The sequence below is a fragment of the Fundulus heteroclitus genome, chromosome 24 (genome assembly GCF_011125445.2).
Source record: "Fundulus heteroclitus isolate FHET01 chromosome 24, MU-UCD_Fhet_4.1, whole genome shotgun sequence".
In the NCBI taxonomy this organism is placed as follows: domain Eukaryota; kingdom Metazoa; phylum Chordata; class Actinopteri; order Cyprinodontiformes; family Fundulidae; genus Fundulus; species Fundulus heteroclitus.
In genome coordinates, this window is record NC_046384.1 from 27,711,745 (window position 1) to 27,774,978 (window position 63,234).

General features: G+C 42.1%; 1 protein-coding gene and 1 long non-coding RNA gene across 2 annotated transcripts; both read right to left on the minus strand.

Moving 5' to 3' along the window:
- Positions 1-20,126: 20,126 nt before the first annotated feature.
- Positions 20,127-20,575, minus strand: LOC118557815. Its single transcript, XR_004928031.1, has 2 exons — positions 20,292-20,575; positions 20,127-20,222 (listed from the first exon to the last, which is right to left on the minus strand). It is a non-coding gene; the product is annotated as an uncharacterized LOC118557815 (long non-coding RNA).
- A 5,137-nt stretch (positions 20,576-25,712) lies between these two features.
- On the minus strand, positions 25,713-59,828 carry LOC110366377 (sodium/potassium-transporting ATPase subunit alpha-1). The gene is made up of 22 exons (XM_012858989.3): positions 59,595-59,828; positions 44,405-44,518; positions 43,869-43,928; positions 40,365-40,466; positions 40,179-40,280; positions 39,990-40,103; positions 39,767-39,901; positions 38,821-38,938; positions 38,274-38,542; positions 37,889-38,197; positions 36,757-36,891; positions 36,160-36,531; positions 35,930-36,066; positions 35,585-35,735; positions 33,243-33,411; positions 32,868-33,022; positions 32,645-32,768; positions 28,403-28,548; positions 28,192-28,322; positions 27,985-28,086; positions 26,281-26,372; positions 25,713-26,079 (listed from the first exon to the last, which is right to left on the minus strand). Exons 1-22 carry the CDS (start codon positions 59,604-59,606, stop codon positions 26,051-26,053), a joined length of 3,078 nt encoding a protein of 1,025 aa, XP_012714443.2. The 5' UTR covers positions 59,607-59,828; the 3' UTR covers positions 25,713-26,050.
- Positions 59,829-63,234: the final 3,406 nt, after the last annotated feature.

The window sequence follows — 63,234 nt, forward strand, 5'->3', positions numbered from 1 at the left end:
CTCACATTTAATGTTTATTGATGCCCTTTTAAACCCTGTTTTTCTCTTAATGCCAACTCTCGCTCTTGCATACTCAGCTCTCTCAGTCTCGCCTCCATAGTAGGATCTGAAGAAACAGGAACAGGTGAAGCTGCTGACGAAAATGCAGGTTCTGGGATAGTCACAGTCACACTGGGAGAAGCAGGAGAGGCCAAATAATCAGAAAAAAAGTTTAAGCTGGCCACTCTCAACTAAAACAGTTTTAAGACTATCTTTAATATGCTCTTTTAGTCATTTATTCCAACCTGAAGTATCTGCATTATAATGTGCAGCTAAACTCAGTAACTGTTCTCTAGTGAACCTGTCTAGCAACTCCTCTGAAGGTGACTGAATGAAATCGGAGATAGAAGCCATAGTAAATGCTCTAGACTACTGTTGGCAACTAAGTAAAAAACTTAAAGTAAAAAAACACACAAATGCACTATTTCATGCACACTAAGTGTCCCCACAAACAAAGCAGTTATCAAAATGCTCTCTCAAACAATTAGGCCCAAACTTACAAACTAGCCACAAAAGTAGCAACAAACTAGTCTACACAGCAATTAGCTGCTAAACTACAAACAGTTTGACCTACACACAATGTCAAGCTACTTACAAACCTCGACAACACACTAAACTAAGTTAGGCTCAAGGACACAAACAAAGCTCACTATTACTCACCTAACTTACACAAAAGCTCCCACCTACACCTGTACTGTAACTACAGTTCTATAAATTCCGGATGACCGCCAGAGGGCGGTGCTGAAAGCACTGAATGTTCCCTTTGGGCATGCGCAGTTCGAGTAATTATACCAACAGAGTCACACCTGTGACCACTCAGGAGCTATATAGCCTGGTGTCATTATTGGCTCTGTTCCTACAGAATCTTCTCGCAGAAGCAAGGATTCTGAGTGACAGAGAAACTCTGGGATTATAGAACTGTAGTTACATATGTAACTTTCGTTCTGTTTCATCCCTCCTGACCGCCAGAGGGCGATGCTGAAAGCACTGAATGACTAATGCCAACTATGTCACAAGGAATCCTGAGCACATACCTCACTGAGAGGGCCCAGCAGAACCTTGTAAAAGGACCTGACCCAGTGAATGAGGGGCAGCCACATTGACATTGTAGAACCTCGTGAAGGTGGTCGAGGAAGCCCATGATGCAGCAGCACATATTGCTTCCAGCGGGACTCCTCTCAAAGCCACCCAGGAAGCAGAGACGCTCCTGGTGGAATGTGCCCTCACACTGACTGGCAGTGAGCAGCGACGTGCAGCATAGGCGTGGCAGATGACACTCACAATCAAATGTGACAGACGCTGCTTGGAAAGAGGTCAGCCTAACCTCGGACCCCCATAACATAGGAAAAGCTAGTCCGAGCGTCTTAGATTTACGGTGGCCACAATGTATGCCTCCAACGCCTTTGCACCTGACTGAGGCTCAAACTGAGCCAACCGCAATGGCTGGTTACGGTGAAAAGGAGACAACACCTTAGAATCAAATGCAGTATTAGGCCAAAGGGTAACACCGGAGCCATCTGGAGCCCACCTGATACAGGTAGGGCTGACAGAGAAAGCATGTAGCTCGCCTACCCTTTTAGCTGAGACGATAGCCAACAGAAAAGCAGTCTTGCAGGAAAGCCACTTGAGATCCGCTAGTGCCAAAGGCTCAAATGGAGGGTGGCACAGAGCCGCGAGAACCAATGGTAGGTCCCAATCGGGCACTCGAGGAGACGGCAGCGGGCGCAACCTACGAGCACCGCCCAGAAAAAGAGACACCAGATCATGGTGCCCCACTGTACGGTCGTCAACAGATAGGTGACGACACGAGATTGCTGCCACATACAACTTAAGGGTCGAAGGAGAGCGGCCATTATCAAGAAGAGACTGGAGGAACAGGAGCAAGAAACCGGATTCTCATCGCGGGCAGCGCACCACTGAGAAAAGAGACGCCATCTGTTCTCATACTGCAGCCGAGTGGAAGGTGCCCTAGCACTCAATATGGTGTCTGACAGGGTCTGAACACCCAGTCAGCCTCCCAGGGGCCATGCCCACAGCTGGAGACGTTGAGAGTTGGGGTGCCATATCTGTCCCCCCAACTGAGACAGAAGATCAGAATCAGAATCAAGTTTATTGCCAAGTAGGTTTGCACTTACAAGGAATTTCACTTGGTGTTGATGGTGCAGACAAAAAATAAAATAAAAAATAAAATAAAACGGATATATATATATACAGAAGCTATATACACTCAGTAAACTGTCCGTTAATGTAATGCAGAAGCTTGTAAGTCCTGAACGGGGGAGAGAGACAGTGACAGCCTTGTTGATAAGGCCGGTAGCAGATGGGAAAAAACTGTTCTTGTGGCGTGAGGTTTTGGTCCTGATGTACCACAGCATCCTGCCAGAGGGAAGTGACTGAAATAGTCTGTGACTGGGGTGCGAGGGATCAGCCACAATCTTCCCCTGCACGCCTAAGCAAACTAAGCGGCCACTTGGGGCCTCCTGGTGGCCGGGGCCTCCTGGTGCCCCCGCCCCTCCCCCATTTAATAATTTTTTTGAAATTTTTTTCTTACTTACAATTAACAATTCAATAACTTAAACAAGTGATATAAATTAATGAATGAATTATGATGAAATAATTTATTTAATATGTTTTGTGGCAGTTTGTATTCCGAAGTTTAAAAAAAAGATTGAGTATTTTTTTGTATCGTTTATTAATTTATTTTATATTAATACATAACCTCATGTAGCCGGGGCATTCTGTCCCAGAAGCATAGTGCTGCACACTCTCCCTCCTGCCATATATGGAGGACGCACGGATCGTGCGCAGCTGGGGTTTAATGAGAGGCAATCAGCCTTTCCAGTTAAAAGGGGGCAAAAGGGGTAAGGAAAGCACATTCGAGGCAGAGGATTCCTGTAAGGTATGGCTATCATTGAGCATGAGATTGCTGCAGAATGATTTGGTTAATCCTTCCTTTTGATTATTTTAGGCAACTCTTTTTGTAGGCAAACCCGAACCGTGGACTGGTTTTTCCAGACTAGAGGTAAATTGACAGTTGCAGGCTATCTGGATGTTTAAAGTGCTGTTTTTAACATGACTTCTTTTGTGTGCAGGCTGACCTGTTACTGTTTCAGTTGGAATTTTAGTTCTGTTTTGCTGTTTCTTTGGTTGTTGTCCGGGTTCGACCCACCGGGGGCCCTATGCTGTCCCTGGATCCTGCGCTGGTTTTATTCAGATTGAGTTAAGGGGATTAGTGGGAGGAGAATTTGTTTTCTTTTTGTATTATATGCACTAAGGGTTTTGGGAGTGAGTGTGTTTTTGTTGGGGAACACTAAGGTGTATTCAGTTTGTGTTTTGTAGTCGTTCTCCCCCCCTCCCAAGGGATCTACTTAATTCAACTGGGTTTTTAACTTTTCTTTACAGTTAGCAGGATTCCAGACCAGCATAGGCGCTCACTTTTAAACTAGTTAGTTTTTTGTGTACCATAAAATACATTGATTTCTGTTTCTTGGTACCTGTATATTTAATAAATTATATATTTAATGGGAAACCGTGCCTCTGTTATTCCTTGCAACCTCCTTGACCTGGTACAAAGAGGGTCTAACGCATAGAAACGGTACCTGAGGTCACACTCACTGTATTTATTTATAATATTTGCTACAGTCACAGGCTATGATTTCGGCGACCCTTAAGAAAAATAAAGATCCACTTAAATGTGAATCATTTCGTCCAGTGAGTCTATTCGGATGTCATTATAGGATATTGACCAAAGTACTAGCAGCAAGGATTGAGCCTGTTATAAGTAATATAATACATCCTGACCAGACAGGATTACAACTTCTCAGTAATCTCCGTCGCCTATTTAATTTGATATACACTACTGATGATAACATTGATCAAGAGATTGTAATATCCCTAGATGCCCACAAAGCCTTTGATAGAATACAGTATTTTAATTTGTTTAACATCCTTGAGAGATTGGGATTTGGTCCTAAATTTTGTTCGTGGATTGAGTTAATATATGCGAATCCCCAAGATATGGTAAGAACAAATAACATAAGATTTTACCCATTCCCTCTGTTTTGGGGGAACAAGACAGGGGTGTCCTCTGTCAACCCTGCTCTTTGATGTGGCAATCCAGCCCCTTCCAATAATGTTGAGGAATGCTGCTGAACTGGGGTGAATACACAGGGGGATGCAAAATCATAGACTTTCGTCATAGGCTGACGACCTTCTCCTTTTCCTGTCACATCCTGCCACAAGCATTTCGGTGGCTCTCATTATTGAAAACTTCGGGAGGGTTTCGGGTTATAAAATTAATCTAGAAAAAAGTGTTTTTCCCAATTAATGAACAGTCGAGGAGACTATCATTCCAGGCCTATAACTTTTACAACCACGAAAGACAAATTCACATATTTAGGTGTTACGGTAACAAGCAAATATAAAGATTTATTTCGGCAAAATTTTAAAGTAACAGCGGATAAGGCGAAATCAGATATGGAAAGGTGGTCATCTCTCCCAATATCATTGGCAGGTAAGAAACTCTTAAAATTATCGTAATGCCAAAGTTCCTGTTCTTATTTCAGACAATACCAATTTTTATTCCTACATGTTATTTTTAATTAAATAAATGTACATCTACCATTATATGAAAAAAAACAGTCCCCCGGATAAGAAGAGAGTTTCTAGAGAGACAGAGAGAGGAGGGGGGGCCTAGCCCTACCAAATTATATGCATTATTACTGGGCAGCTAATCTACATAAATTGCTATTTTGGGTCTCGCAGTTAGATGATGAGGAAACCCCAGTATGGGTACATATGGAAATACATGCATCTAGCCCAATATCCCTGCGTTCCCTGATTTATACCCCTCTGCCCTATGCAAGCACCTATACACAAATAACTCTGTTTTATAAAACTATATCAAAATCTGGGTCCAATTCGGAACTCATTTTAAAAACAGAAATGCCTCCTGTCTGCTCCCATTTATGGCAATCACCTGTTCTCTCCAGCTCTGGCGGGGGGGGGGGGGGGGGGGGGCATTTAAGGAATGGTATGGAGCTGGGGTGGAATCTGTTAAAAATCTGGTTAAAGATGGTGTACTGGTGTACTTATGTCTGCTGCTCAGCTGGAAAAGGAATATGGAATCCCCTTAAAAATTAATTACTTCAGATACTTTCAGATTTGAGATTTTGTGAAAAGACATTCTCATCTCTTGAATCACCACAGAGTGGGTAGATAGATTGGCTATTGGATATGAATCTGACTGCTAAGGGGTCTGTTTCTATGCTCTATGTAAATATCCAGAGAGTGGCTTCCCCATCCCTTGCCTACATAAAAAGGAAATGGGAGGAAGAATTAGAGCTGGACATATCAAATAATGAATGGAGGTGGGCAGTAGAACACAATCATTCTTTGTCTGTATGTGTTAGACATGGACTAACACAGTTTAAAGTGGTACATAGACTTCATTTCATGAGGGACAAATAGAATTTACCAGGGAGCTGATCCGACTTGCCCTAAACATGTTCCAGCCAACACATCTCAAATGTTCTGGTCTCTCCCTTGGCTCAAAGAATTCTGGATCAAAATATTCAAAATCTTTTCATCCAATTACAAGAAAAATATTGAACCCTTTCCTTTGGTAGCCATTTTTGGTGTGGCACCGGGGAAAATAGAATTAACGACTGTCAAAGGAAAGCAATGGCATTTTCGTCATTGTTGGCCAGGAGATTGATTTTATTTAATTGGATAAAGGCAGCACCGCCCACTCACAAAAGATGGGTAGAGGAGGTGATGGCACACCTAAAGTTGGAGCATCTTAGAATTACTTTATAGGGCAACACTAAGAGATATTTCAAGGTCTGGCAACCTTTTATTTCCTATGTTGAATCTGAATTTTCATCTGCTTCAGCATAACTAGCAGCCTCGCCACCCCCTTTTTTCCCTCAGGTTTGAATGGCAATAACAACCACAATGATAATAATGTATGTAATTTAATCACATTTCCACATGCTTCTGTCCACCATGGTACAATTTTCTTTTTATATTTCCCTCCTTTCTTATTAATTGACTGTTTAGCAGTTTCTAAGACGGCCTCACATATGGAATGATTCAGCCCCTCTATATCTTGACAAATATTGTCTTTAAATGTCTTTCAGTAATCATTTAAAATTTTTCCCAATCAGCAGTACTAAAGTTCCATCCATCTACCCTCATGCTTTCACTCTCTTCCATATTTAATCCTACTTCTATCATTATAACATAATGATCACTTCCTATTGTTTAATTTTCAACTTTCCATTTACATATAAATTCCACAAAATGCAGTTCAAAGCCTTCAGCTGATCCAAAATGCTGCAGCAAGAGTTCTGATGAAAATCAACAAGAGGGATCATATTTCTCCAATTTTAGCTTCCCTTCATTGGCTTCCTGTTAAATCAAGAATAGAATTTAAAATTCTTCTTCTAACGTATAAAGCCCTTCATAATCAAACTCCATCATATATCAGAGCTCTGATTACCCCGTATGTTCCTAACAGAGCACTTCGCTCTCAGACCGCAGGTCTGCTGGTGGTTCCTAGAGTCTCTAAAAGTAGAATGGGAGGCAGATCCTTTAGCTATCAGGCTCCTCTCCTGTGGAACCAACTCCCAGTTTTGGTCCGTGAGGCAGACACCCTGTCTACTTTTAAGACTAGGCTTAAAACTTTTCTTTTTGACAAAAATTATAACTAGTGACTCATGTTACTCTCAGCTACCTTTATAGTTTTACTGCTATAGGCTTAGGTTACTGGAGTATATCAGGATCTAATTTTCTCACTATATTGAGTTCTACTGTTCTTCAATTATGCATTATGTGTTTCTGCTTTAACTTTCTGTTGTCTCTCTTTTCTCTTCATAGTAGGTACACCTGGTCTGGCGTTCTGTTAACTGTGACATCATCCAGAGAAGACGGCTCACCCGCTACTACCATCTAATGTAGAACAGATTACTAGATCAATGTGTGCTTCTGTGCTTTTTTGTTTCTCTTGTTGTGTCTCTGTTCTGTCTTCTGTAACCCCAGTCGGTCGAGGCAGATGACCGTTCATACTGAGCCCGGTTCTGCCGGAGGTTTTTTTTCCCGTTAATGGGTGGTTTTTCTTCCCACTGTCGCTTCATGCTTGCTCAGTATGAGGGATTGCAGCAAAGCCATGTACAATGCAGATGACTCTTCCTGTGGCTCTACGGTTCCCCAGGAGTGAATGCTGCTTGTCGGGACTTTGATGCAATCAACTGGTTTCCTTATATAGGACATTTTTGACCAATCTGTATAACCTGACCCAATCTGTATAATATGATTGAACTTGACTTTGTAAAGTGCCTTGAGATGACATGTTTCATGATTTGGCGCTATATAAATAAAATTGAATTGAATATACCAGCTATTGTTTCTGATACTAAAGTTAGATCAATAGCTGACTCCCTTCCATTCCTAATATTTATTTGTGTACCATTTCCATCATTTAAACATATTAGATTTATATCAATAATTTATTCAATTACTTCTCCATTATTATCATTATGACTTCCCCATAAAGTGCTATGTGCAATAAAATCTCCACAACATATGATCTTCCCCTTTAAATTGTCTGTTAACTCCCTTAATAACTCTAAAGATAACCTTTTACATGGATTATAAAAATGAATTATCGTCACAGCCCCAATTTCACTCCAAACTTCAATTATTATCATTTCCCAAAGTTCTCCTATTTTCAATACTCTGTATGACATTTCTTGTTTGATAAATATAAAACATCCACCTCCTAAACCATCCTCTCTATCCCTGCTTACACTCTTATATCCACTAATAACAAAAACTAACGTCGATTTCAGCCAAGTTTCTTGAACACATCATTTCTGGTTTATTTTTTAGATTGTTAATATAGCCTTTAAACCCCTGCCCATTCTGTATTAAACTTCTAGCATTCCATTGCAGAATAATCATACAGCTCTTCCTTCACCACTTCCTGGCTTCCCATCTGTCTCTAATTGTTTTTTCACCTGTTCCCATGATAGTTCCCTCATATCCAAGAATTTTTCAGCTCCTTTTATTTTTATTTTTTCCTTTTTATGTTTGACTTGATCTGTACAGTTAATCACATAGGCTATAAACAGAATAAGTTTTTCAGTTGTTATACTTGTTTAATCTGAAAAACTCACAGAGAAATAAATGGCAATTAGAAGGATTTTATTGACACAATATTTTAAGTCTTTGGCGCTCAGACCTCGGCAAGAACATTAATGCTGAATTATACTTTAATATGCATAAGTAGATGTATGAGAACAGGGATGTTCCCCCAGGTCTGAAACTGGTGGTGGAGTGGAGATAGAAGTTTGTTCAGTCCATATGGTGATCTGTTTAAGATAGATGTCCAACTTGATAAACACAGGTTTGCATGAACTGTCCATGATGAGCAAGCTTGAAGCGACTGTGGAGAGGAAAAACTCCCCTTTGGGAAAAAACCTCTGGCAGAACCAGGCCCAACATGGTGGTCTTCTGCCGGACCAGTAACGAGGTGATAGGGAGTGCTGAAGACTGAAGGGAGAAAACACTCTGATGGGTTGAGGATGGAGGAACGACTTGGAAGCTAGATGAACTCAGCTACGATGGTGGAGAAGGGGTTGGGGTGGGTTGAATCGGACATCTGATTCGAAATCTGACATGCAATCCATTTGCGCTTGCTGGTTAGCAGGCTGAGACGTGGATTTGAAGTTGCTTTTAAGATGAGCGCGGGATGCTGATTGGCTTCATGGAGGTGCGGTTCGTAGCTGATTGGCTCACATCAGAGGCGGATCGGACTCTGATTGAATGGAGGCAGGCGATGAGTTTCTTCAATTGAACTTGCGCTTCAGCTTCATTTCAATCTGAAAAACTCACAGAGAAAGAAATGGCAATTAGAAGGATTTTATTGACACAATATTTTAAGTCTTTGGCGCTCAGACCTCGGCAGGAACATTAATGCTGAATTATACTTTAATATGCATAAGTAGATGTATGAGAACAGGGATGTTCCCCCCAAAAATGCCGAGTTCAGAGCGTCTGTATGCTCATAAGGCAGTGTGACGGGATAGTGATTTGAATGGGAGATGATTAGGTGAATGAAAGAAATGAACAAGGAGAAGTGAGTAGAGATGCTTTCTTGCGGAAGATGTCTTGTGTATGCTTTCTTGCGGAAGATGTCTTGCTTATGCTTTCTTGCGGAAGATGTCTTGCTTATGCTTTCTTGCGGAAGATGTCTTGCTTATGCTTTCTTGCGGAAGATGTCTTGCAGATGATGCACATACAAGTAGTATGAGAGAGTGCAACAGGATACATAACGAATGCATGACAGATGCATGAAAGGATACATGACAGATGCATGAAAGTATACATGACAGATGCATGAAAGGATACATAACAGAATGAGTGACAGGATAAACTGATAATATGAGTTGCGATATGAATGAAAGTATACATGTGATGAATGATGATATGAAAGAAGCATGAAAGATCAACTATATGATAGGAGAGTTACGGACTGTGATGATTATGAATGATAAACTCAATTTGAAAGAGTGAAACATGAAGGGTCTGGCGAGACATGTGAAAAGTTTCAATCCACCACCAGTATTTGCAGTTAGATTACCTTAAAGCTGAGAGGGCATTGAGCAGCTAAAATGAATGGATGCTCAGAACGATGTGTGAGGCATGATGATGATGACCATGGCCCATTGTTTGAGTGATCAGGAATCTGTGAAACAATTATAAAGAACCCCCCCCCCCCCAAAACCTATGGATGGCAGTATCCGTAAATTTTTAAACACATCCACGACAGAAAGGCATTATAGAAATATATTTCGATTCAGGCAAGAAGCAGACCAGACGGTCAGAACGGCAGCTCTCAACCAGAGTATCCTGTTCAAGAAGGAAAGAACAAATTTAGTGAAGTCGAGCTGCCTGGAAATAAAGCGTGACTCTGGCAATGATGCATTTGTGAGATTGAGGTGACCGAGCAAGGAGGGCAGCTGACGGTTGGAAATAACTGATGTGGAATGAGACTGATATCTTGTGAATTAGAAAGCTGAACTGCAGGCAGGAAGCCATGCTGGAACCAAGTTGATATCAATACCTAGAACTCAATTTGCAGGCCGACAGGTTTAATTTGAGAAAGGACAACCTGAGAATAGTGAAAGGAAGATCTATGAGAGGAAGTGACCACAAGATGAATGAATGAAGAGGATGAAGATGGGTAACATGTCTTAAGACATAATTTATCAAATAATGTTTGCTTAACTCATGAATGCATAAAAACTGCCGAACGCATACTAAATGCTGTCATGAACAGATTAAGCTATTTAGCTCATTCCATGATGTTTGAAATGAAAAATATTTTAGATTCTTCACTACATTCTGATAAAACTGATGATCTTCATTACTTATTAGCTTAATTAGCCTCACCAGTCTGCAGACAGGAGACATTGTCTCAATCCGTAATTGAAAACTAATGTTATGCAGTAACGCCATGATAAATAATTGATGTTGATGAACCCTCCTTACAAATAAAAACCTTCCTCCAACAGACAAAGAGCTCTCTTTTCTTCAGCTCACTCCTGCAGACTTCTTTAGCAGCTCTCTCAGAACAGACAAAGAAGGCCAAACCATGAGGCCTGGTCGGCCCTGACCAACACACAAGCCAGCAGCTGAGGGAAGGAGCCTGGCCAGCCACGCTTGATCCAGGGTCTGCTAGACTCGACTGCCTGCTTCAGCATCTGGAGAGGCTCTCATCGCCTGGAGAACATGTCCAGGCAAATGCAGAGCCAGTTGCTGTCCTAACCTCACAACCAGTAGCAGGAGCAAAGATCCTGCATGCGAAACAGCTCTATGTATTTCTTCTCAGCCTGTACCAAGGAGTGAACCCAGATGGAGCAGAAAGCTGTGGAATTCTGAGGAAAAAATCCTGCTCAAATTGGACCGCAACCGGTTCAGAGAACGTGCTCACACCAGGCCTCCGACCCAACCACATGGCAGCAGAGCCATTATTTCAACAAATAATGTTCTGTTTAACTTGGGCCCCGCATTGTGTATAGATTGAAATACATGGCAAATGTCTGAACTCCATTCCATGTTCTTGGAATCAGACCCTCAGTGAACAAGGATTCACAGAGTTATCCTGATCATGATCAACCATCCTTGTTTGTCCTTTCTTTGTTTTGTTTGCAAATAGTTCCTTAGCTTAGCCTCTTTCTATCTTCATTTTGCCCAGTAGCCCAGTCAAGTCTCACCAGCCTAGCAGAGAGGATTCACCAATCGAACATTGTGCTAATTCAGGCAAACAGCATCACATAGTGATGCTCTCCGGATGTTCATTTTTACCTGTTACTAAATTCTTGAACTCGAAAAGAAGCTGTTACTCCTTTACCCTGTGTGTGCAGCAGTGTTGTAGTACTCGAGTCCGAGACTCGAACTCAAGTCCGAGTCATTAGCTAAATTTAGAGACTCGTGACTTGACTTGGACTTGAGCACTGATGACTCGAACTTGGACTCGGACTCCTACATTCAGATCATTCTGACTCGGAAATTGAGAAAAAGACTCGACTTTTTTTTATATCATTAGGCTATAATTTTAATATGTCATTAGAATATTATTTGGTGTATAATTTTAATATCTAAATGTCGTACCGCGCACGTGACGTCACCATCTCATGAGCAACGCCCCTTGCCGCTAAGGTTGGGCAAACAGTGTGAGAGCGCACGTTGCAACCAGCCATTACACATGCAACAGATACAACGATATGACCGACTTTACAGCTGTTAAACTTTCACAAGAGGATGTCCAGGCGCCCATTTTACTGGTAGAACTGTGGAACAACATACCAACGTTCAGCTCAAACGATGGATTGAGTGTCGAGGGCTCGGAAAGACTGGAAAACTGGCCGAGTTGATAGAAAGGTAAGTCGTTGTTTTTCTCCTGCTCGGCGTTCATGGCGTCATTTGCAGTTTTTTTCTGTTTGTAGTCACCGTCCAGGAATCGGTATAAATTTTCCGGCCCGCCGAACAATTTAGTCCGGTCCGGTGGCGAAATGCATTATCATTATCCAACGGCTGTATCTCCTCGCATCGACCGATCCACACCAGATTTGTTGTGAGTCATGGGGGAACGCTGCCGAACACGTTTGAGGGAATCGCCCGGTGGACGGGCGAGGAAAATGCGTAACAGCATCTGCGGTGGCGGGCGGCCGGCGGTGCGCGAACCCCGCCCGCCGGCCGGCACCGCAGCGGTGTGCGAACCCCGCCCGCCGGCCGGCACCGCGGCGTTGCGCGAACCCCGTCGGCCGGCCGGAGCCGCGGCGGTGGCCAATAGGCCGGAGTGCGCTTGGCTGCGAGGGCCGATCGACGCCGCTTGCGGCTTTAACATCCTTCATATGCGGCCTATCAGCGTACCTCGAGTCGCTGTTGCGCGTTCCATAACAACAATGTTTAAAAACCATGGTTAGGAGACAGACAGACAGACTGGCGACCTGTCCAGGGTGTACCCCGCCTCTCGCCCGGTGAACGCTGGAGATAGGCACCAGCAACCCCGCGACCCCATGAGGGATAAAGCGGTTTGGAAAATGGATGGATGGGATGGATGGGTTAGGAGACGTCTTAGACTTGGAAAAAGCGGTAGTTTTACCGAGTAAAACCAAGGGTAACTACAGCGAAAGAGTTATTAGTGCAATGGAATGTTACTGCTTCATGTCATACATCACACGTCAATAGTGACTTGACTCGGACTCGACTCGGATGAGTAGTGGACTCGACTCGGACTCGACTCGGATTTTTTTTTTAATGACTTGGACTTGACTCGGACTTGAACACTGGTGACTCGAACCTGGACTCGGACTCGAGGCATAGTGACTTGACTACAACACTGGTGTGCAGGTTCTACTGTCAAAAGACAACCAGTGCTCGAACTCATCCCCCTCAACCATTGTCTGAAGATCTGCAATAAGATCAGAGCTGTTTTTGGAGCAAACAGAACAGAAACAGGCTGGCTCAGATCCGTGAGACAAACAGGTCAGGATTAACAGGCAAACTGAAAGTGCTGGATGCAACTCACCGACTGGCACACGAGAAGATCTGGCACTGATGTCTGACTTGAACGCTGGTTAAATACTGGCATGTGCATGTGGAAGATAATGAGCAACTGGGCGGAGCTAAGCAGGTGTGTGCAATAGGAAATCAAACCAGACATCAGTGAGAGATCCTGACAGAACTCAAAAACTGAAAAAGAACATAAACAAGGAGAAACCAAACAAGAACAAACCCAAAACAGAAAACTAAAGCAGGAGAGAGGACAATTGATCAAATAATAAACATAAAACCAAGACAGAACCCAATATATTACAATAGCGTGACATTTGTATCAATCATCTTCTAGCATAGGTGATTTTGCATGGTGGGAGGGGGGCCCCCAAATCAAATTATGCTTAGGGCCCCCAAGAGGCTCAGGCCAGCACTGACTGGAGGTGCAAGGAGATCCCTCCTTGTTGGAGGACGCCTTGAGTACTGTGACGCAGACTCCAAAGCAGCGGGAACCACGGCTGCGCGGGCCAGAACGGAGCTACCAGCAACACCCTATGACCTTCCTCGAGAACCCTCCGTAGAGTAGGCCAAATCAGCGAGAGGGGTGGAAAGGCATACAGGAGAACCTGTGGCCATGGATGGGCCAGCGCATGCTGGCGCGTGCTGGCCCATCTGCAACCTGGTTCTGCCCTCCTGGCAGATACGCTGCGCGCAGGGTGGACAGACGGGGAAACGCCCATTCCAGGAGATTCCTGGACACCTTCAGGAGGCGTGCCGACCTGGTGCCTCCCTGGCGGTTTATATGGTAAACAACAGGTGCCTCTAGGTTGGGTAGAAGGCACCTGAGGGCCATGTGCACAGCCCGTAGCTCCAGCAGGTTTATGTGTTTGGTGCGCTCCCTTGGATCCCAGAGAACCCGAACCACTCTGTGTTGCCACACAGCGCCCCAGCCCATGGGGCTGGCATCTGTGGTGACCACTTCCCTTCGACACCACTATCCCCATTGGAAAGCCACTGGACAAAAGGGTCCTGTCTCGCCAAGGAGCTAGGGCACGAAGGCAGTCATCCAGGTATGACAGGATCCTGACTCCAGAGGCCTGCAGAAGAGAGAGGGCCGCTTTGACTCATTGAGTAAAGACCCTTGGGGAAAGGGAGAGCCCGAATGGGAGCACCCAGAATTGCCAATGGCAACCCCGATAGGCAAACCTGAGAAAGCGGCGATGTTAAGCTGCAATAGGCACATGAAAGTAGGCGTCTGTCAGATCTATTGACGTAAACCAATCCCCTGCCACAACGGTCTGAAGGACCTCTGCTGTGGTGAGCATGTGGAAGGGAAGGACCTTTAGGCACTGATTAAGTCCCCTTAGGTCTAAAATGGGGCGAAAACCGCCCGTCTTTTTTGCCACAAGGAAGTATGTCGAGTAGTAGCCTCTGGGTTGGCGCAGAGGATCCAAGGCCTCAATTGCCCCCTTGGCCAGGAGGGCGGAAAGCTCCTGGTCTAGTGCTCTGGATTTCACCGGGTCGGTGATAATGGTTATTTTCACCCGGCATGAGAGGGGGGGCCGCCGTCAGAACTGGAACCTGTAGCCATGGGTTAAGGTGGCAACCACCCATTGAGCTACAGTGTGAGCAGCCCAGAAATTCAGCTGCTGATGGGAAAAAGGTCTGACGGCTGGCCCGGTGGCATCATCTTCTATTCCCCTGGCATCTGGGAGCCCTGGGGGAGGGCGTCCAGGATCTGAGGCCCCAGTCTGTCTAACTGGGCGGCAGACTGGCTCATGAAAGGCCCCCTGGGTCTCTGTTGCGCATCACAGGGATATGAACCACCCGGTCTATCACCAGTCCTAGGCCATGGCCAAGCACTGGGGGTAGCAGCAGGGTGCCCTGAACACTGAGGAAAGGGGCTACGCTTCTGCCAAGGCCAGAAAGCTGCTAGCTAGTCTGATGTGCCTGAACAGTCCGCTCCAGCTGATCCAAAGAACTCCCCTGGCACTACCGGGACACCCCTGAGGGTCCTACGGCATGCTTCGGTCAGAGGGGACTGTGCAAGCCAGACCTGTCTACGAGCTTGGACAAGGAGAGACATGACACGGCCAAGCTTTCTGGTCATCAGTGCAAAGGCATGCAATGCTGCGTCGCTAAAACCAACTGCTGCAGCTGCACCACCAGCATCTTGAACAGATGCAGAGGGCGAACATGAGGTGCGCCAGGGAGTTGCCAAGGCAGCCAGCACGCGATCCTCCATTTTATGCATCACACAGGAGGTGTAACCCGACATTTAGTCTGCGGGGATCGGACATCAGGACACAATCATCTGGTGACACAATCAGTGAAGTAACAGCAGGTTCAACTGCTGGCATACGGTCCAGGCCGGCCTTCACCGACTCGTGCATGGCAGCTAACACCAAACCATCTGAGGAGAGACGTGACAACGCTCTCGGATCCCGCCAACAGGCATGCAACTCCTTAAGGTACTCCTCTGATGGAGGTACAGAAAAGGGAGTAGGAGCCCGTCCACACCTGAAAAAAGCACTCCCGGTGTCAGATACCTCTCCTTGTGGGAATTCCAGCTGCAGCTGCTTCAGGGCCATAGACATGTCATCCTGCATGGAACTGTCACCGGCCTCTCCGACTCCACTCTGGCATGAAAATGAACCAGTCTCAGAGGCTTGAGAGGACCCTTCCTCCTCCTCATCTCTAAAATGAGAAGCAGAGGCAGCCAGAGATATGACGTCCTCCTCCACGACCAGTTCAGGCATGGGTGGGGAAGAGAGCCCAGCCACTGGAAGTGAGGCATCAGACTGACGTGTCTGCAACAAAGACTTCATCTCTTTCAACTCTGCCGACAACTGCTCCACCCTTGTGGCCAGGCCATGGTTAAGTTTTGCCCGTTTCCTCCGAGAGGGGGGCGCTGAGACCATGGGCGGGCAGAAGATCAGAGTCCTCCTGGGGGCACAACTGGGCCAACCAAGCTATCCTCACTGCATGGGGCATAAAACTACAGTTCATGCAAGGGTTGTCAGACAGCACCTCCACAAGGTGCTTACGTCCAAGGCAGATAGGGCAGAGGTCGTGGCCATCCTCTGCCTGGAGGGCAGCCTCACAATGTCGAAGGTCGACAAGGCTCAGCCCAATTAAGAAAATGAAAATGAGCTAAAATCGGGAGAGGGGGCGCGAACGCAGCCGTCACCAATTCTAGCAGGACAATGAAAAAGGCTGCGAACACAAGGAAGCTGATATTGGGAGAAGGGGCGAACACGCTGCCGTCACCAGGTATAAAATGAATAAACCAAAGGAGCTAACAACGTTAGCCCATGAGTTAAAGCAAAGTTACCCCATATATTCCCGGGACCGTGGAAATAATGGCACATTAGTTACCTCACTTGTGCAACGTCAACTTTAACCAAATCTGGTAGTTTTACAAAATGCAATGACCATTCCTGTCTCTGTCCCACGTTTCAGCTTCAGAGCCTTGGTGTCATCCTGGGCAGCCTCACCATCCTCTCCTTCACTTTCCACATCCAGAACATCACCTGGTTGACTTTCATATTTGCAGCATCAAGTTCTTCCTTCACACTTTTGCCAAACTGGTCCACAGTCCACTTTACAGTTTCAGCTCCCTTCCCTCCAGAAAACCTTCACAAACTACAACTAGTACAAAAGACAGCAGTTTGCATCATTACATCATCTACTTCACACCTGAACATTAACTCCACTGGCTCCCTGTCACATTTAGTTTAAATTAATTCTATGGATATACAAGGCCAACCACAACCTGGACAATGCAGGACACATAACACTATGATGTCATACATTTTAGTTTAACACAGATCGAACATTACAATAATCAGTCTCTGCTTTGCCCGTTATTGCACAGCAATTAATTATCACAACTCATGAGTTTATAAATCGGCATTATTTAACTTTTTTGAAGTTTAATAAAACTGTTAAATCTTAGCCCAGTAACTGGAGACCAGTCCAGGATGGACGAGCCCCCACCCCCCACGACCCTGTGTGACGTCGAGCTGCGTTTCCCCATCAGATACGGCTTGACGTCACACCTGTAAGGAAAAGCCAGTATAGAAAATCGGATGGGATGTTAAATAAATAATAAAATTGCTCAAACTTTATCAGAAAAAACATAACTTGCTTTTAAATATGAACATTTTTAATTAGCAAAATGTTATTAATGTATTTCATAAACTTAAATATTGTTGAAGGTAATCTTGGCTGCAGTACTGTCTGTCTGGCAGGTGTTTTTGGGTTGGAGTAAAATGAGTCCATTGATCCACAGACAGGAGGCTTTTTCAGCGGTTTCAAGTAGGACTTGCTTCTTCGGTGTAGCTTCGCATCGTGCTTCACTCTGTGTAAAAATAACAAAAATAACTTCATAAAAGCTCTGTGAGAATCTGAGAATCACCACTGGCCCCACCCACTTAGAACCCGCTCTCCAGTCCATGTTAAGATCCAGATTATTTTTTGATGTAGTTTTCTTAATAATCTGTACACATCAAAATCCTTGTCATTTTATAAAGAGTGTCCTGGTGCGGAGCGACTCATCAGGTGGAGCTGCTGCATAATGATGGATAGCCGCTCTGACTGCAGCTCTGCCTTCTTTGGTTCAGAGAAGCGCAGGTGAAATTAATTTATTTTTTTTACTTTTTCCCAAATCAGACCCAGTCAAATGCGGGACATTGTTTTACATTCCGACCCTTCTTCAAAAAAGGCGTGTCATGCTAAATTAGCCTGAGATAGTGCTCTACTCTTCGAGTTTTAAATAAAACGTAACAGCGAATAATGAGGAGGTCCCTGGTTGGTCGCCGCGTTTATCAGCTAAGTTGCTGGAAGCCAGTGAATAAACGCTGAAACGTAACATGGCCACAGGTGGAAATAATTCATTAATTAACTCAGGGGAGCAGCGACAGACACTTACCGAGGGAAGTTGTTGTCAGATGGTCAATCCGCTGAACTTTATGACTGCTGGTTTGCATAAACCCAAAGAAAACCTTTGACCACCACTACTTTCATTCATGCATCTGTGGCCAGTTTGAGATGCTCTTCCAAAAGTTATGATGATCGAACACCGACAAATCTCAGATTGGCTAATGTCCTGCCTCTGCCAGGATTCAATGGTTGAGAGCAGCTTCAGTTTAAAACCTTGAATAAAAAGTGTTGACGGAAAAATTTGCGCTCATTTTCCAAATAACAGAAATCTGTTGCAGCGACGGAGAACTTTAACCCCTGTGTTAGCTGTATTTAACTTCGGTAAACGAAATCGGTCACACTGGGAGAGGGGGTGGAAACGCTGCAGTCACCAGGTATAAAACGAATAAACTAAAGGAGCTAACAACGTTAGCCGTACTCAAACTTTGGCAAATGAAGTTGGTCATACCGGGAGTAGGCGAAACGCAGCAGTCACCAGTTCGCAACCAAAACAGCACCAAGCTGTAGGTAACACGGTAACAAGAAGCCGTGAGCTGGGAGAGGGGGCACTGATGCTGCAGTCACCAGCAAACAGCGAACTTACCATCCAAATCTTCTAACAGATCAATCCGTTGCAGCCCTGGGAGGGCGAAGAAAAAACACAACTCTAACAAGAAATAGGGGCGTCAAACAACGGGGAAGATAGCGAACCGCTTGCGAGAAGAAAAAAGGAAAAGAGCCAAGGATGACACCAGGCTATAGGGTAGTTCACACGTGACGTCAGCGCTACATCCGGGCACGGTGGTTGGCAAAAAACAGAGCTGCTCTCGTCTACTACATGACAAAACGGGTGATTTAGAGCGTACTTTTAGTTCGTTTATTTTTGGAATCCAAGCAATGCCTACGACTTGTTGTGCTCCCGGTTGCACAGAGAGGCATTCCAAATCGTTGGATGTACGTTTCTGTCGTGTACCGAAGGAGGAAGGACGAAGAAAGAAATGGATATTTTCAATGAAAAGAGCGCAGGCAGACACTCCCAATGGACTGGGGGGGGCCATCATACTATGACAGAATTTGCAGTCTACACTTCATCTCCGGTAAATACAACTTAATTCTGCTCTAGTCATTGTTCTACTTAAATAGCGGCGGAAGGGAGGTGGCGATCACTACACGGGCCGGAGAAGCGGCCTGTGTAGTGATCGCTACAGCAGCCGCCGCTGTCTGAAGCAGCAGACAGCGGCGGCGGCGGCTGCATTACGCCCCCGTTCACGGGCGCTAGTACTTCTGTGTTTACGCTGCAATGTCGCCAACACCCCCACTCATTTATTATATGTATGTAACAAGACAAAAACACCAAAATAATCCGTAGTAAACAATGTTTTTTTTTATCCTACCGGGCGGGTCTTCCTCTGCTGAGATGCGGCCTGTGTCCGACGCCGCTTTGTCCTGTAGCACAAACGTGTGAACAACATCCATCCATCCATCCATTTTCTGACTGCTTAATCCCTCATGGCATTGCGGGCGTTGCTGGAGCCTTTTTCCCGATATACAATAATTGTAGCCGTCCAGTGGTTTCAGGGGCTTTCGTGCTCTCTCGTGTGTACTGGCCTGCCGTGTTTATAAGGCAGCTGTATGTCGCAGTACGGAACCCTTGGCCAGCATTTCACAGACTCGCTCCGTCCCTTCAGGCTTTTGCTGTGTGGATCTGGCAATCTGATACCGTCAACTATCAACTTATTATTAAAACGATCTTGTGATACGTTATCTAAAGAAGGAAAATACGTGGAGAACTCGTCAGTTTCGCTGTTTGCGTCCGCCATTGTGTTCGTCTTTTGCCAACCAGTCCGGCGCGCATGCGCGAAAAACCCAGATCAAAACAATAACAATGAACTGGTCTATATAGCTCCTGAGTGGTCACAGGTGTGACTCTGTTGGTATAATTACTCAAACTGTGCATGCCCGAAGGGAACTTTCAGTGCTTTCAGCACCGCCCTTTGCCGGTCAGGAGGGATGCAATAGAACTCTTGTTGAGATGACGTTTGTTATTGTCATGTTTTTCAAGTGTTTTGCCCACATGCAGAAACATACGGGAGACCTGCACACAAGTTTAAGATGTTTATTTAAAGGAAAACAATGCAGAACAGAGGTTAGAGCTACTAGAAGCCTGGAACGAGGCCTGAACGTCGAAGCGGGATTGACTGTAAGGGAAAAGGGATAATGAGTCAACAGGTCAAAACCAGGAAGGTGCCTGATCGTGCGCAGCTTACCCTTAGTCGGAGAAACCAAGCCGGGGAGAGTAAGCACAGAGGGAACTAGTGTCCGTTTTAATAAGTGGGTGGTGACTGGAGGGCGGCTGATGGAGCTGACGAGAGATCCGAGGCAACCTCCACAGGCAGGAGTGACAGATGGATTGACCAGAGTGTAGGAAGCAGAAGATGCCAGTGGAATCCAGGAGGGGGAACCTCAACCCGACTTGGTACATCCAAGGAAGTTTGAGGGGGAATGCCAGAGCAACATAGCCTCGTGAGACCATCCTGATCTCGCGAGCTTTCAAGGTTTCACTCGCAGATCAGTCTGGCTACCCTCCGTTAAAGAAAATTTGGAGCCGTTCACCAAACGAACGTCCAATCAGCGTTGGCTTTGAGGCGGGTTGAGGTGTGACGCAACGAGAAGCGACAGTTCAGTCTAAAGACATGGCGGCTTCAGCCGATGAAACTAGCGTTAGCGTGGCTATCGAGCAAGTTTTATCGGAATTACAGAACATTTCTTTGCTGAGCTAACGAGCCTTTACCTGCAGCAGCAAGAGTAGCTTGGCTTGTGGTTGTGTTTTCGTCGTTGCTCTGTTATGAGCGACGACAAATCTGATTGGTTTATTTGGCCCGTCTATCACCAACATAGGCCAATCAGCTAACCAGTATTTTCGCCCCTTCCCAAAATTACTTCAACGGAAGGTTTCCAGATGGATATGCGGAGCAAATCCATCTGGCGGAGTCAGGTAAAGAGCAACATCTGAGCTTGGAAATTCCACTGGAACCAATCCTCTTCAGAACTCCAGGACAGGTGAGTGCATCCATGCACACAAAACTGTGACAAGAACAGATTATCAAAATTAGTCCAGAGTCAGGGAGAACAAAACTCACGGCAAGCAAAAATCCAAGGCTGGTCAGAGGCCACATCGTACCACGACTGGTTTAAGGCTCTGGCATCTTCCATCTGTCTCTGCACTGCTTAAGAAGCCAGCGGAATTTGCTTCTGATGAGCCGCAGGTGTGAGGCACGCCCCCACAGACACCAACACCACCTGTGGGAAAAAACCCAGAGCCAGAGCAAACAGATAGCACCCTGACAGTTATAACAAAAAAAACCCACACTGGAATCACATCGGCAATGCAATGGTATCAAAATGCTGGCGGGAGTTATGTCGGTTACCTCCTTGTGTAAAAAAACAACAAAAAAACACAATGTAACCGCATCACACAAACCTTCCAAATAACCATTTAACTTTCCCTGTTTGTTGCTCTGACGAACCTATCGGTGCCTCGTGTGAGTTCGGTTCAATTTGGCCATCCAGAGGGGGAGCAGTCTCTGATTCGCAGTGGGCAATTTCAGCTCAGCTCTTGTCTCAGCTTGGCCGTCTCACACCAGCTGTCCTGCAACAGCTGATAAAAACAAAGCTGTTTCGACATTCTTTACTTCAGCGGCTGGTTGCACAGAAGTGAGACTGCAAACTTAGCTTTGATCTAGTCCTTCGCGGAGGACGAGAATTTCCCCCTTTGTCGCTCCACTGAAGCGAGGGGAGATGAGTTTCACAGAAGGCTCATTCTGTGCAGCTGGTGGGCCTTGTGCCCCATGTGGCTTGCAAGGGTGGCTGGCCACAGCCCTTTCTCCTTGAGAGCCCCAGGAAGCAGTGGGTAATGAAGAGAACTGAGGGGGTTGTCCTTGGTTGCTGTTTTATAGCACCGATCGCACTCTGCTGAAGGGGCAAATCCTTGGTGCCTGTGAAAGTCCCATGCTTCCAATCCAATCTAATTTTATTTTTCTCATCATGGCTTTAATGGCACAACAAAAGATGCATAAAAAGTTTGTTCTAAAAAAAGCATTTGCCAAATTGTTGGGAGAGACTTGGTGTGACTGAACAGAGGTTCTTTCTTTAAAGTCTATCTCTTGGACTGAAAAAAATCCTGAAAACTGTTCAATAACTTCCAGAACAAGGTAAACTTTGAATATTCATGTATCAAAAGTGTTCAAATTAAGTTTAAATATGAAATATTGCACATTTTTTACACCGATTTTAGCAGTTCCTGCCTCCTCCTTCCCAGCGCAGCCTGATCAGGATCACCTGTCAGGCTGTAATCACCTGTGACTGGCTCCACCTGCTCACCCCTCTTTAAATAGTCACCTCAGTCTGTTCCTGGTTGCCGGGTCGTCTGCAGTCTTTACCTGCAACCTCCACTCACTCCACGCCTGTCTACTGCCTTGCTGTTGGAACTTCTGTTACCTAAGTGCCTCAGTTCTCTGGTTTCCTTCCAGGCAGCCTGCTCCTGCTATTCATCAACTCCAGCCCGGTAACTGACTCTGGTTTTTACCTTCCACTACTCCTTCTTTGCAATAAACTCTCAAGATCAGCTCAGTGTTTGTGTGCTCTGTCCGGGTTCATGAATACAAATCATGACAATTCTGCGTTTGAGTGCTGCTTTCCTTTACGATCAGCCATTTCCGACGTGTGACGTCAGTTCAAGAACACCGAGAATGCGCGAAGCGAACTTGCATAGAAACACACAGGCGTTTACGTTGTACAACCGGTACGGCGAACAAGGATATATGGATGTTTTCCAGTATCTTCTTTCACACACCAAATCTGCTGATCCACGTCTACTTTGAGCAAGCGCTTTAAAAAAAAAATAAAAAATCGCTGAACTAAGTCCACAATAAAATGCCTTCTAGGTGCGTAGTTGGTGGCTGTAGTGTCGCTTATAGACCAGTTCACTGCTATTGTTTTCCTCCGGGTTTTTCGCGCATGCCCGCCGGACTGGAAGGAGAACAAATAGCGGGCACAAACAGAGGAAACGACGAGTTCTCGACGTATTTTTATTCTTTAGATAACGTATCACAAGATCGTTATAAGAGTAAGTTGATGGTTGATGGTATCAGATTGCCAGATCCACACAGCAAAAGCCTGAAGGGACGGAGCGAGTCTGTGAAATGCTGGCCAAGGGTTCCGTACGTCAACATATACAGCTGCTTTATAAACACGCAGGCCAGTACACACGAGAGAGCACAAAAGCATGAAACCACTGGACGGCTACAATTATTTTATATCGGGACATAGACACCAGCAACCCCCGCGACCCCATGAGGGATTAAGCGGGTCAGAAAATGGATGGATGGACGTTCAGACATGTTTGTGTAACATTAGAAAGTTGGAGTCGGACACACAGCGCTTCAGCAGAGAGGACGACCCACCCGGTAGGTTAAAACAAGCATTGTTCACTAAGGATTATTTCGGCGTTTTTGTCCTATTAATCCTTTTCACAGACTCATGCCAGAGGGTTTGCATACACTGTACATGTACGTATATTAAAAAAAAAAATAAATAAATAAATAAAAAATCGCCAAACTAAGTCCACAATAAAATGCCTTCTAGGTGCGTAGTTGGTGGCTGTAATGCAGACCGCTGTGAAGTTGGTTTGACATTGGACATTCAAGCTCCGCGGAGTCAGTGGGATCTAGCTCACGGTTGATCCAGTTGAAGGACTCCGATTTCGGCCAGCGTCTCTCAGCTGCTCCCAAAATTACTTCCAAATGGCGCATATAATTCACATATAATATACATTTCTTTACTCTGGTGACTATTTGAATGCATCTGCGTAAAAATACATTCAGTCCAAGAGTTAGACTTCAAGCTTAGGGGCCTTTTATGTGAAAATGATTCATAGGTTTAGTCAACATTTTTACCTTAGTAATTCCCCATCTGCAGTGATGCAGTAACCAATCATTCTGGCATCTATCTTTGTTGCTTCGAGTCACTGTTGACGGCCCAGATATTTGCATATCTGGCTCGTCTACCCGTGGGTCATTCATGACCTTTAGTGTTACTCCCAGCTCCTAACTAGGCTATCTTGTCTTTTTGCTACCATTATGCCTTACAGGAGCTTCCATGCAGTGCTAAGGTATATAGTTGCATGGGATAGCCCCACTCTAGGTGTCCTTCATGGTCAGGGATGTTAGGATCTTGGGTCATCCGTTCTGGGTAGGTCCACTCAATTAGCAGGGTATTCATATGTGCCAACAGGCATTCAGAGAGTGGTCAGGCTACTCTGTAAGCAGGTGGGAAAAGTACTTGCAAAAAAATCTGAGTACCATTTATCCACCCCTAATAACTGAATAGGAGATTCTTGTTCAGAGTTAATTTAAAACAAAGGCATTCATTCAGCTTTTCTGAAATCCCAGAAAAAAGTCTCATCTCTTTCTTGTGAACCCAATACTTTGTATTGTACATGGAGAAAAAAGGAGGTGCTTGGACAGGATGGTATTTATTGCTAGAACAGCCACTGCCACTCCTACAATGGTGGTAATGTTGCCATATCATTCAGAAGTATCTAGGATCAGGTAGAAAGCACCTCGACATTTGAGTCTATAAATTTGCAATTTGGTCAGGTAGTTTATGTTTAGAAGTCTTATATTTAAATATAACCCGATTTAGGTTCTTGCTGCTTTAAAACTTGACAGAGCCTTTATTATTTGAGCTTTGAAAACCTAAACCTTGGACCATCAAAATGACCATCCCCTTTATTCACTAGAGGGTCAAACAATTACATTTTTATTGCCGTTTCTTACTTAAAGTTTTTAAACTGTTCCTTAATTTCCCGAGTCAATTTAGTGCTTTTTCTCCTTTAAATATTTAAACAAATCCAGACATATTGCAAAGCCCTTTCTGCAGCTTTTGACAATATCTGAGAAACAGAACAAGCCTGGTTACATCTCACTTTAGTTTGCAGCTTCTGTCAGCAATATCTTTAGTAAACGGTGACCTAGTTTCCACTGGCATAAACAGGCTATAAACACTTTAACAGTGAGGGAGACGCTTCCATCTCTTTGCTGTTCACAGTTCGGTTTGAAATGTGTTCTATTTTAATCAGATTCTGAAAGCAGTTCCTAATTTGTACATACAAAGAACTGAAATACAAAGTTCCTTTGTAATACACTGTACTTGCTTAGATCATATAAAAACACTTCATCTTTAAAGAAGTAATTAAATGATTGAGGTCTCTCCTTTTTTGTGTCCTGTCTGGCAATCTATCATTAAGAATTGTTGTCTTGATGCCAAAGAGAGCCCAACAGATTTTACCTTCACAAGTGGAGCCTTACAGCTTTCCCCATCCCCCTGGTTCGGGGGAATGTCACAGCAAAGGAATCTCCAATGCCAAACCACAATCCACACTGCAGCAACAAAAACAGGAAGTGATGCAACATGACTTACCGCAATCTCAGGAGCTCAACAGCGCCTCGACTTTTAATTCCAGAAATACATTAAAGACAATTTATTTAGAAGCACCTGTATTTTTTTTGCATTTAGACATAGCAACCAAGCCCATGCAGTGTTTTTCATACATTCCATTACTTGAGCTAAAAATCAAGACAATAACAAAAAAAAAAAAAAAAAAAAAAAAAAAACTTGACAGGAGGCACTTTTGGAACCTGACTCGAGTGCATTTTTATTGAACGTTCATAACTGTTAAAAACATGTATAAAATTGGTCCTGTTTCAGAAACAAGGCACGCATAGTCATGTCAATGTTCAGTGTTCATCTCATTGTTAGCATTATCATTTTATCATCAACATTATCATCACCACGTTCCATCTCAGTATTTATCTAATAGTAGTATCAAGCATTCCCTAATATAAAAACACGTTCCAAATTATTTGTGACAGAGGTTAAAACTTTTATTCCGAGCAGCAAGACAATATTCATGCAAGACAGAAAGAGTGGAGGACAAGGATGCCAGCTGACTGGACTGATGGGTTCTTCAGTAGTAGGTCTCCCGTTCCACCCAGCCTGGAAGAAAAAATTACAATGGGAAGCTCAAATTTAGATGCAGGTTTTAGGATCCTGAGTAAAAAAGAAAGATGAAAAATGTGCCAAGGCTCCAGGCTGGAAAAAAACAAACAAACAAACAAAACAAAAAAAAAACACCTCCAAACAACCTGCTCATTATATAGATGGGAAGAAATGGAAAAGCACAGGTTCTAGACTCACCTCCTGGGCTGCGTCTGAGGATCAGTTTACGGATCTCATCATAGATAAAGATGAGCAGGGAGTATGGGAAGGCGCAGAACCACCAGTTGGGTCTGGAAAACACAAGAGATTAGATCCACAGGAAGCATGGGCCCTGGAGGACAGCATTCCTACACATTATTCCAGACTCGACTTGTTAGACCTCTCAGTTCTTCATGTTCATTTCAAAACAGGAAATACTACAGTTTGCAGTTAAATTATGATTTCATGAGCCTTCTTACTCCTACAGATGTCTATAGTAGAAACACCACATTATTCAGTAAAAAGAACCTGGGGTGACCACAGCGGGGGTCACAAACTTTTTACATGCCGATAGCATTGCAGAAACCCAACCCATAAACCATACTTTAATGATGATTAATTTGTTGTCTCTGTATTTGTCAAACTAAGGCTGAATTCACATTGCCAAATAAAGTACCCTGGAGTTACAGTGTCAGCACATGCAAGCTGTGCTAAACAGTTCTCTTTCAAGGGTATTAAGCTCATGCCCAGTTGCAAGCAACGTGTAAGACACTGGAATTACCTGAAAATTTTAAACCGTTTTCCAGGCTTTAAAAAAAAAAAAAAAACTGTATGAACATGGATATATGTATGCAAAAGTATACGAAGAAATTATAGTTGTTGGTGTGAAAGCTCAGGATTAGATGTGTATGAGAGAGTGAAAAAATTAACAATAAAACTTGTGACTATTGAAATGTAAAATTAGTATTAATTTGTATGCGTAATACCATTGTCTATAGTAAATGGACTGAACTTATATAGCGCTTTTCCAGTCATGCTGACCACCCAAAGCGCTATACACTATAGCCACATTCACCTAATCGCTCTCACTAACGCGCACACATTCATAAACCGAGACGCAGCTCGGTAGGCAACTTGGAGTTAAGTACCTTGCCCATGGGCACTTCGACATGTGGCAAGAGGGAGCTGGAATCGAACCAACAACCTTCTGATTACCAAACGACAACTCAACCCATCTTTGTTTAAGAGGTGAAAAAATATTTCGGCATGAAATATTTATTTACACATTGTGTAGGGCGTTATCATTAATTATTAAGCCATTATTGGCCATTTTATGGCACCAGGATGTTTTCATTCCAATTCTTGAAAAATAAATTTAAGTATTTTGTACAAGCATGTTTTTTACTAGTGTCATGTATTGCAAAATTGCATATTAAAATGCCCAAATAGGCTTAGTTTGTAGTAGATGCCAAACATTGGCTAATAATAAATGGGTTAGTTGTTCTCATATTGACCATTGTTTTCTGTTTGAGTAAATTCACTTGATCAAGCCTTTTTCTAACATTCCACGCTAAAAAATAAGTATTAAAAGTTCCTGCTGCTATTGTGTTCGGTCAAAATCGATATCAGCCAATACTCAAAACTGCAATATTGGTATCATATTAGAGGTGAAAAGGTTGCATCGGGACACCCCTTGATAGAAAAACAAGGAAGGAAGCCGAGGTGAGGACGGAGGAAGATTCGATAGAATGTAGGAAAAAGATAAGGACAATGGAATAGGTTTTAAAGTCTGGATAATGTTCTTCCATACATGTTCTTCTTTTGTGATTTTCCAGACCTGAAATATACTGAACTAAACTCCAAGACTGTTCCATACTGTAGGAACCCCAGAATGATCTCTCTGATAAAAATGGATGCACTCACTTTAGAGGGTACATTCTGAGGGCAACGTCCATGCCTGGGCAGTAGGAGAGGAAGGCAGCAAGGGCGGTCTCCTCAAACAGTCCGAAGATCAGGATCTTATTCCTAAAATGTAGCAAAAAATTAAATCAGGAGATTGTAAATTTTGTCTTGGCTCACTTTTGGTAACATGCAGAGGTCGATGGATGCAAACTGACACCAGTTACTCACTTCATGCCCTGCTGAAAGACGGAGTTCCTCCTGGTCTTGCAGATGATCACATCAGCCCACTGTACGATGACGATGCTGACGAAGAACGCTGTGTGGCAGGTGAACTCCACAATCTTCCTCTGCTCGTAGGTCTGGAAACAGCAGATTTCACATGACTAATACCAGCAGAAAGGTTTCTGGCTCTTCTAGTGTGAAAGAAAAGCTGACTGACCCACTGCTGTCCATAACTGTCCTCCAGGTCGTTGATGTACTTATTATCCCAGTTTACTCGGATCCCGAAGAGAGTGGAAGGCAGGAAGCCGTTTTCAGCCAGGATCACAAAGTAAGTGAAGAAGCCTGCCAACGCCTGGATCATTCCTGCAGGAGTGACAGCCCATAAATGTTTACAGATCAATCAACCTGTCATTTCAGAATGAAAAATTAAACCATCGAGCCGAGCTGGCTTTACGTTCCCACGAGAAGCATATTTTATATTAGAAAACATTTCTTAATCCATTGATTAAAGATGTTGGCCTCTCTCTGCACTACAACCCCACTTCCTCCAGAAGTGCCATCAAGAAGATTTAGGTGTGTCTTTAAGGGGATTGTGGACTACTCATCCAGGTGAACACCAGGAATGGGCAGTATTTCTAATACAAGTATTTGAAATACGTATTTCAAATACAAAATGCTATTTTGTAGAGGGCAGAACATGAGAACTAGAGCACTTATTTTGATCCACAGTTTAGACAAGGTAAGGTTACACAGCATAAGGCTTACAAGTTGAGTTCACAAGCTTAGATCGCAACACTTGAGTTTGCAATTTGCCTTTTTTTTTATGTTTTACAGTATTAATGTAACTACCAGATTTTTGATTTTTTTACTTTTTTGGTATTTACATTGATCAAGGTTGTGCACTGTGGTAGTTATGGTGTTAAATCATTTAAAATGTTAAAATGCTTAAATGTCTAAATAAATCATCCATTCTAGTCCGTGGGCCAGAATCTGTAGGACGTCTCATAAGAAGTTTCATATGAACTGTCAGGGGTCAACTTTCTTGGATCAGTTGCTACACATAGCAGTGATCTCAAAACACCAATGTTCCCACGATTTCGCTTGCACATTAATAAGTTATAGCCGATAGAAAATAAAAATGTTGGGCTCCGGTCCAAGAGGTCACATGAGTCGAGGTTTGCTGCTCAGCCAGCCAATCAGATCGCTGTACTGTCAGCTGTGCGAGTTCAACCAGTTCATCATGGCTGCGTCCGTAAGGTGTTGTTTGCATCTGTTTCCAGATGAAGAAAGACCAATAATAGCATTTGCTGGTGCCAGTTGGCAGAGATCTTGATGGCGAGGAAAAAGAAATAGCCCAGTCCATCCATCCATCCATCCATTTTCTAATACGCTTATCCCCGCTGGGATCGCGAGGGGCGCCGGTGTCTATCTCCAGATGTCAATGGGCGAGAGGCAGAGTATAAACTCCAGCTGTCAATGAATGGATGGATGGATGGATGGACTGGGCTAATTTTTTTCCTTGCCATCAAGATCTCTGCCAACTGGCACCAGAAAATGCTATTATTGGGCTTTCTTCGTTTGGAAACAGATGCAAACAACACCTTACAGACGCAGCCATGATGAACTGGTTGAACTCACATAGCTGACAATACAGCGATCTGATTGGCTGAGCAGCAAAACTCGAATCACGTGACCTCTTGGACCGGAGCGCTACAGTTTACATTTTTTTTTTTTTTTTTTTAAATCGGCTTAAACTTATTAATGTGCAAATGAAAACATGGGAACATTGGTGTTTTGAGATCACTGCTATGTGTAGCGACTTATCCAAGTGAAAAAAAGTTGCTCCCTGACAGTTCATACCAAAAGTCACCCAACAGATTCTGGCCCACGGCCTATTTGGATTGTTTGTCTTTGAGTTATTGTCACTGATTCATTGTGGGTAATCTATTCCACCAATAGAGTAAATAAGTATACTTAAGGAAGGGCTTCTTGAATTACTGAACATTTCTCAGGGCAGAGGTTTATATTGGGGTGTCTAACATGAGGGGTCAGCATATGTTTTTCCAGATAGTGTACAAGTGAAGGGATAGAAGAAAAAGGTGCTTAGAATGAAGTATTTCGTAGTATTATGAAAATACAAAAATACAGTATTTTATTTTGATACATTTTTTTGGCTGCTATATTTTGTAGCTTATTTTGATAAATTTTTAAGGTGGATATTTTGTATTTTATTTGGAAATACATTTTGATGTATTTGTGACCATCGCTAGTGAACACTAATGTTGGACGAGAGATCTCTGCTTTAATTTCAGAGGTGTTGTATCAAGCTGAGGTCTGGCAAGATCTTCCCCAGCAAACCTGCTCATCCATAACTTTATGGACCTTTTCTTTGTGTGCAGTCTAACTGGAACAGACATGTTTGTAGAGCCGTCTGCATGCTAGGCGCAAGGTCTTCTGCACTAGTCACTTTTTCCTCACTGCATAACAAACTAAACAAAATTTAGATTGTGTTAGATATTGCTGCTGATAGTGCCATCAAATATGTCCACGTCTGTAATCCCAGATTACTCTAAATCAAGGGTGTCCAGGATGGGTGTGGGGGCCCATTTATGGCCCCTGGACGGATTTTGTGCAGCCCATAACTGCAATTCAAGAGTAATTTGGCCCACTATCAGGGATCATTTTTATTTTTAATGAGAGCAGAGTTATCACAGACAAATTAAAATCTTATTACAATTGAAAACGTCAGATACAACAAAAAGTATTCATCTCTTTAAGTACTACACCTGTAACCTGACTCTAGCCAGATGTATTTCGCTCCGCCTAGCTCCACTTACATCTATCTGGGACCTCTCCATAGGAATTGCCTTTTTTGAAGGCTGGGCCTTATCAAAAATCCTTGCATATGATTGGATAAGCCACTTGTCTGTCATCTTTATCGACGTGCTATTTGAACCACTCACACCGAACCAAACCCGTGACGCTGTGAGAGCGACGCAGGAAAAAAACAAAACTTTTTTTTTTTTTTTTTTTTTAAATGTGTTTGCGGCTCTAGTGGCACGCGTTTTATTGACAGTGAGCTGACAGGAAGAGGGGGGAAGATAGGCGGCAAAGCGCCGCGATTCTGAGTCGATCCCGGGCCGACCGCATCGAGGACTAAAGGCCTCCTAATATGGTTTGTGCTAACCGCTCCGCCACGGGCGTGCCCCGGAAAACAAAACTTGCCAACTTCGGTCGGGAGAAGGGCGAAAACATCGTTTCCACCAACAAAAGCCTTCAGAGCTGTTCTCTGATGTTCTTTTAATGAAACAATATTAGGTAGATTGGACAACACGGAAGAAATAGCAGCATCAATGTTAATGCTTGCTTCCTCGATGCGAGCCGCTATTGCTGTCTGTCTCACGTCACGGTCGCTTCTCCACTACGTCACATCTGTGAAACTCCAGCCATGCGTTCTTATTGGCTAGACAATACAAATTGGTTGGAGAAATCACTCTCTATGGGAGAGGTCCCAGATCGATGTAAGTGGAGCTAGGCAGAGCGATATCAATCTGGCTAGAGTCAGGTTACTACACCTGATGCATTCTATTTAATTTCATAGCAAATAGGACCCAATCTATTCAACAGTGTATATTAAAAATAAGGCTTTAGCGCACAAAAATTAGCTAAACAAAGCAAGTGTCCATGCTAAACTAAGCAAGTGTTTTCAAAGAAAGTGACCCAAATCCTAATTTTCATGCTAAGAATAGACAAAAAATATATATATATATATATATTTTATTTTTTTTGATTGAGAAAGTCATCCATTAACAAAACAATTGGATTACCAGTTTCTAATAAGGCAAATGTGTAAAATGCTTTTTAAGTTCTGGACCTACATTGATTTATGTATCCCTTTCTGACTTATTTGTTTAATAAGAATATGACATGACCAAATTTTGTGGAGTAGGTTTTATGTTTTTTGTCCCTCGACTACTTTTGCCACAACACGTTTGGCCCACATGGCAAAAGGTTTGGACACCCCTGAAAACTATTTATTATTGTTATTTTATTATATATTATTATTTTATTTATTTTTAAAGAGAGCTAGATATGACATTTAGGTCAGAAAGATGTCCTTTTTCAAGAAAAATCGCATGTAAAGGAACTTTTAACTGAAAAGGGCAACAAAAAGGCGTTTTACTAGAGCTGAAAATGTCAACTTACTTTCTACAGTGCTAAACTGCACAAAGTTATTCATGGCCTAATTACGAGGAACAAAAAGTACCAAAAAAACATCTCAAACAACAAGCAAACACCCCAGTTCTCCATCAGCAACAGTCTATTTATGGTACATGCCTCTCTTCTGGTTATCACAGGTCACCTAGCTAATAAACTTTCAAGATAACTCCAGGAGAGTAACTCGGCTTCCAGTCAGCCGGCTCCCTGTCAGGCACGTTGCCAGCAAGCATTAATTTACCGATCTGCCCGTAAGCGATGCTGATCAGCCTCTCGTTCACCAGCTTGTCGGTTTTTGGGTTCCTGGGCTGTCTCTTCATGATGTCGCTCTCGGCTGCTTCGTACGCCAGGGATATGGCAGGAACCTGGTGGACAGGAAAGAACGTAGCACCAGTCAGCACTGCAGACTGAGAGACAAGCAGAGCAACATTTCGCAAGACAGAGTGGAACTTGACAATCTTCACCATGTCAGTTCCCAGATCGATACAGAGGATGGTGACGGTTCCCAGAGGCAGAGGGATGTTGGCGATGATGAAGAGGAGGAACGGGGTGATCTCAGGGATGTTGCTCGTCAGAGTGTAGGCAATGGATTTCTTCAAGTTGTCAAAGATCAGACGACCTGATGAGAACATGAAATGCTCAGTTAAGCTTTCTGCAAGTCTGTATCAAGAGGCCTACGACAGACTGGCAACCTGTCCAGGGTGTACCCCCCCTCTCGCCCATTGAATCCTGGAGATGGGCACCAGCACCCCTCGCGACCCCATGAGGGATAAGCGAATCAGAAAATGGATGGATGGATGTATCAAGAGGCACCTAAAGAACTTTTTTTTTTTTTTTACCTTCTTCCACTCCTGTAACAATGGAGGCAAAGTTGTCGTCCAGCAGGATCATGTCAGCCGCCTGCTTGGAGACGTCAGACCCAGCGATCCCCATGGCAACACCGATGTCGGCTTTCTTCAGAGCAGGCGAGTCGTTTACACCATCCCCTGTCACGGCCACGATGGCTCCCTGCAGAGGGAACGTGGACAGTCAAGTGGGATTACTTTGTTCAACTATAATATTTAAAGATTAGTTTTGCTTAAGCCAGAGCTATAGAATAAACGAAGAGTTAAAGAAAAGGTAAAATACCAGCTTAAAGACAAAAATACAAAGTCCCCATATCTGCTACTGAGTTAATGTTTTAATCTAAGCTGCAGTAAAAAAAAAAAAAAAAAAGGTCACTCAGGCAAATTGCTCTAGTCATCAATAGCAGCCTTTGAACGGTTACTGTCCAAGGTTTCCTCACTTAATTTACCTAATTATCATACAACACATCCACAGGGATAATAAAAGTTTAGTGTTCAAGTTTGCAGCTTTTAAAACTGTTTTTTTGTTATGCATCTGGCTGACCAATCAGAGGACATTTAGGTTATGGAGCAAGACAAAAGCCTTTCCCAAAAGAAAAAAAATATTTTTATTTAAGGATAACACAAACATATACAATTAAGAGTTTAAACTTTTAAAATGCCACAACATATGGTTCATTGTGAATAGAGACAAAACTAAATAAAAAGTAAAACTACTCTACAATCAAATCCTCACAGAGGGTGCTTAGTGTGCTTTCTGCGTTTCAGTTCATGAATATTCCTTTGAGCCTTTAGATCAGGGGTTAAAGCACAAATAATCAATTTGACTACTGAACAATTTTTTGTTATGCCATTATGACGTGACAAACTGCAACTCCCAGCATGCAACACAGTCGGGACTACAACTGATTGAGACATCCACATTTCCAGTTACCACAGGAGCTATTGACAGGCCAGAGATCAAATTACCAGGGCCAGAGATAAAACAACAGTGCACAACCACATCCCCTTGTATCTCACCAGGGATGTCTTGATTTAAAATGAACGTTAATTCATCTTTAATTCAACTGCAAGAGCCATCATCTTTCAGGAGCGGAGAAGATCCGTTCAATTTGCTTTGGCCAAACAGATTGCCCAGAGAGTCGACATTTTCTGCCCCTCGGTGAACTTTGCTACACGCTAGGCTAGTGAGTTATCCTGTGATCTTAGAGCCGGTTATACGTCATAAGGGCTACCATCTTACACATGGCACGCAAGGCCAGAGGACATGCGTCGTCATACATCTTGTGTAGGGCAGCGAATAGCTCTGAGGCTCTTAGCTGCCATGAAGTCACACCAACAGACTAGCTATCATTAGCCGTTCTGACTGACTGTGGCCTGACAGGTGTGACTGATTGCAGAGGGAGTGGAGGCTGAGCTGTGTGAGAGGAGAAGGTGCTGGAAAACAGGGGAAACGGCCAGAAAACCTTTGACCACTTCTACTTTCGTTCATGTCATCTGTAGCCAGTTTGAGATTTTCTTCCAAAATTTAAGATGATGGAAGACCGACAAACCTCAGACTGGGAGATGTCCGCTTTGCAAAGTTTAACACCTTCAATAAAAAGTCTAAACGGAACCAAGTGGATCCATTTTTTGCGCTCCTTTTCTAATTGATGGAAATCCATCGCAGTGACGAAGAACTTTAACTCATGCTTTAGACCAACTTTGGTTTTATTACGCTGTCAACCAACTCTTGCAACCATAAGTACCATCATGGGTAAGGTTTAACATACAGGTGTCAAACTCTAGTCCTCAAGGATCAATCTCCTGCACCTTTTCGATGTTTCTTTGCTTAAATACTCCTGAACTGAATAATCAGGTCATTAGCAGAAACCTGTAGAACTTGACTGCATTTGATCCAGGTGTGTTGGACCAGGGACACTAAAAGCTGTAGGACAGCAGATCTTAAGGACTGGAGTTTGAAATATGTGGAAGAGAATAGCTTATTATACAAGCCATGTCTGCAGCAGCTTAAACCATTCACTGGCTCATGAGGAAAAACAATATCTATCGGCAGTTCTTAATCGGCAGTTAATTTATCAAGATTGACATTACAACCTATTTCACCGAATTGAGTATCTATCTAATCACCATTATGAGTCAATTTATTTTAATGATTGATTATCAAAGCAGGTTCAATGATACGTTATGCGGGTGCGTTATGAAACACTTTGGCACATTGGTGAATATGTCTGGTATGCAATGAGCAAAGCTGAAAAAGCCCCAAATGGCAAAGGGGCCTAATGGCATCCACATTTTGCACATGAAAACAGGTTTCAGCTTTTTTTTGTGCCTACCCGTCTCTGGCAGCCTTCAACAATAATGAGTTTCTGCTGTGGGGAGGTCCTGGCAAAAACGATTTCTGTATGGTGCTTCAAGATGTCATCGAGCTGCTCTGGGGCCAGATCTTTTAGGTCCCCACCATGCACAACACAGGCCTTTGCATCCCTGGAGGGAAAATTAACAAATTAGGTAATTAAAAATCTAACTAGAGCATCATAGACTGATTTCAGACATTTTGAAGCTATGTTTAAAACAAACCAAACCAAGGACACAATCCTGAGGTTTTCCACATGCAGTTATTTACAGCTTTTATGCAGTCTTTTGTCACTACATACCAGTTATTTTGTAAAAAACAGTACCTTGGATTAACTTCATTGATTGGAATATTCAACCGCGCTGCAATGTCCTCAACAGTCTCATTGCCTTCAGAGATAATCCCTACTCCTTTAGCGATAGCCTTGGCTGTGATTGGATGATCACCAGTTACCATTATAACCTATGGAAAGGAAGTTTTAAGTCATCCAACAGTGCTGTGAAAGTTAACATTTCACTTTTGTGTTTTAAAAACATTGAGAAAAAAATAGTACACCTTGATTCCTGCACTCCTGCATTTACCCACAGCATCAGGCACGGCAGCTCGAGGAGGATCGATCATAGATATGAGGCCAAGAAAGCACAGGTTCTCGATAGGGAAGTTTACTTCCTCAGAGTCAAAAGCAAAGTCATCCGGGAACTGCTCATCAGGCAGGTTGAAATGACAGAACCCAAGCACCCTCTCTCCTAGACCTCCGAGTTCAAGGTAGGCATTCTGGAAAGCATCTTTCATTTCATCATCCAGAGCCTGCTCTTTGCCCTGAATCATAATTGTGGCGCAGCGGTCCAAAATCCTCTCTGGGGCTCCTTTCATCACCAGCAGGTGCTTTGATTCTGCATCAGGTCCAGAGTTCTTGTGAATGGAGAGCTAAAAATGAAAGACGGCAGGACACAGTGGCCAGATTGAGCATCTCATGTTTGTTTACTTCATTTTCAGCTTTAATATGGGATAAAAATGCGAGAGAAAAAAAAAACAACAAAAATACAAATACCGTATTTTCTTATCAGTTTGAGAAGTAAAAATGACCATTGATGGTCCTCAAAGACCTTCTTGATGCTAAGTTTCATAGTAACAAAATAACTGATTGTATACCTGGTACTTGTTGGTGGAGTTGAATGGGATCTCAGCAACTTTGGGAGTTTTCTCTCTCATTTGCGCCACTGATCCACAGCAAAGCTCGATGCACTTCAGAAGAGCAGACTCCGAAGCATCGCCAGCCACATCTCTCTTTTAAACAAAATGGAGGATAAAATGGTCAGATGATTCACATAAAGTCTTTCTCCACACTTAAGTCCATTTTAAAATAGAAAAACGTTATTGTCTGTCCGAGATGGTGAGAGAAAGCTTTCTCTGACAACAGCAGACCTACACTTTAAGTACAATAAACACTTCAAAACACATAAAAGCTCATTAAACATATAAAAGGGAACTGCTAAAAGCAAATGTTTAGTGTAAAAGTAAAGCTCTTATTTTAAAAAGTTAAAGGCAGATATAGCAAACTAAATAAATGCCTTTTTGTAAATGGCTTCCTGGGCCAGAGGTGCTGTAAACCTTCTGCCTGACAGGAGCACCTGGAATGATAGACGAGGAGGATGCGAAGGATCACCTCTGATCAGGTGGGCCTTCTTCACACAGAGTGGCGCTGCTTTGGAGAGAGAGGTTTGAGGAGAAAGAATTGTTTTGCTGCTCAGAATTTGTCATCGGGGAAAGTTTGGTTTTGTGTCTCACAGCAAGAAAATTGTACCAGGATAAAATGTTGAAAGTGATGACAGATTCAATGAGTGATTCAGAAGCCACCTGAGTCTAGATGTCCTTGATGATGAAATATTACAGTTTACACCTGAAGTAGGTAATCTGAGTCAAGGGAGGACAGATATACAAACTTTTCAGGTTTGGATGTTAAAAACGAAAAACAAAAATAATCTTCCACTTCAATGTTTCGAAGCAGCCTGACTCGACATTTCATTCAACCAAAAAAAAGTTTCAATGATCGTATAGAAATTCTATAGAAAGTAGCAAACACCATAATCAAAGTCTACAAAAGTCACTATTAACCATTACTGGTACCGACCAAATCTAGTTAGGAGTTTTCGCGTTATGGAACTTGTGTTTAAATTAATGAAATAAAAGGTTTAAAAAACATCAGAATATGTCTTTCTGTAGAAACATTATTGGTTAACATTCCAGAAACAACTGCAGTTTGAACTAAAGAGCAGAACTCTACCTTCAGAATGGGGATGTTGCTCTGCTCAGCCAGGAAGACGGCTCGGTTGCAGAGTCCGGCGACTCTGGCCAGAGCCGCCCAGGTGGAGGAGCTCCTGTCAAAGGAGGTGCCGCTCTGGTTCTCTGTGGTGTCGGCTTCATGGATCTGGTTGTCAAACCACATGTGGGCCACGGTCATCCTGTTCTGGGTGAGGGTGCCGGTCTTGTCCGAGCAGATGGTGGAGGTGGAGCCCAGGGTCTCGACAGCTTCCAGGTTCTTCACCAGGCAGTTCTTCTTGGCCATACGCTTGGCAGTCAGCGTCAGACAAACCTGAAAACAAAACTCCACTCTTTACAGACCAAATCTTCTGAAATCTGAGCAAGAACAAAAAGACACCTGGACTTACGGTGACAGTAGCCAGGAGACCTTCTGGGACGTTGGCTACAATGATACCGATGAGGAAGATGACTGCCTCCAGCCAGGTGTATCCCAGGATGAGGGACAGCACAAAGAAGGAGACACCCAGGAAGACGGCCACACCAGTGATGATGTGGATGAAATGCTCAATCTCGATGGAGATTGGAGTGCGTCCAACCTCTAGTCCAGAAGCCAGCGTAGCAATCCGACCCATGACTGTACGGTCTCCGGTGCTAATCACGATACCACGAGCAGTTCCTGTAAAAAGTATCCGATCTTTGACTTTAGCCAAAGCTACAGACAAAATGGACATTTTATGAAGTCCTTCATAGTAGAGGTGGGGAATCCAGCTTCAGGAAAGTAAAAAACCCTGCCTGGTTGGTTCCTTCATCCTGTTCACTTAACCAGGTGATTTTAGTCCCCGTCTCTTCTGTGGAGCTGGAAAATGCAAATGGTTTGAACCAATTTTTGGACCGGCTTTTTACTTTCTGAACCTGGATTCCCCACCTCTGCTTGGTAGATTCCAGGCTTCAAACCTTCAACGCAGTTGGTCGAGAAGAAAGCAATGTTTCGGGTCTCCAGTGGGTTCTCATTAGAGAAGTCTGGAGTACGAGTTTGAGGTTCTGATTCTCCAGTCAGGGAGGAGTTGTCCACCTGAGCAACAGGAAACGGATTTAAAACAAACCGAAAAACAAAACCAACTTTTCACTCCACTCAATCACAAATGACTAATAAGCTACATTCACAGGGTTTATATGTAGTTTGGAAAAATCTGGAATGTTGAAGTATTTTCAAGGTCTGGATACATAGAAAAAGATATTTTATTTGCAATTTTATTTTCTGATTCATATATGGCTTTTATTTATAATTGTATCATCTGTCTTTTCATTTGCCCTTCTTTTTAATTCTCTTAATTCTTTTGTGCACCTGAACTCCTTCCCTGCATCCTTCCATCTCTTCCTTCATCCTCCTCTGCATTTCTTCCTTCCTTCGATGAGTCATTCCATCCTTGTATCCTTATGTGCACCTTTTGTGCAGGGTTTCTTTCTGTTTACCTCATGTAGTCATTCCAGGTCTCGTATTTAAAGCCCAACCTCAGTAAAAATATTTACTTTAAAGTCACAGTAAACTTCTGTATTATAAAAAAAGTTAAAAACACACTGAAAGCTCCTGAAAAGATTTTGATAAAGCCCTCTGAAATGCTGCTTTATGGTTCTGGACCGAATGTGGGTCACGGGCCTTTCACAGAAGGAAGCATTAAGGAGGCGTCAAAGAGAAAAGAAAAAAAAAACAAAGCCAGATTTGATTTTTCCAACCCAACTTCAAAGTCACAAAGCGGTCAGGCCATAAATACATTACAACAAAAAAGTGTCTTGCATTATTTGAAATCTACCTAAAACCTGATCAATGTCAGTTTTAGGTTTATATAACTACATGAAGTGAAAGGAAGCCCTTTTCCAGTTTTTGGGTGAAGGCACCAACCTTGCAGCCGTGAGCAGAAATGATCCTGAGGTCAGCAGGAATCCTGTCTCCACCTTTCACCTCCACTAGATCTCCGACAACCACCTCCTCTGCATTGATGCTCTTCTTCTCGCCATCACGGACCACTAGGGCTTGCTGCAAGATCAAACATTTCAGCTGTCGGTTCTGGTGCCATATTTCCAACATGCACAAACAAAGGAATGGTAAGCAAAGTGGGGAGCACCTGTGGGACCAGGTTCTTGAAGGAGTCCATGATCTTGGAGCTCTTGGCCTCTTGATAGTACGAGAAGCAACCAGTGATGATGACGACAGCAGATAGCACAACACCCAAGTACAACTGCAGATAAACAAACGTGCATTTTATCTTCCAGGAATAATTATCAGAAGGGAATTTAAAGGATTTTTGTCCTACATTGTCATTTGCAGGCTCCTCTTCCATTGCAGCCTGGATCCCATAGGCCAGGAAACAGAGGATAGCTCCAGTCCACAGCAGCATGGAAAAACCGCCAAACATCTATAAGGAATCAGAACAAGAGATTAGACCAAAAAAATTATCTGAACCATAAAGTCTTCAACCACCATTAGTATCCAGTTTTACCTGTTTGCAGAATTTCACCCACTCTGGGGTGGTGGGAGGAGGTGTGAGGGCATTTGGGCCATCGCGAGCCAGAATCTCAGCAGCTTTTGCACCAGTCAAACCCTGAAATGAAGCAGATCCAGTCACATGTGGCAGTAAAAGCGCATGCTATTCAGTTAGCTTCTGCATCAAGTTCTTGGTAAGTTTCATCATCGTTGTTTACAACTCAGTGAAACATATTTAGGTCCAGAGGGGACAGAGGGTGCTGTCGTTGCCTAGCTACAGAGCATCAACAGGAAAAACAGGGATGTGTGGTTCACTTGCAGGAAGAAAAAGAATCCTGAGGGAAGAGAAAAATAGGATCAAATGAAATCAGGGCAGACGGGCTTCTTTGGCTAATGAAACCCATGCTGGTACCACGTGTGCTGCCTGGTGACACCCTAATTAGAGGGACTCATCAGCTATTCTCCTTTATCTTTCCTGCATGACCAGAAGCATATTTACAGAAGGACAGGGGGCTCTTTGGAGCAAAGGACTAAAATGGATGTCGACTACTCTCAGGGCTGGCTTCTATACGAACACGGTGAATAGGCATAATGCATTTTCTTAAAGAAGGTCCATTCTGAAACTACTAAGTCAAAAATAAAAATATTAAATTAAAAAATACATTTTAAGTAAGATAAATATAACAATTTCTTTTCATCATGCTGGATAAAAATAAATCTGATTTTATCTTTAAAGAGCTTATGCTTTTTGGCTTTTATTTGATTGGATGATGGATGAGTTTAAAGTAAAAACAGACATACTGGCAATTTAATATAGGTAGTAGTATATGGGATCTGGTCACCAGGTTGGTCACACATTGTGGTGGGATGCCATCTCATTTGTCAACAAGCACATGTTTAGAGTCAACTAACGTGGTTCTGTTAGTCCCTCTCACATGAACAGCAAACCCAAGCTAATCCCACTAGTGTTCCGTGGGGATGAAGAAAGGAGTTACGGCAGGCCATTCCATCTCCACTTCTAAATTCTGGAAGTAGTCTGTGATAAACTGTTGACATCTTGTGTTGCGGGTTGGCCCCCTGGCAGGGAGATATGGGATTACCACAAGCTGCAGAATCTCTGCACCGAGGTCATCCACGTGAAGATGAACACAGTACATTTTCATAAATGATTAAGAAGAAATGTGCGTCCACACAACAGGACGCAGCACCACTGACAACACTGTAGTAGGTATGTCAGGTCCAGTGGTGGCGCTGTGACACCACCACAGAGATATGCAGAAAGTACATGGCACGCACAGACAACTCATGTGAAGTAGAGGGTGACACGGGAGTGGGCGATATGGATTAAAAAATAAATCTCAGATTTTATTATACCAAATCCGATTAATCGATTTTTTCCTCCTTTTTGTTTCATAAAAAGAAATTAAAGAAATTATTTTAAAACCTTGCTTTTCAAGCATTTCGTCAGGGAGTTGACCTGAATTCAAAGTGCGACTTAAAACAAGCTGTGAAACATGCTTGTAAAACAAGGAGGGCAGCTGTGCCATTATAAACAATGAAAATATAACAAAACATTTGCTGCTAGTGGTATTACACATTGAGCTAAAAACAGGCTGCACTTGTGAACTTTAAACTAAGTTAAAAAAAAAAGTAAATAAGTAAATGAAGTACCTCGTATTATGGTAAAAAAAAGTTTCCACTTAACAATATTTTGACAATACATTTGCCTAAACATATATTCAGCATCACATGCTGTTCTCTTCATGGAAACCCAATGAGTGTATTGGCAAAATAAAATCCAGATTTTCCAAAAATGAAATCTTAAAGAATTGTAAATTCAAATTAATCGATTAAATCGATTTATCGCCCAGCCCTAGTCCCATCCCACTCCCACAGAAAAAAAAATGTGTGTCCCGTCCCAATCCTGGGCCAGAGTAAAAAATAAAGTCTTGTCCCATCCCACTCCTGGTAAAATTACTCCACTCCCATCCCGCTCCCATTTAGAATGACTCGCGCTCCTGCACCATTCCCATTCTTGTTGACTTAGTTAAGATTTCTGGCAATACATTGAACCTCAATTTCTATGAAGGGTCAGTTAAGTTCCTGTTTTTAGCTGTAGTAAAGGCCAGTTAAAGTAAAAGGAATAATAATAAATAAATAATAAAAGTAACAAACAAGGAAACAGACCATGCCTATCTTAGTTGAATAAACAAATTGTACAATGTTGCCTTTTACTAATTTATTAAGTAATTGTTTCCTATGAACAATGAAGTTACTTTTATGTTTCAAATTGCTGAAATTAAAGAAAAATGCACCTACTTAACAAAAAAGTGCATAAAGGCATTACTTTCACAATTTAGACAATGTACCACAATGGTTCAAAAACTCAGTCTTGCAAAAGAAAAAGTTGAATATGATACAAGAATATTATTATTTGTCAATTTGCAAGAAAATATCCACAAACTAATTAGGGTTTACTATCAGAACCAATGCATTCATCGAACATTAAACACATTCTTGGATGAGTCCAAGAACCACGTTTTACAAGCAACATACTGAATGTTAACACCGTGACATTCAACTCTCGTCAAGTTTGTTCATGTTTGCAACTTTCCAGTCAGTTTAACAGATTAATAAATTAATACATTTTGAGTTGTGAATAAATTCTCATTCATTTTAGGGACAAATTTTGTCCTCATCTCTTTATTTAAGATAAGATAGACTTTATTGATCTCACAGTGGAGAAATTTGCTTGTCACGTCGGCTCGATAATCAAAAGAAGGTGCCAAAAGGAGGAAAAGGTGCATGGGGTATATACAATATGGATCGAGAAAAATAAATAAATAAAAATTATACTTTGAATTGTCTCTTGTATCATTACAATTACATTTAATGATCAAATATCAGATGCTGGATTCCTAAAAAGCTTAATGCCAACAAGACCAAGCGCCCTTGGAAACTCAATGGAATAATGGAATAATAATTCACTGAATTTAATTTTACACTATATCATTAGAGCTGAAATGATCGTGCTATTCATTGGGAAACTGCCATTTTAGCCATTAAATATCTATGGTGCCTAAAAGCAAATTGTCAACATACGAAAAAATTATTGAACTTGCGTAGTTAAATGAAAAAACTATTTATATCAATTTTAACATTCTTTCCCCAGGGTGGATATTGCACTGTTACCAGCTGTCAGTCACGCCAGGGGCAGCATCATGCTGTGGGGGCTGGTTTAGCTGTCAGTGGCGCCGATACATTTGCGAGCGTAATGGAGTAATGTAATGGAGAGCTACGTTCAAATTGTTAAAATTTTAACCTCAAATCAATAGCTGACTGGTTCCAACAGAACAATGATCCCCAACACATCGCAGTTGTGTTTCTGTATATATGTCTGATGACTTTCACTGACAACTTGTAAAAACACCTAAAAAAAAGACTTTTACAGGTGGCTGTGCGGGACATTGTGGCTGTGATGTGACAAAAAGACCCGAAACATTTTGTGCGTCTCACTCACATTGCTGAGGTCTGTTCCATATTTGCGCTGGAGCTCATCCAGATTCAGCTTGTGATCATCCTGCAACGAGAGCACAGAGACACAGTGTTCGTGTGTAATGGTCCAATATGGCCAACGCTGGTGACATTTACAGCCCATTGTGTGCTAACCTTTTGTTTCCCAATAACCACCTCTCATAAGAGAGAAGCTATAATAACATTTACGGGTTTAAAAGGACAGAAAGAAAGGGACAAAAGGAAAGGTGGAAGATTATCAACATGTATTGAACTAAGAAGAAGATTAAATCCAATTCAAGTAAAAACAACAACAACTTTGAAACCAACAGCTATAAATGTTTTGCAGTAAAAGTTTATTAGTGCACCAAAGAGATCTTGACTTATACAGGCTTTATTTGCTCTACCGTCAGAGATTTCTAGGAGAAAGTCTAGGAATAGGAATAGAAAACCTACAACAGAACAACGGCCGTGACGTGTAAACTCCAAGAAAGTGATTGAACAATCAGAGGAAGGCATTCTGAGTCGAGCCTTTGCACTCACCATGTCCACTTCCTTCTTCAGTTCATCCATATCCTTTTCCTTCTTCTTCCCCTTTGCCTTCTTCTTCCCGCCCTGCTCAGAGGTCGCGGCCAGCTCATACTGCTCTCGTCCTTCCTGAGAACAAAGAGAAAGGAGATCAATGAGATCAGTTCATAAGGGCACGTCAAGAATGTGGACAATAACTGATGGAGCCATGATGACCATCCACAATGCTCATCATAGCCTTAAGCGCAGACGTGGTCTTGGCACCAAATATTCCTCAGTCCAAACAACTAATAACCTAATCAGCAGGGGCGGTTCTAGACCAAATTTACCAGGGGGGCCAAGGTGGGGCCAATGTTTTTTCACAGGGGCACAGAACAAAAAACAATAAAATGGCAATATTTAACTGTGTAATAATATTAAGTGAGCCACTTGTGGCTCTGGAACTGCAGGTTTCAGAACCCTGATCTAGAAGTTGAAAACTTTGCCCCCAGCTCAATACGGCTAAAGCTAAATGTGAAACATCTTAAGTTTTAAAATAATTTTAGAGTAAAGCTGTATAGGTAAAAAATAATATTGGTCAAAATGACCAATAAGTTATGGTTTCTTTGCCATTGCAAATAGTTATGAGAAGTTTATTTAACATGCTTTTAGTACAGGGGCCATAACAGGGGCCAGGGCCATTTCTGCAGGGGCATGGGCCCCTGTTGGCCCCTGTCTAGAACCGCCCCTGCTAATCAGACTCCTATTCAGCTGCTCCTCTTTCCTGGACAAAGGATTTCATTGAGCCACACCATTAACCTGCCAAATTCTCAATTTTTTCTACCAAAGTACTTCTGTCTCCATTAAAATGTTTAGCTGCGTCTCTTTCTTAGACAGTTGTGTCAAAACCCCCTCCACAGAAAGTACGGCTGGCTATGTGCTTCTATTTAGCTGCGTCTTTTTGCTAGACAAAGTCAATGTTTCCATGTATTCCATCATCTTTGTTTTCTTTCTTATAGAAATTATTCCTAGGAAAGTGTGTCAGGATTCATTCAGCAAGCTGCGCTGTCTGCCCTCTTCATAGTCTCCCGACTGTGTTCTGCATGTGGGCCAAACACCTAAAAATCATGACAAAAGGCTTCTGTGTTTAGCTGCGTTCCTATTTGAGTTATTGAAAGAGGCTATTGCTTCCATAGACACCTTTTCACGAACTGTAAATAACTGATCAACTGAATTTGAGTATACTATTACACATATTGGACACTGGTCAACCCTTTCTACCATGTCAACCATAGCCCTTTAGAGTTCAGTTTTATAAAATTTAATGACGTCTATTGCAACAATGTGTCATCTTAAAAAAGATCTTTCATACAGCTCTACAAAAAGGCCCACTGTTAACTTTTTTTTGGACGTCAGCAGAATATCTTGCAAACTAAATGAGTCAAAAGGTTAAGAACATTCAGTCAAAAGGATTAAATCAATATCGAACCCTGAAGCTGGAACAAGTCCAACATGTTTCAGTTTTCTTCGAAATTAGGCTTTTCTTGCATTTTACAGATTACTGTAAAACTGATTACACTTTTTTTATATGAAGAATGTCTCTGTTTCCAGACTAAACACGTGATCACCAACAGCTTTTCAACCGCTCCAAGTCTGGAACAATGAACCAGTCATTCACTGACAACACTTAGTCCATTTTAACTCTGGTTGGGACACAAATTCTTCTTTCACAGCAGGCAGTAGAGAAACCAACAGTAATGCTGAAGAACTAAAAACACATATCAGATTAGTTTGTGACACTAACACACTTGACATCCACTATCACACAATCAGCTTTGGCACAAAGTGACAGTGGGCCTCTCATCTGTCCCTATCTCCCCGCTGTCTCATCTGCAGACGTCCTTTCTCATTATCAGTAGTCAATGCAACTGACATAGCAACAAAGGCTCAGACACAGATAGTTCCTTCCAAGCCGCTGGAAGGCAGCGTGAGAGAGTTAAGAAACAAATTCAGACCCCTCTGTCTAATTTAACAACATCTTTTTTTTTCTATCCAATATGAAGAAATTAGCTAATTCTGTTTGTCTTAACACCTCCAGCCTATCCAATCTCTTGCACGGGCTGCAATAAAACCAGTATAATGAGCTTACAGCTGGTTTTAAAAACAGCAACAGATGCCCAACCAATACGTCTCCCGGTTTAAGAACCTGATCAATCTTCAGATGTTTACAAACCTCAAGTTATTACATCTTAGAAAGGAAAACCAAGTCTGTCAAACAAAATATGAGGGAACAGACTTTAGCCCCCCCCTCCCCATCTTAAAGCTAAGTGATTGTAGCTGACTAACCCAAAGAAAAGACCTGCATCCAAATGAGGGACATAAAGAACTAAGATGGGAGTCTCCAAACAAAGTATATTTCAAAAATGACAGTGTTCCCTCATAATATGAATTAGTAATATTCACTGACAACACCATAGTTGAGGCTGTGCGTGCCATCACCTTGATCTTGTTTAAGAAGCTTATGGCTCAGAGTCACTTTGGTCCTTTACTATGTTGTATCCCCTAGTTGAACCCTCTATATACCCTCCTTGGGATCTATAAAATGCTTCAAAATAATGATACTGTAGTCATAAGGTAATTGAGTAGTTTATGGAAATGTCAACCATAATATGGCGCAAGTAGCTAATTCAATCATGTCCAAACTTTTTGCCATACAGGAAAAGTCAAGAGTACTTTGCGGGCCATTAAAGTTTTTTTTTTTTTTTTTTCCCCCCTCTTTCTCATCTGTAAACCATTGCACATCCAAAACAAGATGAGTTTTTCATATTCGCATTATTGAATCTAAGGCAAACTAATTTAGAAATAATTGAGATCGGTTGTTTTTACATTTTGTTGGTGTAGAATCTTTTTTTTGAGTCTGACTTGAAATGTGATGGAGCCGGGTGAATGTTCTCAGTCTCCTCCATGTTTTGTTTATGAATGACTCGTCGCAGTATCCCGCGGCCGGAAATGCTTGTGACACAAGGCAGCGGGCGTCAACACATCTGCAGCGACATCTACTGGACTGGAGGTTGTATCCCACTTGTTTTTGGCTGATGTTCGCCAACCATTTTATTTATTAATTTTTTTAATTAATAATCGATTCTTGGCGTCAAGAATCGATGCATTGTATCGCGAATATTAGAATCGCGATGCATCGTCATGACGATTATTTTGCACACCCCTAATAGCTAGGCATAAACAGGACGCATTTCTTCGTTGTTGAGTGGCGGAAATAGGTTTGAAAGCAAAAACGCTGGGGCTCTTGATACAGCCCTTCTGTTCGAAACATTAAAAGATTTCAAAATTTTTATTCAATAAGGTTTCAACCGTAATTAAAAGCTGCTGCAAGTCCATCCAGGTGTCTAGCCTGGGCCCTTGGAAGACAGTGAACTCGTACATTACTGCTTTGTTTACCATTTTTTGTTGTTCAGCAAAGACAGCAGTGCTTCTTCTAACTGGACATGTCAGAGTGGTTCTATTCTGAATAAACCCAGGTGCATAAAAAAAGCACATTATGATGGGATTATGTAATGGTAAGACCATATAAACGTTTTTTTTAATCTGAATGCATTTCAATCCGATTCTAAAATTTTGTGCATGTAAACATAGCTATTGAAAGCTCAGTAAAGCTCTCAAATGTGCATCAGCGAAGTTGTAAATCTCCCGGACAACATCAGCTAACAGTAGCTGTTATTAGTTTGACAAATAGCCCATCGACAAGGTTACGTCTGTGCTGAATGCATACTGAGGCAACAAAACACCAGCAAAGACTAACAGTTTTAGGGTTTTTTTTGTTTCCTTTTTGGCATCTTAGACCAAGTTTAGGAACCACGATTCCAGTTCAATGTAAATATTTAGTGACCACAGGTACGGAATAAGTAGTTTCTGAGTAGGGAAAAACAAAATAATGATGGATAAGATTTTAGAAGTCAATGCATGATACAAATAATAATAATAAAAGAAAATAATAAAAAAAAATAATACAGAAATATAGATAAAACAATGCATGTTTTCCCCTGTGGGCCGCCAGGCTTAAAATGGCCAGGGCTGCACTTAAAATCTATGTTTTGAATTTGATATCGATCCAATATGATTTCTATTTTATCCATATGTTTTTTTCTATATCGTCCAGCTCTATGTGAAACTAATGTAAAGCCTTTAAATTAACAAGTATTTCTTTCCAAAATGCATTAAGTCACAGTATCGAAGTTCATCAGATCCACATTATGGTTTGGCATAGAGCAAATATCCTCCAACACCTACACTACCTACTATCATTTACTTGTAAGAGCTCACTCAGTTCTCGGAACAATGAGAACTAATTCTTTACATTGCATCATCAACTTCCATTCTGAGATAAGTGTTCAGGAATTCAATGGACTGATGGCAATGAACTTTGCAATGAACTCTGTTATATTTCGAAGGAAAAGTAATCTTTAGTAAAATTCAGACTTTAAACATGCCATTTTAAGTTTAGTTCCTTGCTTAGAAAATGACCAAAGAGCAACAAATTCAGCCAATACATTTAGAGTGTGACTTAATAATTGACCACAAGTTAAATTAACAATATATCAGGTTTTATAGCTCTAAATAAAATGCTTCAGAATATGCTCTACACTCCTCAATATGCACATGTTTTTGTGGTTGTCATAAAACACCACATTGCTGTTGTTACTCAACAGGTAAAAACTCAACGCTGGCTGTAAAAGTTAAGCCAATGCTTGATCCAAGCAGGTGAGAGGAGATGGCAGCAGCAGACGCTAACATCAATCAGGAGTTAAGGCTCATCAATAATTCAACACCTTTACAAAGAGCATGTAGCAGGGAGGCAGGGCAGGCTACTGAAACGCAGACTGACTACTAATGACCCTTCGTGCAGTGTTACAGTAGGTTCCTGCAGCCATGTTCATTACAAAAAGTTTGGGTACAAAATGACCAAATGTGGACATCCTGTTCTCTGTCCCAGTCATGGAAAAATGCTAACTAATATTGTTTTTTTTACGGCTTCAGCTGACAAAGTTTCCCAGAGCACAGTGTGAGATCCAAGCGCATGTTTATTGTTGCTTGAACCCCCCTGGCAGGCTAAGCTGGGAAAACACTCGGCCTAGTTCTGGATCATCGTGGCCTGATCTTTGGCTTCGGACCCCTAAGGGCCCCCAAGGCCATTAGGCTTGGAGTCACATGTTTACTGGTTAAAACGTGACGGCAGACTTATTTCTTCACCATAAATCTAAAACTTTTTAGATCTTCTACATCTGCTGCATCCTTCACTTGTTTTAAACTGGAATACACTGACCACTGTTCATTTTAGGTCTGCCTGTCCTTTGAATGGCTGACTAAAGTTTAGAATTACAAAACTGGGAATATTTATGTTGATGTACAGGTTCCTACATATTTTTTTTTCCAGGTAAAATTTCCAAATTTAAAAGATCGGAAAAAAACTTTTTATCCGATAATGTTTGTTGTTGTTTTGTTTTTTTTTTTTACAGACAGATTACGACTCTACACCTGAAATCCGCTGTTCAAACAGTACAGCACAGATCTTTTTTACTCTTAAGATTAGTGTTGCACCGATACCGATTCCAGTATCGGACTGGGCTCCGATCCAGCACTAAAATGGTAGTATCGGTAAGTACCAACAAATAGGGCACCGATACCATTTTGATGTTTGTATGTCACTTGAATGCAGCCTTCTCTCTCCTGACTAGTATTATACATGTTATATAAGTTCATGAAAGTTGCACTATTTTGGCATTTGAGAGCCAAAACTCAGTGTTTAAAAGAGATTATTCAATTATTAATGTAATTTTACTCTCTTACTGCTGCACGACTATTATACATGTTATAATTTCACGAATGTTGCACTACTTTGGCCTTTGAGAGCCAAAAGTTTATTCAACTTTTGTCACCCATTCCAGGTAGGCAATATAAAGTTCAATTTCAAACAGATGGTATTGGTATCGGCCAATACTGCACAGCCAGGTACCGGGTAGCGGGGCCAAAAAATGGCATCGGCACAACACTACTTAAGATCAGCTTACATATCTTTTCAGCTTAAAGGGTAACTCATCCCCAAATCGACTATTTTGCTAATAAACTTAACATGGATTTCTTATAGTGCCATCTACATACATGTATCTCTGTCATTATTTTACAAATTACTGCATATTTGTTGAAATCCTTCTTTTGTGTCTTAAACTGTCTGTGTCGCACCCTCAGGTTTAATGCAGGGCAGTCAAAAGTAGCCGGTCAACGGCGGCAAATCGCCGTCTATAGCAGCTCTTGCCGCCGCCTACATTTCCCCGATGATATAATGGAGCGATATTTGTGCCTTCTGGTTGAGTGCGCAGGAATCAATCCGAGCTCAACTCTGAAAAACTCTTCTCGCGCGACACTCGCGGAGAAACAGCCAAGCGAGCACACAGCACAGCTGGTGTTGAGCATGGAATGAGCAGGTCGAGCGCGCAAGCAGAGAAGGAACTCAGCGCACAAGAGACCGGTTTTAAACGCACGCGTGTTGTCTCACTGGGCGCTCGGAAGTTAGTAAATTGTCATATTCACCTAATCTGATCTGTTTTATATGGTGCTAGTAATTCAAATTCAACTAATTTTATGCAAATTTGTTCAAAACCTTGTTAAAACATGATGATAACATGTGAAAAAATGCTTTAAGAATAATAAAAAACCAAACAAAGGTTGTTTTTGAAGAATTGATCATTCACTTTTTTTGCTTTTTATTCAATTTAAAACATGCACTCTGACTCTATTATTTAAATAATCACCTGTCTTGAAAGCTTCCAAAATACATCAGGGAGACTCTATTTTTCAAAAATCTCCCCTTTGGGGCTCGGTCACCGGCATAAGTGCATCCTCCTACCTGATGGTGTGTGGCCTGCTACTGTAAAAAAGTTTGACTGCCCTGGTTTAATGAGTCATATCTGACGAAACTGTTTTTATGATTTTTTTTTTTTTTTTAAAAAGGCATTTTAAATGCCATCGATAATCACATTTAATGAATTTTAATGCCAATTAAAGGCCTTAAGTTAAAAAAATTATTTTATGACTTAATGATTTTTAATAATCCACAGAAACCCTGGGGGAAGCCCTAGCGATGCCGCAGCATGACCTTTTTCAGTAAGAAGCCTTTGTACCCATGTTGTCAGAGCAGTTTAATAAATCCTGGACGGCATTTACCCCATTTGCTTACTCTTCTAGTTCATTGAAAATGTGTCTTTGATGCTGCACTTCCATTAAAATAAAAGACACCATCCCCCCCTTAGGAAATGATCAAGAAAAAGCCAGGAAGTTATGATGATATTGAGATGGGACGATGCCTCCACAGATAGATATCTAGAGGAAAAGGATGAAAGACAAGAGGATGAAATCGGAAGGGGAAGATGCTGTTCAGCCTTAGAAGGAGCATTTTATCTTCCAATAACCACTGCTAGTGAAGCCTACTGTACACCAAACAATGCCTCTTTGTGCTACATCCACCAGTTGTGCAGTTACAACACAAGCAGCAGACTCAGAAACCATTTCATGTGACTGTTAAAAACCACAGGCATGTGGGCCATCTCACCCAAACACCAGCATTAATTTTATTTCCCTCCATCCATTCTGGAGATTTGCAGTTTGTGAGGAAAAGCAGCCACATTGTCCGCGCGTTTTCTCCCAGGATAGCCGGTTTATAAGTCTCATGATATTCTCAGTGGAGATTACAGTCTGAAATCCTTTCCCCAGTTAACATTAACTCCACTAATAACTGGGAACCTGAAAAAAAAAAAACCTTCAGTAAACTGAACCATATTGCGAAAGCTGGGACGGGAAAGGTGGGAAAGGTTTGTGATTTGTGGGCCTCAGCCGATCTGAATGAGCTGAACCAGAGTCCTGTACACCCAGTTCCTCTTTATCTTCTTGAAGGCTGAAACAATCCGTAGGAAACGTCTGCTTGAGCACTCGCATATTTTAAAAGCTCCTCACTATTTACAGGCAGGATTCCTGTGTGCAGTCCTTCCTGGTGCCAGGGTCTTTTGCCAGACACACAAGCTGCTCATTGAACTGTATCCCCCTCCCACCCAACACACATACACACCAAGCTCTGGGACTTTGCCCTGTTGCTACCAACAACTAGATATGTGAATGGACAGAATCACGTGGTAAATCCCCCCCTCCCACATCTATCCTTCACTATTCCCCACTTCCTCTAACATATCCTTTCTCTGCTTAAACTGTGAAAAAGGAGAATGTGTTCATTTACACTGTTTAGCACTCTCTTCACGTTCTTCGCAGCATCCAGTTTCCCCCAAATGGAACAAAAGTGAATGAACGAACGAACGGACAAGTTGGTTTGCTTTTTGGAAACCTTTTGGGAAGCTCAACTTCTACACATTTTATTTCCCTTTTTTATTGCAGTGTAAAAGAGATGTCAAAATTGTCCCCAACTTTAGTTCAGTTTAACAGAGTTTACCCTTTTCTACACATCTTTAAAAGGAAACTGGAAAAGCACAGCTTTGTAGACTATGTCCAGTTTTCCATGCAAAGTTGTTGTTTTTTTTCCATCAAAGTCTTGAATTTCTTAAGCTGAAAGCTTAAAAATATGAAATCCTTGAATGGGATTTGACAGAATAGTTAAAAATTGTTGAGCAATCAAACGGCTTGATTAGGGCCTGATGATAATTCAATAACAATATATATTGATTGATAGACATATCGATGATAGAAAAATAAGGGTCAGTAAAAAGTTCAATAGAATAACAGTTTTTCTTATACATTCTAGCCATGTAGGTTACTACTAAAGTCATTACATCCTCCCAACCAATCACAAATGCAGAGCCAGGAACTCTGTCACCAAGCTCTGCCCCCTTCAAAGGGTTTTGAGAGCACACTTTCTCTTTTCTTTTTAAAAAAAATTGCAGTTTTGGTCAAAAGTTGGTTGAATTAAGGGTTGAGTTTAAATTCAGTGTTTGTGTGTTCTGTATCACATGACCCTCTCACATGGCTGCAGTTTACAAGCAACTAAAACGATGCAGATCATACAAAAAAGTAATCGAGATTAGTCGACAATAAAAATAAGCGCTAGTTGCAGCCCCAAGACGGGAGCGAATACATATTGAGGTATCCCTAACAAATGCAATAGCAACAAGAACAAGAGGTAGACTTACGGTCTTGTCTTCCTATCAAATCCAGAATGGGAACACAATCAAGATTGCAAAGTGCAAAGGAGATGAAAAGCTTCGCTACTGGTGAAAGATGTAGAATGCTTAGAGTGACCACTTTCCAAAGTAACCTTACTTATAGAAAGAATGGCCATATGATGGACAGACCCTCTGAATGGTGGTTCATGCTGAGGTAAAAACATCAAGGAGGTATAACTACAAGTTACCTATCCAATAAAGATGGAGAACACGACAAAAATAACCAAAAAGGAGCCAAAAGGTTTGGATTGGTGTTAGGGCTGGGGCTTTAGCGTATCGTTTTATCGTGAAAATGTTCTTATGATAAGAATTTGGGTTGATCTTAACAAATTATAACTAGTAATGTCTAAAAAAACAAAACTCAGTATTGTCATGAATGTCATTTTAGCTATAAAATGTTGGTTTCATCAATAAATGTCAAAATACAAAATACAAATAAATGTTATTGTGTGCAGTGATAAAAATCACATTTCATTATGCAACTTGTGTCCCGTTTAAACATATTTCAAATTTTGAATTAAATAAAATATAGGCTACATTATTTGTTGTGTTTTTTTTTTACAGACAGGATTTGTAATTATGGAGCTATAATTGACATGAAGTCAGAGCCACAAAGTTAACTAATAGTAATAGCCTTATCACTTTCATCATTATCAAAATAGTACCACAATATATTGTGACAAAATTTAAAGTCCATATCGCCCACCCCTAATTGGTTGGCAGATGGAATTCTTAAAGCAACCAATTCCCAAAGGCACCTTGCTTTAAAAATGGATAGATGAAAATACATAGACTTCTCCCAAGGAGGGATTTCCCAATGAGATTTTCTTGACAAATCCAGTTATGACAAAGGTCAAGGAGTAGACCGACTGGCTGCATATTCAATCTGGACCATGGAAGATTTGGGAAACTTTGATCCAGAGTACTCAAAGTAGTAAAAAGAATGAATGGCTGGATGATGGTAGCTGGACAGATGACTTCAAAAGGGTAAAAATATCTAATGTGTTTCCTGCCAAATCAATCAAGAAAACCCAAGAGGTGATAATACTGGAAACCAACCTCATCCGGTCTGAAAATATCAACATATTAAACTTGATGGTTTTGATTGGTAGAAAGATATGAGAAGTTCAGAATTCTGTTTACAAAGCAACATCATTTGCCAAAAGAATACATTGATATGGAAGGACAGATTGATACTCCTTGAGAAATATTTCTCTTCAGATTTCCTTCTCAAGTCTATCTAACAGACTAAGAAGTAGACCTAGTGATTGCCTTTCCAATCCAGGCAAGAAACGGCATAAAAAAATAAATAATAAAAAGTTTAGCTCAGGAGATTTTCCACAGAGAAGCCAAACGTGTTTAATCCATCTGGACAGGTAGGCTGACAGACAAATTTAACCTAATTCATAAACTCAATTTTTAATCTTAATGCAAATATTCTCAATTTAAGGTATCAATTAAATAAATCTCCATGATTTTAGGGGGGGGGTTGGTTGCACTGGACAGTTAACATAAAAAATTACGGTTTTCTGGTGAATAAGAAGCACCCTGCCATATTGGCTCACTGACACATGGACTTTCTAACTTCCTGGGTTGATCCTTGAACATTTTTCAACTTTTCATTCAGCAGAGCAAGAAGCATGTGGTTCTGACATTCTGAAAGAAAATGTTCCAGGTTTTTCCTCTGAGCAACAGGCTTGTGAAGAAAGTTTTACAAAACAAACACTTCCCACTCTGGTTGCAATGGGAAATGAGCAGAGATGAACAAAAGCAGACAAGATGAGGAAGAGGAGGAGGAAGAAGAAAGAGCGACGCACTACTACAGATGTAACTAGAGGGATGAAAAGGGAACAGTAAGGCAACAGGAGCTGCAGACGAAGGCGGGGAAAGAAAGAAAAACAAAAGTACACCCTGTTCTGACAGAGACAAGGGGCAGTATGTGACAAAATCCTGTTAATGCGCAATGACTGCCGAGCGGAAAGAATGTTAAACCCTTCAGAAAGGGGAAGTGTTAGTGGGAAGTGAGAGAACAAGAGAGAAATGGACTGAAAACAAATAGATGTGAAGGTCCAGTCCGGTGCCCCTTTGGCTGAGATTAGAGGTGGCCAGTTTACACAGGAAAAACGGGGGCGAAAAGCAGCTGAGGGGCTTTAATCTGCAATTTGTTGTTGTTCTAAAGCGCCATTTCACTGTTGATTTAGAGGATTGTTCTTTGATAAGTTGCTTTATTTTTTTACTCAACTCCTGCAAACGACAAACACATCCAGCATATTTCTCATACAGGTATACAAATACAGCTCACTAAAGCAACCAAGGACACTTAAAAAAAGACAAAAAAAACCCAAAAACAAAAAACAATGCGTCCTGAAAAATACTCCACAGAAATTAGTCACTCAGAAAATCAGTTCTGGAACTAGAAATTGTCTCACTTTACCAAAATACGGGCGCATCATAAAAAGACAAAAGTCACTGGTTGAAATGGGAAAGAAAAAAAAAAAAAAAACACTGACCTATGCAGGCAGACCAGCTCACCAATTTAATTTGAGTGGCGTCACTAAAAAAGACATTTAAGTTAAAAAAACAGGACAGAATTTATTTAGGTGATGTTGGGCTAGAAAACTAAACAGGTATAAACCTAAATAATCCCTAAACTCTCATAACTGTTAGGCTACGTTCACACTGCAGGTCTTAATGATCAATTCCGATTTTTTTGTGAAATCGGAATTTTTTGCGTGGTCGTTCACATTTCCAAATATATGCGACTTGTATGTGATCTCCTGTGTGAACTGAATGCGTTCAACCTAAGTGTCCCGCATGTGCACTCGAGGACGCGATGACGTCACACGTAGCAAGCGTCCTCAGTGTTTGCGGAAGTAAACATGGATTATAATGCTAGCGCGCATTTTGCGGTCATTAATTTATTTTCTAACCGGAGTTTTGCCTCCATTGACTGCTCTTCTCATTGTAGTACGCCGTGGGTGTCGTCTTTCTTCCCGTTTCTGCATAGCAGGACGCAGAATAGTGACGTTTGTCGAGTATCGGTGATGCACAGGTCGGATAAATGCGACCCGGCCGTACAGACACAGGTCGCATTTGAAAAGATCAGATACGTATCGGATTCAGGACCACATATCCAAGTGGCCTGGGTCGCATTTGAAAAAATCTGATCTGTGTTGTTCAGACTGACATAAAAAGATCAGATACAGGTCGCATATGGGCAAAAAAAAAAAAAAAAAAAAGTTCAGGGTTATCTTTACTAGCTTCGTGATTGGTTCAGGGCAGGTATCCAAGCTCCGCCCAGACGGTTCCAGGCTACCACACAAGGGCCTTTGCCCGGTTCAGGCGAAACCCATGAATTCCATTCCCTGGTTCTGAGCGACCACAGCAGCAACTCAAGAAGGTTTCAAGTTCTGTTAACTATAAACACAAGCTTCACCATCTGGTTCCGAATTCCCAGATGAGTTCAATTACTGGATCTGGAGCCAAGATATAAGAACCATTACCTGGTTTAGAGAAGCTACACGAGGTACTTTGACTAGTTCGGACCATTAAATGAAGTTTTAGCTGGTTCCAGATTCGCTAATGACCCGCTAAAGTTGGTCTGGAATTACTGCACCCGTTCCACAACCCGGTTTCAAGCTATAACCTGGCATGTTTACTTGGTTCAGAGCAGTTATCGACATTCAGTTCACAGATTCGAAGCAACTGCTCGGGCAATGCTGAGACTGGGGATGACCACACAAGCTCCAGCACCAGGTTCCTACATGGGATCCGCTTACTGGTTCGGATCAAGAACCTGTCGAGGCAATACCGGCCATTAAAAGAGACTCCAAATGAACAGAACCCATGTTCAAATACAGTTGCATCAGAAACATTTTTTTTTATTTCCCAGAGTTTTGGCAGCAGTGCTTTCCACGGGGAGCAAAGCGGGTCGATCAGACCACCGCTCATTAACAGAACGCATTTCTATCCTGAGAAAAAAATAATAATAAAATCGCCTTCCACCCTTTTCCACTTCAGCCAAATCAAAGTTCCAACGCTGCTCATATTTCCTGGGGGGGGGTTAAGGAAAACAAACTTCAAAAGAGAAAGGTAGAGACGAATGAAAGATGTAAGCGATTTAGTTTAAGTAAGCTGTGATGTCTGAATAATTCAGTTAGATTGGCCTCGTCTGTTTCCTCCAACTGTACCCCCCCGCCCCAAGGCTGCCTCGATAAAACTCTGATCGCTAGGGCTGCAGCTTGTGTCACCCTGCCCTCATTTCGGCTCTGTGTTCAGATCTTATCACCAGTCCACTTCACACGCTTTTTAACTGAGAAATCATTAACGGGGACGGCCAGCTCCTCCGGTTTCAAACACAAAGTTTAATCCACATTGTGGGAAGTGCCGACGCGCAGAAACGTCTGCCCCTTCCCGTCGCTCATGTCTAGCAATCAAGTTGCTCAACAGTGGCAATGCGGCAACTGGTGCTTCATTCCCCCCCTCCACACACACACACACACACACACACTGGTTCACACCTCCCTTTCAGAGCCCCTCCCCACCTCCCCTTCTCTTCCATCTCCTCTCTGCTCAATTGCTTTGGTGTCTTTATCACCATGTGCTGTGGAAAGGGTGAGAAAAGCACAAAAAGGGCAGTGAAAGGGTGTAATCTCTTATTTAAAATGAGATGGAGGTCCAGATCATGAGGTATAGGTTGCTGGTGGTGGTGGGGGTATCTTCGGATAGCCCTCTTCTCGATTACAGCTATGCAAGTTCTCATCCTTCACTACAAGACAATCAGCTCTTCCACATTTGGTATGTACAAGTAGAGAGAAGGAGGGGTAGCAGAAGAGGAGAGGCTAAGGGGGGTTGGGGGTGCAGTAGGGATGAGGGAAGAGGAGGGATGTTGGATGGGGGCAGGGCATGGCTTTCATCACATATGGGAAGGAGGGGGGGGGGGGGGTTGGGTTGCAGTAGCAGGCAATAAACTCAGAGCCCAAACCTTCACCATCCTAAACCTGAACGAGAAATTGCGCCTTCACATCTCCCCCCCACTCCCTTCCAAACAAAAATTGCACTCTTCATTCCCACCGAGGCTGGATTTGTAGAGAGAATTTCTCTTCTGCAGAATGGCAGGGTGTGGCGGCAGAGATCCATGTCATCCTATGCCAATGCAAGCTCATGGAAAGCAGATGGGAGTCGGTCCCAATGTGGCAGGATGGTCAGAGGACCCCTAGGAAGTTTAGGCATTACACCCAAAAACAACCTCAGTGCTAGGCAAAGAGTAGGTAACAGCTGATGGCAAACTTGAAACATTAACAATTAATTGAAATCATGTTTGCATGACTTTCTAGTATATTCTTTTTGTCAAATAATCAGTGCAGAACAGCAGCCGAGGCCAGTGATCTGACTTCATTTAAGTTTGAAATAAAACAGAAGAGAGATAAATATATAAAATGGGGTGCTCTCGAAATATTTCAGTAGGGATACACACAAACTACATGTTTCAAAAAGCAACAGAGAGAGGTTACTTCCAGAGGGAATGGCAGCAGGTTTGGGGTCAGTTTTAGAGCTCTGGTTGCTACTTTCAACACTTAGCTGCTCAGCTCAGCGCTGGAAGTTCTGCCCACCGAGCTCTGCTCGCTCCTTTTCTCGATTCAAACAGGTTTCATTTCGACCAGAGCCGAACTTTGACAGCTGATATGTATCCCGTTATGTAACTCGAGCAGATATCCCAGGAGCATCTCTGCTCCTTTTCGGGAAAACCCAAAAAAAACTCCTCCAACATCTCTAGCAGCAGCCGGCAAGCTTCTGCTCCCTCAGGCTGCTGGAAACACGGAAGCAGCGGGCATTTTGAGACCCAAAACGCTGCTTATCTTCCATGCCGTTAGTCTCCACCTTCTACTCCTTCAACATCGATTTACAGACGCGACTTAAAAGGATGTTTTCAACTTCTAAATCATCTCTTTCTGTTCAGTTCCGCCTGTTGAATAGAAATTAATACTCACCCCTCTTCCCATGGTTGCAAAAATGAATTCTTCCTCTCTTCAAGCAAAATTAGTCAAATAAAATCCCACCTTAAAAATATATACAAAAAAATCTATCAAAATTACATTAAATTCAAACCCTGGGTGTGGTCGTTATTTTTTATTTAGTTTTTCTTCTTTTTTTTTTTTTTTTTTTAATCTTCAGCACGTGTCAGTCCTATCGAGCAGACATCCGAGCTCGAGAGCTGCCGTGGCAGAACTTCTTATAGTCGGCGTTTCTTCCATTATGACGTCGACACCATTTGCCATGGTAACCCCCACGGAAAGAGGCGGGGCTTCTTCCATTTTTCCCCTTTTTGTAACCATGCACACATAGGCATGGCACATTACGATTTTCAAGACTTTTGGGACAAAACACGGGTCAGGAATTTTTTTTCTCTATATTTCTGTCATAATTACGAGAAAAGGTTATTTCAAATTAACGGATCTTTATTTCTATTTATTTTCAAAAAGAGAAGAATGTAGCACAAAAAGTGCGTAAAAGTTTAACACTCAAAAAACCTCTATTACAATAGGATCTCATGCACAGGTGAATAAACCTAAACTTATATCAGTAATTCCAACTAAAAAAAATATTTAATTTTACAAATTCATTCAACAGATTCATCACACAGTTCAGTAATTTTTGATGTGTTTATATATAAAAAAAAACTCAGTTTGAATAAATTGAAGACCTATAAAAAAAAATGTATTGCAGAAAGTTATGGCTTACATAATATTAGGGAAGGCAGGTGACTTGGAGGGTAAGCCATCCAGGGTCATAGCTGAAAAACCTGGTTGTCAGAGGGCTGAATCCAAACGTGAATGGAAGGTTCAGTGAAAGAAAAACTGAGGTAAAATAAGATAAAAGAACAGGGGTAAGCGGAGCCCTGTGTGGTATGTGAAGCAAAACCCATTCAACATTTAATCGAAGACTCTGATCTAGGCTAAGAAGAAAAAAAGTTGGACTGTTTTTTATCTTTTCTGATTAAAGCACAGTTTTATTTGGGAATAAAGGCCGTAGGATGTAGAGGAACAGCAGAGAGACACTTAATCTAAGTTGCTTGATAAAGTGGGACATTTTCAATATAGACAAAAACATATATATGTGCACAATGCACCTTCATCAAATCAAAATGAATACAGGAATTAAAAAACAAGCCCCCTTTACCATTCGATCACCTCTTCTTTAAAAAACCTATGGGTGGGTCTTTCCATGCTTTGGTAATTCATTTCTCTTCAAAATCATGTCATAAAATTTCATTTATAAATGTTTTAAATATATTAAATAACCAGCAAAGTCAAAAAAAAAAACTGTCCCACATCTCAATATTCTGACACCTTCCACGTCTCAACTACGCAGTATGATCCATGGCTTCACTATCCATATATGGTAAGGATGAGTGTTTTCACCATCTGGGTCACATCTGATATAAAAAGAACCAAACAAAAAAACACAATTTTTAATATTTGTTCATGACCAAACTTGTCCACACAAATTGCATCATCTTGTTTTTCTTGATCCAGATTTATTTTCTGATGATATCCCATATGAGGTCTATGAAGAAAACAGCACCTTCAATTATTAAAATATAGTCACAGAGTGAGATGGTTATCCAGGAACATGGAAAAAAGTGACAGATGTTTTGTTGGCAGTTTTCTTTTCATTTTAAACATTGAAAGAAAATATAACCAGTTTCTGCTCATGTGATCTTAAATACTAAGAATGGCACACCCTAGTGTTTAAGTGTTTCAAACATAGGGGAAATAATCACAACTTTTTTTTTTTTTTTTTTTTTGATTTGTAGTTTTGAGTGACAAAGGCCAATTACTAAACTTGCACTCATTGTGGAAACATAGGAAAAAAGAAAACAAAAGAAAACCGGAAAAAAAATATCTGAATTAGTTTGTAAAAAGAACAATATAATAGTTATTGAACATAAGAAATCAGATCAGAATAAATAACCCTAAAATAATTAGGCAAGTTCTGAAAGTAATAAAACTAACTGCCAAGACTTAAAAGCGGGTCAAATAATAATAATAGAAAAAAAACGATCAAAACCAAAGGCAAATAAGAGTAGATAAAGGTGTTTAAAAGTAATTAGAATTCAGTTAAAAGATGACATTAATATTTACACATATGAACTTAAGTAACATCTCAAGTGTCTATGGGAATTTGCAACCATTTTTCCAGAAGTGCATGTCTGAGGTCAGGCACTGATGTTGGACACGAAGGCCTAGCTCGCTGTCTCCGCTCTAGTTCATCCCACATGTATTTGATCAGGTTCAGGTAAGGAGTTTGTGCAGGCCAGCCAACTTTTACAGATACATGTCATGTTGGAACAGGTTGGGGTTATCCCTTGACTGATCCCACAGAGATGTAAGCCTGAAGTTATCTAAGATGTCCTGGTATGCTGAATCATTAAGAGTTCCTTTCATACTACCAAATCCCTGCCAACATCAAATGTTGCTCTTGACACAATGCACAAGGCCAAATCTTGTCAGCTGGTGACTGCCAAACCCTGACTGATTGCTAGAAAGAGAGGGAATGAATCCGCTTTAAACAAATGTGGTTTATTTAATATAATGTCTCTCACTCCAAAGACTTTGTTAGCTAATGAATTGATAATGAATCTGATATTGTGATTTATTTATTTTGTCTCACAGAGACCTGGCTGCAAGAGGACTATGTTTGTATAGATGAGTCAACTTCCTCTAATTGTCAGGACTCAGTCAGCAGAGCCATGCTGCTTGCTGGCTCTGCTGATTGCAGTGGCCTGTATGACTACAGGCCACTATTCTCTCTCGAGAAAATCTCCTCTGCGCTAACCACTACCTTTGTGTCTCCCAGGTTCCCTCCCAAGTGCTCACGTTACCATCCTGAAGGATTCCTCCCGAGCATTGCCTTCGCTCTGAGTCAACCTCTCGAGTTCCCCTCTTACCTCGAGCCTGTCTGGTTTCCTCTGCTGTCCTGGATCTCTGGATCGGCGGCACTGCTTGGACCTACCTCTGCCAACGCCCACCGGTCTCTGGATCTCCTGCCACCAACAAGCTGAGTCCTAACCGTCCCTCCCCGGTCCGGTTGCCGCGTCCAGTGGTAAGCTTACGCCTCCCCGATCGTTTCCTCGGTTATCCTTCACAATCTGACCGTCTCCCTTTCCCTTACAGTTGTTTTACGGATCCCAATCTGACGTGCCCTCGTCAGCCCCGAGCGTCCGTCCTTCCATCTCTGTCAATAAACCTTTGAATCTGATCTTTGCCTCCGAGTGTGATTCTGCATGTGAGCCAAACATATAAAGCCAAACATGACACTAATTTATATTTCCATTTCTCCTATTTTGGCTTCCCTTGACTGGCTTCCTGGTACATCAAGAATATAATTTTAAATTCTCCTTCTCACATATAAAGGCCTTAACAACCAAGCTCCATCATTTAGCATAGATCTGAATACCCTATATGTTCCTAACAGAACACTTCACTCTCAGACTGCAGGTCTACTGGTGATTCCTAGAGTCTCTAAAAGTAGAATGGGAGGCAGATCTTTTAGCTATCAGGCTCCTCTCCAGTGGAACCAACTCCCAGTTTTGGTCTGTGAGAAAGCCACCCTGTCTACTTTTAAGAC

Excerpts from the sequence above, each read along its gene's own strand:
- LOC110366377 (XM_012858989.3), bottom strand. Across the intron at positions 36,067-36,159 it reads GCAGGAGTGCAGGAATCAAG|GTTATAATGGTAACTGGTGA; the intron begins GTGTACTATTTT and ends TCCTTTCCATAG. Across the intron at positions 26,080-26,280 it reads CCTCAGACGCAGCCCAGGAG|GCTGGGTGGAACGGGAGACC; the intron begins GTGAGTCTAGAA and ends TTTTTCTTCCAG.